The 71,892-nt window shown below is 41.9% G+C and overlaps 1 protein-coding gene and 1 long non-coding RNA gene across 2 annotated transcripts; both read left to right on the top strand.

The window, feature by feature from the left end:
* Positions 1 to 30,224: 30,224 nt before the first annotated feature.
* On the top strand, positions 30,225 to 57,221 carry KDR (kinase insert domain receptor). The gene is made up of 30 exons (XM_072334886.1): positions 30,225 to 30,328; positions 31,401 to 31,500; positions 31,946 to 32,142; positions 32,579 to 32,703; positions 33,017 to 33,185; positions 34,181 to 34,320; positions 34,479 to 34,647; positions 36,108 to 36,219; positions 36,322 to 36,485; positions 37,284 to 37,440; positions 38,596 to 38,716; positions 39,104 to 39,212; positions 39,924 to 40,268; positions 41,221 to 41,367; positions 41,633 to 41,764; positions 43,029 to 43,135; positions 43,544 to 43,679; positions 43,935 to 44,039; positions 44,823 to 44,936; positions 46,085 to 46,173; positions 47,732 to 47,888; positions 48,976 to 49,076; positions 50,415 to 50,537; positions 50,669 to 50,780; positions 51,166 to 51,265; positions 51,380 to 51,485; positions 52,332 to 52,483; positions 54,712 to 54,808; positions 54,918 to 55,006; positions 55,793 to 57,221. The coding sequence occupies exons 1-30, from the start codon at positions 30,277 to 30,279 to the stop codon at positions 56,010 to 56,012; spliced, it is 4,047 nt and encodes a 1,348-aa protein (XP_072190987.1). The 5' UTR covers positions 30,225 to 30,276; the 3' UTR covers positions 56,013 to 57,221.
* A 12,475-nt stretch (positions 57,222 to 69,696) lies between these two features.
* Positions 69,697 to 70,686, top strand: LOC140251012 (uncharacterized). Its single transcript, XR_011903356.1, has 3 exons — positions 69,697 to 69,732; positions 70,294 to 70,392; positions 70,657 to 70,686. It is a non-coding gene; the product is annotated as an uncharacterized lncRNA (long non-coding RNA).
* Positions 70,687 to 71,892: the final 1,206 nt, after the last annotated feature.

Raw genomic sequence — 71,892 nt, 5'->3', positions numbered from 1 at the left:
TTGTAATGGTTGGAAAAGGAAGGCTAGAAATAGGGGAAGTATTTGAATAAAATGTTGAAGAGTGATTTTACATTCTCTCTGGAGCCCACAGACAGGAACTCAAACCCATGAAAGGCTTAACAAGACTCTACCTGATTGTCAGCCCTGATACCCAGGAGCATGGTGCTCAGCCACCTGAAGCACCCCTAGTTTCCACTGTCCCTCTCCCACCAGTGCCCACAGGGCTCCTTCTGCAAATGTTGGAAAGGGACTCAGTCCTGGCAGGGCCGTGATGCCTATGTCTTACTCATGAGGCTGATAGATTTCCCTTAATTGGTCTCACCCAGGAGTTATGCTCCGAATGTATAAAGCATTATTCTAGGCAGGCTGCCCTGCTGAACACACCAGGAGCCTTAATTAGAATGTAGAAATTTCTCCCTTCTTTCTCTTCCTTTTCTTCTTCCCTCTCTCCTTCTCTATTTCTGACAACACTGCCTATAGGATCTATAGGATATGAGACCTACAGTCCATTTCTTCCATTGCCTGAAGCTGTTCAAGATCAGTTCCTTAATTCCCCCTTGTACCAGCTGACATAAACTGAGGAGTGACTGGGGGAACTCACACATAATATTGGACCCTCGAAAAGAGATATGAGCTAGAAACTTCTTCTGAAGTATTTTTCTTAGTTGTTTAAAAATGCAATAATTTCTTCTGGAAAAAAAAAAAAATAATGCAAAATATTATCATAAGATGGAGCATTTGAGATGTGCTCTTCTGGAATTAACTGCAATCTTGATTTGTTAATTTTGGCATTTGTGAGCGCGTGTGAAGCTGGATGAAAAGGGATTCCTGCAGATCTGTGTATTGGCCTGGCAGGAGACTAAAGAAATAGAAATAATATAAGACCTGGGATAGGGTTCGGTCTGCCTAAATCCCACACTGATCCTACTCTCTTGGATGGGCTAATCTCTCTTCTGAAGCCAGAAATCATAAGCATCGTGTTAACAATCCACAGCCATGCTTTTAGCCCTTATGATATAATCAAATTACTGGAGAACCTGTCACACAAAGGGAATGTGCCTGCCTCAGCCTGAAGGAGAGCAGAACCCCTCTGCCTGCATCCAATGGGGACATCCCTGGCATTCTGTTGGAGGAGTAGACACCAAACCTGGTCTGAAACCATTGCCTGCCAGGTGCGCATGCTTTCTGAAGTACACACAGAGTTCTTTAGATTCAGTGATCTCCCCTTTGTTTCCTTGGGCTTTTCATCAGCATTCCTGATACCAGACACAGCTTTGAAGGAAGGCTAGAAATGGTCTAGAGCAATTACACCTGTCTATTTCTCATATATCTGAATGAAGAAAGTGAACACGAGTGACACAAGCATATTTCCAAGTACACATAAATCCACACTTACACATAGGAGGAATATCACCTTCATACTTTGTCACCAGTTTCTACATCATTTTAATCTTCTGCATTCATAATGATGAAGTCTAACATTTTGCAGATCTTAGCAGTTAGACTTCAGATTAAAACATATTCCTTCGTTATGTCTTTACCTACATAAAATAATGCTCTTAACGTGGACAACAAGGTCTTGAGTTTCCTATCCTCAGGTACAAGATGCCATTTTAAATACTACATGGTACAAAAGAGCATTCCCATAGGTGGGCAGCTGTGACACTTGGCCTTGAAAAGATTGATCACTGTGTGGAGAAGACTACTGGTATACTTTAGAGCATCTCCAGAGGTACTAAATGCCATTTATGGACAGCTGAGTCAAGCCTGAAGTAACTTGAACTGTGCTTTTTTGATTGCCATGAAGATTTTGACAGCTTTGGTCCTGAGTTGCTCAGCTTCCAAACTCCTTGTTTTATAAACAGTTCAAATAGGAAAGACAGATTGATATTAGTTGAGGGACCCTTACTCAGCTGCGAGTATTTTGGCTTAATTAAGTTGAAAGGTCTATCATGGCCTGTTGTTCCAGAAAAATATTGCCTATGAATAATGAAGGAAAAATGTATTCAAAGGGATGCCATTTCTACATGATAATTTATGTCATTTTCATTACGTTCTGTTACACTGAAAAAAAATCCCATTGTTTGGTGTTATCAGGAATTTCAGTGGGAACTCCCTAAAGAAAGGTGCAGTTGGTTCAGTAAAAACCTTTTCATTTAAAACATCATCGTAGATAGGCCCATACACAAGATAAGAAGGAAGGAGGGTGGTTAACAGGAAATAATAAAACATGACAAAATGTTCTGAAATGATGGTGCTGAGTTGATATTATTTTTTTTCATTTCCTTTTTCCCCCCTGCATTGTCATATGAAGAACACAGCTCATATTTTCATGTTTTCATCTGGTGGATACTATACTGAGAGGAAGGGGAGGACTTTTTTTTTTTCATTTTCACAACCTAAGATCTGTCAGTAAAGTCAAATACATTTAAAGTAGGGTCATTAGTTGAAATTTTATTTACTGCAGAGAATTGCGCTCCCACTTTGGAGTCCACGCCCTGTGAAACAACAAGAGTTTTCAGACATCGAGATACAGCTGTGGGTCTGACTTAGGTTAGTTTTGATCCATCCATTCTTTTTATCGCTATTTTTTTAGACACTCGTTTAAACATAAGATGCCCCTGCCCAATCAAAACAAAAGAAAAACTCAGCAGTTTTCTTCTCTGTTTTCAACTCTCAGCATAGCTTCATGATCGTGCAGCTCCATCCCAGTTCTTGCAGTACACCCACATTTTAAGGGGTGTTTTAAGCCTGTTCTCATCCTTCAAGAACCTGAATATTTCACACATTTACTGTGTGCAAAGGAGAGGGGTACACCCCCCTTCAGTTTGATTTCACCCATGTCTCAGCTTATCTGTGTGCTATGAAGCTGAAGGGATAAAAAAGATTGTGTTAAAACTTGTCATTTAACGTACTCTTCAACAGATTCATCTTCTGCACTGAGGGTTTCAGTTCTTCATTACTGTTCAAGAAACTCTTCTCTTTCTCTGTTCTGCCTGAAAGACTGAAGCTTAAATGCAGTGATATTAAGGTCAATGTAACTTATGCTGTAACTCAGAAAAAACCTTTTAGAGTTTTCCTATTATGGCAGGCTTTGCATAGCTTTACACACAGAAGCGAGCAAGCTGCTAGTCTTAGTATTTCACTGGTGAGAGGAATGTTTCATGATTTGTCTGCTCTGCTTGCTCTCAGACTTTAACAGCTTAGAACAATACAATTTTACTTGCCTGGTTCTACTTATTTCTAATGTCACATATTATTTATTGTTGTGGATGGGGACCCTTGGAATCAATATTGCCCATAATGGTAGTCCACTTTAGGATATATATATATATATATACACACATGTATGTATGTATGTATATACATACATATATATATATATAAATATAATGGTGGTTAAAAACAACAGGTTAGTTGTTTTCAAGCCTACAAAAACAATATGCGTATTTCCAATCTTAAAACACCGAGTTTTGTTTGGAAAATTGTCACTCATAACTTGATAAAGACTGAAATTTGAGATACATATTGGTCCAAAAAAAATTAAAAAATAAAAAAAAAAAAATCTGCACATTTTTGAGTAAATTACAAATTTTGTGAACAAGTTCCTCATTGCCACGACCTGCAAATTTGATCTGGGATTTATAACCAGGGTCTCAGAGGAGCTTTTCTTCCTTGAGCTGCCCTTGTGTTGGCACAGACCATCTCCATCCAACACCTGTGGCCCTTGGGAGCCACAGTGCAGCGTGTGCCCCAGGACCACTACTGCTGGCTTGTTAATGTTAAGAATTACAACAGCTGTCTGAAGAAGGAGAAAACCACTGCTCCCAGCAAGGCCAAGAGGATCTTTCTTGCCCATGGACTCCATCCGTCCATCAAAATTCAGGCTTCATCTGCCTCTTCTTGCACAGACTGAGTAGTGCTTAGGGGTGCCACCAAATCACAGAGAGAATTAATATTTATTCATCACAAGATCCCGTTCTGGAGAAGAGCATTTAATTCCTTGGCTTTGCATTAAGATGAGTGCTCACTGTGCAGGTTATACTTTTTGTCAGTAAAACAGTCTTCTCCCCCAAGGAGGTTAATGCTTTCAGGGCTCTGTTTGAAGAGCTTTACTTTTTCAGTGTCGGTAACAGTGTTTCCTTCTTAAACTCAAGAAGATAAATGTAAGTGGGAAGGTCAAAGATCACTGGAAAAAACAAATTAAAAAAGCATGCTTTTCTTTCCAAAATTGCCATTTTTGATTTGTTTTCGCAGGGTTTCTTTTCCCCAGCTGTTTCTCCAAGCAGCCCTCGTCTGCATCAAAGAGCTGCCTTGGGTGTTACTCCCAAGAAAAATCAAAATATTTCTTTTGCAGGTTTTTTTGTGTGTCAAAATCAGCATGAGAGATAATGTACTGAGCCGAATGGAGTGGAGCAGGCTGGCGTTCAACCAGCTGATGTGCAACAAGGGCTGGCTCACAGGGGTATGCAGGAAAAACAGGAAGGCGGACGCATTCACTTTCATTAGAAGAGCTGCAGGATTTCACCTGTAACACTATCTTCCCTGACTGTGTTTGTGTAACTAACAGGCTCCATGTGAGCAAACAGCTCTGCCAGTGCCTCTCTCACAGGGTGTGCACAGCAAGGATTTGCTCCTTAAGCCCATATCCCGCATGCTAATTGATTCCACCTTCCCAATGAGGAAGGGTTTGTGAGGCAGCGTGTCCCAGCGCGTGCCTGAAAGCACACTGGGGGACACGCAGAGAGCAGGGAGGGATTGTTCCAGTCATCTCCCGACCTTTGTTTGTTGTTAATCTGATAAGTGTAAAAAATGCTCACTAGACTACTTGTGAACCTACTTCATGCTTTTCACGTATTGTTTCTGTGACGTTATCACTCCTGTACCATCTCTCATCTCTGTCTTACAACAACAAGTTGGGTCCTCAGTTTAACAAACCTCTGTGGCTTTATGGTAACTGAAAGTGGTAGCAATCTGACTGTATTTGGGGGCTTGTATTCCATAAAATACTTTCTAAAAATATTAGATGCTTAAATGGTGGCAGTTGAAATGGTAAATCTGACACAGGACTAAAGGAATGAACCGGTCTACTCTGTTAAAGATTCGTCTCAGATGCCTTCATTTTATGGGGCACTGAGTCTGCTTTTTATCCAGTAGTCTTGAACTGGTTGACTTAGGGCATAGAGATGAAGGCCCTAGACAAAGGCCAAGGAGAGGACAGGTCTCTGATGTGCCCCTTGCAGTACATCTCAGTGAGTCAAGGCAAAAGCACTCATATCATCACCAGGAATAAGAGATCCTTCATGTCTTCATTCTGGTTGGACTTCCCTCCTAAGTGCCAGTTTCCAGTGTCTCACAAAATTCAGATAACACTGAATACAGTTAATAAGCTTCCCTGCACATTAATACAGAAAATACGGCCAACTCTGGCTGCAGATGTTACTGTTGTTGGCAATGCACTGCTTGAAGTGGTGAACTTAGGAGAGAGATTCTCTTTCTGCTATTTGTTTGCCCAATACCTTGCTGAAGGAGGATTTAATCCCTGCTTGGACACTTTGCACACTATCACATTAGAAATGGGAATTCACTTGCTTACTCAACCTGAGCTCATTGCTTTCTGTACAAACTGTCGGACATTGTTCAGTGGCTTATTAACTACACTCATTAAGTGAGTATTTAATTAGCAGGCATATTTTCTGACGTAATTACAGTAATGCTAAGATAAACTATTTCTCGAGCAGTGTATGCCATGTTGAGCGCAAGGCATGAATCTGGGTACTCACTGAGTTAAGCAAAAATTTGAACTACTTGACCATTTATAAAGTCCACTTTTATTCTACTGAAGATATGTTAAGATGATTTCAGTATTCAGGGCAAGTTTAGGTTGGATATTAGAAAGAACTTCTTTACAGAAAGGGTGGTTAGGTACTGGAATGGGCTCCCCAAGGAGGTGGTTGAATCGCCATCCCTGGATGTGTTTAAGAGCCGTTTGGATGTGGTACTCAGGGATAAGATTTAGCAGAGGTTTGTTGTTGTAGTATTGTTTTGTGGTTGTTTTTTAAGAGATAGGCTACTGGTTAGGCTGCGGTTGGACTTGAAGATCTTCAAGGTCTTTTCCAACCTGAGTAATTCTATGATTCTATGATTCTATTTAAAATGGTACCACTGGAGACTGTAAATGTAATTTTCTAGAACTATTTGACTGGATCAAAGGAAAACAGTCAAGAAGAAGAGAAACTTGAGAATGTGCTGAATGAACTTCTCTTTTTTCTTTTAAGTAATAAAATTTGTAGTTCTACCCTACTGACAACACTAAATTTCTTATTTGAGGTTTTTGGCAATCCTGCATTTTTGAGATGGTAAACACTTATTTTCCATTTGGCACCAAATGATTTATTTATATTTGAATCAGTCTTTCTTATACCCAATTCAAGCAGTTTTTCACTCTTTGGCAAGTCAGTCACCCAAAAAAGAAAGGCCAAGAAATCTCTGTACTTGTAATATTTAAACATGGACTAGATAATACCCTGAGCAATATGACATAACTTTTACGTTAGATTTAACTGAGAAGCTGGCCCTGTTCTTAGCATGGGACTAGGAGATCTCCAGGTCCCTTCTAACTTAAGTCACTTCTAACTTAAGTCATTCAGTGCTTCTGAGCATCTGTGAGCTGGTTTGAACAGTCACAACAACATACTGTAAGCATATCAACAACTGTGCTATCAAACAATGAATATTTGCATTCAGAGGAAGGAACAGACTTCTTCCCAAGTTTTGTGATCATTGGACTTTCAAGGCGGGACATGTTTTGTGTTTATCTGCAGCGTGATCGTCACTCAGGGGATCTGGAAATACGTTCAGCTGTACACGAAAATATTCTATATATAGATTCTTCCATAGTTAAGCTCTTCCTGCTGGACTTAAATTAATCTTGTTTTGAAAAGAGAAGGATTCTGTACACTTCCCATCATCAGATCCAAACATACAGGCAGCTTACATAAAACACAGAAATCTCAAAGGAGATTGGAGCATTTTCTAATTCTAATCCAAATTGAGTGTGGCACAGAGATGAAACCATATTGTAGAGATGCCAATGGTGCTTAACTGCAGCCTTGATAGCTGCCAATGTAAGCACCTGGGGAAAAAAATATGCATTTCTGAACACAAATTTGTTCTCAAACTATACATTGGGGTCTGTGTGCTCCATCAGAGGCAACAAACTGTAAAATGCATTTTGCTAAGCAGATACCCTCTCCATGAAGCTTCATGACATGGTAGCAGCGCATGGAGCAGGAAGGAGATCAATTGCAATGTTATTCATTGTGCAATGCTACCCAAAGCACAACATTTCCGGCCCCTGTGCTGAGCTGAGGACTCTGACTCAGGCTAAGCTGCTGTGGCCAGCTTTGCACTCTCCATGGAACATCTCTACATCACTGTGCGCTGACATTCCACAGCCACAAAACAAAAGATACGTTTGTTTGTTTTTTTGTTTTTTTGTTTTTTTTTTTTCTTTTTAATTGAGAACTACTGCACATATTGAAGGAACCAGTTATGTCAGATAGTTGTTCCTGTAAGAAGGACACCATTCCATGAGCTAAAGGGTGTAGCTGACAAGACTTCAGGCAAGTATTTTTGAATACTATTGAGCAGCCACTTCTATCTTAGCTGCTATGCCACAAGGAAAGAAGGAAAGAAGGAAAGAAGGAAAGAAGGAAAGAAGGAAAGAAGGAAAGAAGGAAAGAAGGAAAGAAAGAAAGAAAGAAAGAAAGAAAGAAAGAAAGAAAGAAAGAAAGAAAGAAAGAAAGAAAGAAAGAAAGAAAGAAAGAAAGAAAGAAAGAAAGAAAGAAAGAAAGAAAGAAAGAAAGAAAGAAAGAAAGAAAGAAAGAAAAGAAAGAAAAAGACTCATAATAATGAACATGAAGGCAGTGTTCAGTTCAACTACCTGACAGAGCTGCAGCATCTGCAGCAGCTTCTCCTTATGAAAACAGCTGAAACAGCTCATCTGAGACAACTTCCCCTCCAGCAACAGTTGTTTGTCTGATCTGTAATTCCTTTCTGTGTGTGAAAGGTTTGCATGCCCTAATACTGCAGAGTCACTAGACATTGTAGCTCATGGAGATGGTGAGGGAATGCAACTGTCTCTTCTGCTGTCTGGCTGCTTTTTTTCATTTATCTCTGTCTGGAAAGGCAACACCTCTCAGCACCTCATGGGGAGAGGAGAGCCTTGGGAATTGATCTGCGTCTGTACTGTCTTCTTGTTGCTCCTTGTGGCCTACTGGCTTCAGCTGGATGACAAGAGTAACGCTAACTCACCTTTGGCTGGGAGACCAATGTCATTCATTTTTGTGACAGTCTCAGAAAAGATGGTACAGAAACATCTGAAGTGAATCAGATACACAGTATCATTACCATGCTTCTCCATGTTTATCCTATTTATCTGGAAGAAAGATTTAAACTTGAACAAAGAGGGCATAAAGAGATGCTATCAGTAAGTGAACAAAAGGCAGTAGAGTTCTGGGCTCTTAAATTACTGCTACAGAAATCATGTGAAGCACATCTCTAAATCCAAATCGATGCATCTAATAAAATCACATCTAGAATCTTCAGTGAAGAAAAGCTTTTCCTGCTAAACCTTCACAGAATCTTCATCCACAAAAATGGTTCTCACTGCAGTGTGAGAATTTCTACAGTGTAGTAACAATAGCAATAGAATTTCTAACAGTGTAATAACAAGATTATTAAAGGAAATCCTTTACAAATTCAAAGTTGCATAATTGCTTTGCAAGAAGTTAAAATAATTGCTTTTAGTGCTGCAGGAGCTCTTTCCAACTGCACTGACTCTTAAACCTGTGGCTCTGCACAGCTCCAGCACTGCCCAACAGACTTAGGCATTTCTTGCCAATGGGACAAACAGAAAAGTCAGATCAGGCTGCAGAGGTGCCCTGTTACACTGTTACTATTCAGCTGTTTCAGTCCTTCCTGGTTTAGTATTGTTTGTGGCTATGTGGGTACAAATGTATAGTGCATATGGATTATCAGGTAAATATGTATTGACATACAGCAAAAGCAATAAAAACTAAGCCCCGAGCTTAAATCTTATCCCTGAATTTCCATTCATCCTCCTGTGTCCTGGTTCCTGCCAGCCATTTACTGCAGGAAGCTATACAGTAATCAGACTGTAAACCGCTGCCCTGGGGGAGACATGATCCCAGCCACAGGCTGGGGCAGATAATGGACTCGCCTCACTTGACAGAAAGATAAGAGAGTGCATTTTGTTCCTCGTTATTTGGCTGGTTTGGGGAGGTGTGTTCTCTCTTTTGTTTCAGCGCCATAAACAACGTGGAACACCACAACAGGAGTGGGAGCCTGCTAATGCAGCCTATAATTAGAACATTTCCACACGTGAGGCAAAAGGGGAATCTTCAGCCACTTCCCAGCCCACTCATCCGTAGATCAAAAACCCAGGGAAGACACTGATAAGACACTGGCCAGGAAGTGAAACATACTTAAGGCAGCCTTGTTTTTGATAGCGGTGTGTCTGCCTAGGTATGCATCTACAGTGGATTTGAAAAGGTTCTCTCCTCTCCTCTCCTCTCCTCTCCTCTCCTCTCCTCTCCTCTCCTCTCCTCTCCTCTCCTCTCCTCTCCTCTCCTCTCCTCTCCTCTCCTCTCCTCTCCTCTCCTCTCCTCTCCTCTCCTCTCCTCTCCTCTCCTCTCCTCTCCTCTCCTCTCCTCTCCTCTCTCTCATAGAAGAGCAGATGGCTGACAGGCTGTTGCAAAGCCCAGCTGCTGGGACTGGGGAAGGCAGGGGCAGGATGAGTGTGGGATGAGTTTTGTGCAGTATGATGCAAGCTGAAGCCTACTCAGGAGATTTTAATTGTGATGGCATCTGAGCTGAGCTGACTGATGAACCTGATGTCTTAATTCCCGTGAAAAGACTATGGGCTCTCCTGCAAGGACTGGGGGCCGAGACCTCGGCTTCACAGCTCGGCAGAGTGCATGCAGCAAATTCTCACAGGCCAGAGAGTTAAGATCATCTGTCAACAGCTCTGTCCCATAATGTGCTGAGAAGTCTGGCCCAGGTCCAGGACTAATTTTAAGCATGTGAGTAGCTTCTTGCAAGCCAGAGAGAGTGGTGTGGTGAGCTGCAGGCTCAGGCAGCAGGATGCTGGGATCTGCTGTGACCGGATCCTAGGTGGCCCTCACCAAATGTGAGCACAGAGGGTAGCAGCCTAGAATGCTGTGCACACTCCCCAGCCTCCTGAGCAGTGCCAGCACTGCTGGACTGCTTATATTGCATAGGATTTCCTGTTCTGCATAGTCAAATCCCATGTGCTGTAGGACAAGCATATGGGATATGTCTTTTCCTGTATTTTTGCAGTGACTTGCCATGCTTCCGGATGCTTGGGAGTCCAAGCTGATGGCTGTCTGAGAGAATGGCTATTGCACACGTACAGATGGATTGTGCTGCGTGCGCCAGAACTGTTGTGCTGTGTTATGCTGTCCATTGGTATATGCAGTACTGTACAGATACTCATTTATCTGTCTGGGATGAAAATACAGTTAAAACCATCATCTGGGGCTCAAAAAACCTTAACACAACAAGCCCAAGCAATAGTACCATCCTCACTTCTGAAGGGAATTGCTAACCTGTATCAGTGTAAATACACAAGGCAGTGCTCCTCGTTTACATTACTGCATCGTTTTGCTTGATATGAACCTCTATGAGTCAGTAGTTTTGTGCAGCTGTCATGTAGATCTCATTTTTAATAGCCGAATAGTTCAACATCTTTCAGCTGTTCCTGTTGCACTTATCTTTTGAAGTGCTCCTGGAGACATGCAATTATTAGGAGAATAGATTTGTTTCAGTCTGCAGAATTGTCTAATGAAGCTTAAATCTTCAAAGTCAGTACAGCATGCCCATCTTTTACCCCAAATCTCTTGTTATGTCGGCGAAGGTCACATCTATTAGGAAGCAGCACTTATGTGCAAAACTCTTGTTATCTAAACGTATTTAACTAGTGAAATTCCATGTCTCTGGGGTCAACCAGATAAAGAAAGCTACTGTATATTCAGGACATAGCCCGCAGAAAAATTCTTAATAAAATATGGTATTACATGAGACTCTGCTTTATTAAAAATGACCCATTCTTTACCAGCCTTTTCACATTCCCATCTTATCTAATGATTTTTTTAGAGTTTCTTAGTTACGCTTCCCCAGCGTTCTATCTAGAGTTTGTTGCTCTGTACTCATTTCTAGAAGATGCAACTTCTTTCTTTGCTAGCAAATGCTATATAATGCTATGTAGCATTACAGATACATATATGATGTTAGATAATGCTGGATATATTAGCGTCGTAAACCATACCAATGTACTGAAGGGGTACTGACAAGTGGTTGAATGATATGGGCTCCATACTATGTTGAACCAGGCAGCTACTGTTTGTGAAGCTGAGCACCTCTGGGAACCAAAGGGATCTCCAGGCGGTAGTGTGTGTTGTGCTGGTTACTACTGTTGGGGCTTTTTTCTTTTAGTGAGGTGCACCATAGCCCTGCCCAAAGAGGTACACTTAGTCCTCTTTCTGCTTCAGGGGCTATGAATTCAAAAATCAGTCCAGTCCACACTGGATGGGGCTCAATAGAGACCGCACTTGAGTGCGGAGAAAACATTGATGGTTGCAAATCAGAACCAAATGTTTTCTTCAGAGGTGTTGTTCTTTTCTTTTTTTTTTTTTTTAAGCTTACAACAAGTAGAAACTCAGGAACTCCTGTTATCAACGAGGAAGCACAGGAACAATAGCTCTTTCCTGTCAGTATCAGTAAAGTGATGGACTAAACAAGCACTCAATAACAAAGCTACCTGCACTGGGTATGCACTGAAGCTATGGATGGCTGCTGAAAAAGACAGTGAAATTACACAGGTTTATTAATATCTCCTGTCATGTTTCAAGAAGGGGTAAACAAATATGAGGGCAGCAACATACAGTGACCGCTGGTGAAGTGCAGTGAGGTTGTTTGGTATTCGATTACAGCTCCACATGTTTCCCATGCAGCTGTGCCACAGCTGCATTTTAAATTACAGCCTGGAAAAAACAACCATTGCTTTCTGCACTGGCCTTGCGACCTGCTGGAGATAGTTTTGTGTTTGACCAAGGCTCTTGGTGGCCATTCCAGTTCATGTCTCACATGGGACCTGTGTGTGTCAACATGCCTTGGCTGCTCCCTTACCCCAGGCACGAGGGACACAGTGCCAGTCACCCCACTACAGGTTGAGCATGGAAGCATCGATTGCTCTCACTTAGTAAAAAGAGAACAAGATTATGAGGACTATGCCTGGAGAATATCATCTTGCTAAGTGCTTAATGGGCCCACACTGAATCTTGGGGGCCTCTTTTCCTGCAGACGGGAGCAGATATGGACTGGCTGTCACTGTGAGACGGAAGCAGCTCCGTCCTGTCTCTGGGAAGAAAGCAAGACTCAGAGGTGTAGTGGGGAGGAAGCTAGGACTCCATGGGGAGGAAGGCAGGACCTCTAGTCTGCTGTACAAAAAATGGTGCTTTGCAGAAGTGACATGAGGTGCCTGTGGGCAAGCCCATGCCTCTGCATTGCTGGGAGTCATTAGGTAGAATATGTGTTAGGGTCATAGCCTAGCTGGATTCACTGCAGTTTGTTCAGTTACACTCAGCTCAATAAAATGTTGTTCTTTGTCACACTGAGTGAGCAATGAAAACCCCAGCTTGTTTCACTGCTCCAAGTTCATCCTTCTCATCATGACTTTCCTCCATTTCCAATGGTTTCAGTGAAAATCCTCCTTTGGGCCCACTCCACATTTCTGGCTCATCCTATCTCTGTGTAGAGGTGTGCTCCTGCTGCAGCCATTCCCACCATGAACGCCCACAATGACAGCAAACAGCTTTTGCTCAGAAATAAAGCTAGGTAAATTCATAGGGAAAACTTGTTGATCTTGCCTCGTGTTTCCAGAAGAAAGGAGTAGTAAACAGATTTATTTGTCATAAATTCTTAGCTGAGTGATTTTGGCAGATAATTTTTGGCTGCAGACCATTTGGGAATAGTTTTTATTTAATATCTGAGATTTTACGTGTTTTGCTGTAGGGTTCACAAGAAATTCCTTGGCAAGATGAATGTAACTACTAGAATTAGGTTTCTTCAAGAAATTCTTGCATGCGTAAAATCCGTATTTGCTTTCTGAGATAGTCTGTAGTGTACAGTTGATCCTGTCAGGGACTTAGCGGACTGTCCCTTCTCCAAAAAGCCACTTATACCTGTGCTTAGTTAACTTTAAGGACTGGATTAGTTCCCCAGAAGTCAGGCCAAAGTTAATTGGAGCGCATGTAACAGAAAAAGCAACAGAGTTGGTTTAGGATTATATGATCGTGAAAAAAATGTGTGCCCCTTCTTTGTCCTGAAAATGTAACAAACTTCCATTTTTATTTATTTTTAAATTAAATTAGATAACTATTACAGAAGGAACTCATAAAGATGCCCAGTGCTTCTCAAATCCTCACAAGAAAGCCTCATGTTGGATGCATGTTTGAAAATGGTGGCTACATTTTACTTCTAGCAAAGCATCCTTTAGCAGCCCACCTTTAGAGAGGGCACTGTGACTTTGAGAGTAAAGCTCTGAGCTGCGGTGATCCAAAGAAAGGAGAAAGCAGGAGACCAAATGGACACTGATAGAATTCTGCAACATTTGAGTAGAACTTCCTTCTCACACCAAGGCAAAGAAAAGGGCACACAGCAGTGGTAAAAGAACTCTGCTTATAGTGGACCTATAATGGGCCACCACATTGTAGCTGATGTTTGTAACAGAAAACACAACCTTATTTTTCTGGAATTGGTGGAAGAAAAATATCAAAACAACAACTTATTCTGAAGGGGCCATGGTTTCCTTTAAGGATATGCTCATCAGAAGGCAGTCTGGAGCGTTTTGCACCTTATTTCACCCATCACACAAAGATGCCAAATGCTCCCTGACTGCTACATGTGACTTGTAGTACCAGAGCTGTAGACTGACCTCCTGCAACCTAATGTTCTACTCAGGGTTGAAATTCCCTGCTGCCCTGATTCATCCTCCATTTGTTCTCTGTAGAAACAGCGGTCACACCTGGTGGTGCTGTGTATGTATGGATCTTCTTCCTGTTCCAGGAAGGCTCCTGCCTCCCGCAGTGGGTTGGAACAATGCAGCAGGACTGCGGTTTGTGTAGGAGACATCCCCATTTTGCATTTGTCCCCTTTTCAAAATAAATTAACAGGTAGACCCACTTTCTTCCCTCTCGCAGGAGAGATTTTGTACAGACTTAAGCAATTTTTGTACAGTTTGCAGGAAAACATGTATAAAATTTTCTTCTAAAGAACCTCTCTCTAGGACCTTGAGCCTAAGAACTGAGCTATCCTTACAGCAGTACTGAGTCTTCCCTTTCTGGAAGTGGTCCCTGGGATGATGACTGGAAACACTGGCACTGCAATACAGAAAAGCTGCCCTTTTCTCTGTTAGGAATCAGAAGACTTCAGATTCTAAACTTCATGATTGTCATCCCACCCCCTTCTGCTAAAGCTATTTCTATTAATAAGCACATAAAATTAAGTGACAGCTTGAGGTTCCACCAGTCCACCTCTGCATGCAACAACAGTTGTGGTCAAGCCCCATGTGAGAAATAAGTCCTGACAGCTGCTATCCTGTTCACTTTAGCTATTTTGTTATTTTGGCTAAGTTGTCAAAATGCTCATTTCCTGACGTCTGGGAAACTGATGGAGCAGCATCGGCAGTGCAAGGCTCTGCTGTGGTCTGTGAGATAGAGGGAGGCTGGTACTGGAGTGTAGGCCCTGAGCAGGCAGTAATGCAAAGAAAGGGCTGCTCTTAGTTCCTTAGCACAAATTTTATCTTATCTGCACACATTGCTCTTTCCAAATCAAGACCAGCTTTTTCGTTATTATAAACAACTGGAGAGTGGGAAAATATTCCCTGAGGCAAGAAGCAGTACTTGAACTAAAGCACTGTAATGGAAACTATAGAATGCAGCAAAATAAATCACTCCTTGAGATATCCTTCTCCAAATGACATGCAGCCTGGTGTTAACTCCATGAGCCCAATGAGACCCTATGAGAGGACATGTCTAGTCACAGATTTTAACCAAGTGAGGCTCGATCTCATGGTGTGCCACATCTGAGTGTCATAGCCCCAGTCCCACAGTGCCTGCCAGCATGTACCTCAGCTCCAAAGCTCTTCTCCATTTGTGCAAGGCACAGAAGACAGACATGCTGTATACAGGGAGCTTCTCTTGGGAGTAGTAGGACCAAGGTGAGCCAAGCCATTAATAACTGGCCCTGCATGGAGTCAGTATGGCTCCTGTTATTCAGCTCCCTTCTCTAGGGATTTTTAACCCTATTGCATTTTATGACCTTTCTCAGTACTTCAGGGTAAGGAAAAGCAGCTCAAAGATTCTAAGTCTGGCTCAAGTTGCACCAGAGGAGATTTAAGTTGGATATTAAGAAAAATTTCTTCTCTAAATTAGTGATGAAGCATTGGAACAGATTGCCCAGAGAAGTGGTGGAGTCACCATCCCTGGAGGTTTTCAGTGAACATGTAGATGTGGCATTGAGGGACATGGATGGTGGGCATGGGGTGATGAGTTGGCAGTTGGACTAAATGATATTAGTAGTCTCTTCCTACCATAGTGATTCTGTGATTCCTCTCGCAATGTGCTGCTGCTATTTTTGTTCTTACAATCATCCCATCAGTAGCACTTTTACTGTGGATCTGCTCACTGTTAGCAGTTAAATGCTGACTGGGTGTTTTGCTGTGCTTGTGTAGGTATCACTTCACCTAGTATTTTCTTCAATCCAGAGCCTGAGCCTGCCCCCAATCAGAACGGTGTTTGTGAGAGCGTGGTCAAAGTGCACTGCACAGCACAGGATGACAGCCTCAAAGTCAGCCCTGCAGCTGTTGTACTGCTCTGAAAAAAGGTCTCAGTCAGCTCTTACAAATTTGCTGATGTTACTTCATTTCCAGAGAACAGGCCAGGAGCCCCAGAGCTATCTCTTTCCCTATTTGCCCTTCCCACCCACACACCTTGCTGAGAGCTCTTTGTTTCAAAGCCCGCCTTCACCCTGCATCAGGTCACTGTAGTGAGGTGCTTGCAAGTAGTCAAAATGCTCTTAAAGAACAGTGGCTCCAGTCAGGACTTTGCTTTTTAGTTGTATATGAACCCACTTTTACTGACAGCTTGTAAGTATGCAGAACAGCCCTCCAGAATCTGTGCCCTCAGGAAGGGAAAGGAGAGTGCAGAGAGGGAACAGTAAATAAATGGATCTGAATCCCCTAAGGAAAGTGACACTGCTGCTGATGCACGTTCTGGAGATGAATTTTTGCAAAACAGGAAGTTGGTGCAGTGCACGTCAAGCACCAGCCTTGGTTGGGACAGCAGAATTATGGTACAGTTTCGTGCTTTAGATGATCTAGATCTGGCTGCTTGCTGCAAACTAGCAGCACACGTTTTGTTATACATTCCCTACCCTCTAGCAGTGACATACTTATGAGGGAATTTGGTGTATTGGGGTGATCTGTTTCCTGGAAGTGTGTTTGTTTTCTGCCAGATCAGGTCAATGGAATGACTCACAGTAACAAGTTACTGCTGTAAGGAGGATCAATGGCTGCCCATGGCTGTGAACATAGTATAGGGTTCACCCCTTTCAGTGCAGCAAGATCATGATGGAACAGGAGACATACTCAGCTTCAGCTTCAGGGGCTGTATATGAGACATCAGATGGGCCAGCAGTGATCAGATCTGCCTTAAAACCGCTACCAGATTTGGGGGTAGGAGGAAACTGTATTTCCCATAGAGCTGCAGAACTAATGCTGGCCCAAAGAAAGCTGTAGGGATGCATGGCTGAGGCTGGGGCCATCCTTCTCAGAAGAAACCCTACCTCATCCCATTGGTGAAGACACACCTTTAGATCTTGAACATACATTTGTGAGCAATTCAGGTGAAAGCTATTGTGCCCAGATAAGATGAACGATATTAGTAAAATACATATTCAAGACCTTGTTTATTAAATGCAAGGAAGATTAAGGACCAAGCCATGGCATCAGGAGATTTAGGTGCCCAGGTCTGTACCCAGCCTTCTCTTTCACATAGGGTCTTGCCTTTGCTGTTGCTGAATCCACTGCCATTTGTATTTTGTCCCATAAAATAGGCATTCACTTTAAATTCTCTTATTTTGCTGGATTGTAAATGGCTGTGATTCAGAAACTGATGAGATTTCCTTCAGCAAAAGCAGCAACTTTGAAGGAAAGAGTGACAGAAATCACTGTGATTTTTTTCCAGGTCATGAATCAGACTTTCTATCAAAATAAAACTGCTGCATTCCTGTTTTATTAACAATTCACATTTCTTTTAAAGTAAGAGACATAAAATTTTGGACATCTGTGGTCTAGCACCCCCCAGACAAAGGTACTGAACGAAATTTGCTAAGGAGCAATCAAATATTTATACATTCAGAATTTTATCTTTCTTTTTCCCCTCAAACAGTGAATGTTTGGGTCATAGACAAAATAAAGGAAGCAGTAACTTCAAAATGTAGCTTAAAAATAGCAGAGCTGCCTGGACTCAGCATTAGGAATGTATCAAAATGGGTGAAATCTAAGGCAGGCAGAACTGATCCTATCCGTAACTGGTTGAGAAAATGTATCATGTACTGGATTATTGGTGCTGGATGATATGTAAACAGCTTGGTATTTTCTATAAGCCCAGTTCTGCATTAGAATCCTAAGGTGCTTTCACTTCCATTGTGCCTTACTAATTAATTGCTGTCTGATGATTTAAAATGCAAGAGGCTGGCAACTCTTAATGAAAGTTCATCTGAGATAAAACTATACGAGCTCTCACATTCAGTGCTGATAAATAAAGAAACTTCACTATAAATTATGTTTTCACTTTCCCCATAATCTTCAGCCTTGGAAGCGCAGTGTGCTTTAGGTGATAAAGGACAAGTTTACAGTAATCTTCATGGAGCTGAGGCATAAAGCAGCTCCTTCTCTAAAATGCATTACAGGAAGTGGGATGAAGTGGAACTGTGGGTGCAAAATAAGAGCTCTGCTCTCTGGCAATATATTTTCCTATTGTTTTAGTCCACCTGGTTCTGGGTGTATTTGCCACTTTCACTGGAAATTCATATTTCACTCTGAATTTTCAGAAAGGATTCAAGAAATAGAAAGTCAATGTCCCCTCAGAGGAAGGGGTCTATCAGAGCCTTTTCTGCAGTATTCTTTTTATTTGTGAAATATATATTAGTCTTTGCCTGTTTGTTATTTGAAAGGATATTTGAACTGCTGTATTCTTAGGGAATCCTGAGGGGAGAAGAGAGAATGTTTACAGTGAAAATGGTGCTTAATCTCCAGGAATGACAGGAAAAGATTAAGCAAACTACAGATAAACCATCTTATCATTCAGTGGTATACACGCTGAATGCGTTGTAAAATAAATATACAGCCTCTCTTTACATCCCTTGTGCATCAAAGGACCAGAACCCCATAAAGGATTTATTCACCTCCAATGGGATTTATGTGGACTCTCTATCCAAAGCTGAGATCTAAAAAGACTTCTACTGCACAGTGTCATCTCTAGGTTGGAGGCTTCAGCAGCTTCACACTCATCCCCTGCAGCACGATTCAGAAGTGAGGCAAGGTGCATTCTCATTGCATTTGGCAACTGTAAAACATCATCACACAGTCTTTGTTTTCAAAATAGCTGCCCATGGCAGTCTGTTTATGTGTGCTGGAGTATATATTTTACATACACAGGAGTAAATTCACATATCCAAGATGTGGGAGGCTTGGGTTTTATGCCATTTCTCATCAATGACAATTCAAAACTGTAATTCCTAACACTGGTTTATAGCTGTCAGGAATAAACTGAACCTTTGAAAAACCTAAATATTTAGAGAATGTGACCTCTTGATTGACAAGGAGCATTTTGAGAAGAGTTTCATGGAAGGAAAAATTTCCATGCCTCTATGACTTTTGTCAATATGGTGAGAACTCATGAGATATTTTTCCCACTAATGTGTCCAGAAGGTAGTTTAACTGTTTAAATATGGGGTTATTTTCCCTCCATAACATTGTTTCCTCACAACTAATTTTTTTCTACCACTAATGTACCAAAGCTGGAGATTTCCAGCGTTCACCCTGGTTCATTTGGCAGAGCCCTTCCTGGTGCCTGACATTGAAGCTCTTCTTCATTCAGTCCATTACAATTGCTTTGAGTTCTAAAGAGTACATTTTGCAAGTGCTATTATGGCTACCATTAATGATGATTGCAGTGGTGGAGCTAAAGATTTCATCTACCGCCGCTGGAAGTAGACGATATGCAAAACCTTCAATAGGACAAGTAAAGTGTGGAGCTGTCTGACTTGCAGTTATTCCATGCCATATCCAGCTCCATTGCTGGAAATGCAAAATTTGATACAAGGATATTCCCGTATCAGATACTCATCCACCTCTGCAGACTGAGAGGTATGTGAAAGAAACTGGTCTCTCCCCTCTTATAACATAAAAGTAGTCCCATATTTACAGTGAAGGTATAAGTTTCTCTGCTTCAGTTGATAAAAGCACTGACTTTAGGAGTGTATTTGATGAAAACCAGTCAAGAAGAACAATGTCTAAGCTGCTCTGAATTCCAAGTATTGTCCCTGTGCTGCAAACGCAACTTTACAAATTCTGGTTCTTCTTTATATGTACACAGTAGATTTCTACCTGCTCTGCAAACATCTCATGACAGATGAAAGTCAGTGCCCTTCTTTACATAGATCCTTTCTCACATGTGATATTCTGAGTTGCTTTTTAAGAGAACAGACATCAGATCACAGGTGAAATTATTTCTACTAGTTGGTGGAAGAGAGGACTCCAAATATTGCAGCCAGAAGGTCAGATAAGTGTTACTGAATTTGGGTTACTGCCGAAAGGATGATGCAGCAGAATAAGCCTATGAGAAAAGTTCAGGAGTTTTTTCTTTGCCACTTTCAGGAGGACTTAGTTTTAAGTGACATTTTAAGACATGCTAACAGTAAACATTTCCTTATGGAGTTTTCAAGTCTGTATCAGTGCAAAGGAGAGCAGAACTAGACTCACGTACCCATAGTTCCTTTGGATAAATAGCTATTCCTGTTTGGAAGGCACTGGTCTTTCATCTGGTTATGCCATGAGATAAATGCTCTGACATTTGGCACCTGAATTACATCTGAACATATCAGTGCATAAACACTTTGAGCTTTTGAGCAGCAGAACTAGCAAAGCTTATTTCCCATAGATTGTGTCCTTTCAGGAATATGTAACCCAGCTCCCTGCCCCTGGGTTGAAGCTGTGCTTGAACTGAGAGAAGTCTGAGGTAGGAACGAGCCGGCAGGCAGGATGATGTTTGTGTACCTTTTACTATCTATCTGGCTGCTGTCAAAGAGATTACCTGCTCCCCTGTGGAGAGTGAACTGAATCTTTCTTCTCTGCTTAGCTGCCAGTTTCCACAAACATAATTATCTGTGCTATTTCTAACCCTCTTTCAACTTAAACAGAATTTGGCCACTGCATTAAAAAGCTCGTAAAGAGAATGGGGCTTACACATAGACAAACAATGCCATGGCACAATTTATTTCCTTTGGACAACATAGTCCATAAGGGTGGAAATTTCTCCCAAGAGGTCGAGCCATTTTATTTGTTTCCCTTTTTCATCTGGGTATGGAAGATACAGCAAGACAGCATATACTAGATCATTACCAGTCCTGTTCAGGGCACAGATCCAGCTACAGGCAGTGAGATTTCAGTCCGAACAGAGAGACTTGGCTAAAAGTTCCCTGTTCCTATCTGGCCCAGAAGAGACTCAGAAATATATTTGCTTCAAAAACTTTTTTGATGCCGCATGCTGACTGCCCCTTTGCTACCATCTGTCACACACATTATAGTAACAAAATGTCACGTAACACTGGTGGGAAGCTTCAGCCTCTTCTGCCATACCACCACCACCCGCCTCTGATGTCCAGGGCTAGCGCTAGCATAATGAAATAAGAGGCATTACTTTCAGAGTAGCCCTCATATTTCTCAACAAAGGAGTGTTTTGTGGTGAGTCACTCATCAATACGTTCTAAGATCCTGTGGCTTCCCAGAGCCACCATGCAGTGAGACGCTGTTGTGTTGCTCTGTTCTTTCCTCTTGAGGAATGTAGCAGTGGGCACTTCCCTTGAAGCCCTCATCTGCTTGATTACCATCATTCCATAGTGAGAACTGAACCACATCACTTGTGGTAGCACCAGTACAGCCTCCATTCTATGAATTAGACCAATCAAGGTAAGAAACAAAAGCATGTTGAATTCTGAGCGGACTGAACAGACTATTTTTTTCTTCCAAGACTGAACTTATAGGCACAGATACACTTTTCCACCTACCTCTGCTTTTTAGGCTTTTTATAGGCTCTGTCCAACTGCCTCCTTGGCCCTTCCAGCTGGGGCTATTTTCCTCTGTTTTTTTAGGAGAAGCATCTCAGTAGAGACTCTTATCCTGGAAGGAGAGGCTTGGAACTAGAATATAGGAGAAAGTGCAAATGACTTTTTTCTTGCATTCACAACAGTGCATCTGTTGGAAGGTGAGGGCAGAAGCATTTGGAGGAATAGTGCTCTGTTTTTTCATGCGTACTGTCACCTCTGTGAGGCATTTTGCAAAGGCCAAGGTCCTCTTTCCCATGAAGCATTTATCAGCCTATCCAAAAAGGCAGCCAGCACAATGCAAGGTGGTTTTTGGTCCCTCCTCTACCACCTAGCTAATGTGGCACATACTATGGTGAAACACTGTTTTGTTTTCCAGTTGCAAAGGCAGTTTGAAACCAAACACATCCCCATCATACAACCATCCTCGTGGGCTGATAAAAATAATGAATCCTGGACACAGGGAAGGTACAGGATGTCACTGTGATCCCAGAACCGGTGTGCAGGTGGCAAGCCCTCTTGGAAGAGGAGCCAGGGGTCAGGAAACATGTGGAACTCCAGGGGCGGAAAAGAAAGTAGTGAGCCCAGACTCAGCTTTCCTGATGACATGCATGTCCAAGAGGAAGGCTGGATGCTTCGGAAAGTGACTTTCACTGTCTGCACCAGGATAGTATGGCAAACTTCCCTACCCATCAATGTGTCCCAGAGCATGGCTGTGCTGTGCTGACTGAGGCCATGCCCAGTGGGTCAAATGGGCTGAGACAGAGAGGCAGAATGTAAAGTCTTTTAACAGATTTTAATCAGGAGCTGCTTTTCTTTCTTTTTTCCTATTGGCTAGAAAACATACACCTATATTTTCCAACTCACTTCCTTTAATAACTGGGTAATATTACTATGTATCTGTAGGTATGTTGTTCTCCTAGCATATTTTGACATCCATACCTTGGGCTTGCCTGATGTATTTTTTCACCGGTTCAATCAAAATATTTTCACAAGTTCACATGAGAAAAACACCTAATGACTGAAATGGTGACAAGGCAGAAAAATCCACAGTTAGACTCTGTTCATGTGGTAAACGGCATTATGAATGAGTAGGAGGGAAAGCCGTGAGCAGACAGGGCATTGACTAACGTGCTGGATGTTCACACATCTGTGTATGTTAGAGAGAATCCTTTTTCACTGGTTCCAGTTGCGACATATTTGGAGTAAGAAGGAAGAAAGTGATTGTGATTTTTAAGAATTTGGAAAGTTTTAAGTACCATGCTTGGATTCTCACTCTATAAAACAAGTCTTCCTGTACTTCTCAATCATCAGCAATAAAGTAAGTCTTGTTGGCAGGTAGCAGTGACCCTGAGATCAATGCCTTCCTTCCTTGAACTGCTCAGTTACCTTTTTCTTGGCACACGACAGTCAGCAGATGTCAAAGAATAAGGAGCAGTTTGGTGCCAGCGTTTCAGAGCTGACATACTGTTTTCTTCAATAAAGACCCTAACTTCAGGTATACAGAGAATTCCCACTGATTTTTGTTCTGTGTCATTTTATAGAAAAAAGTCCAAAAAATGAAGATTCTGAGATAGTGAGAATCGTACAAAATTTTCACTCTATGCAGCTGATTGTAACACTCATTCCTGAGTGGCAATAGCTGTGGCTTCAGAAGAAAATTCTTCCTACCAACTCAGCCTTGTGGATTTGGCATCCCTGCCTGCTTTTGCACATGTTCAGTTTGCACTCTCTTTGTCTGCCTGTAATTCTCGGACTTCCAGTTCCCCATCTCACCTCTCTCATTACCCAACACTACTCTGCCTGGATATAGTGGAAATACAACTAGCCAAGCACAACCTCTGCAGGGAGAGCAACACCCCTGGCAGCCTGGCAGCTCTCCATCACATGCCTCCCATGTATCAGTTGTCCTGGTGCTTTGCATCCAGGGCTTCTCTGGAAAATATGATCCTGATGATGGAAAGGAAGAGAGCTGGGTGTTCTCCCTTGGCTGAAGGATGGGTCTCTAGGAAACCTCCAACCTCTCCCAAGGGTCTTGGCTTTTCTGAGAGCTTCCTTGGCAGCGTCAGCCTTCACCAGCAGCCTCTGAGTTTGGGCAGGAGGAAAGTAGTGCCAGCTCTTCATTGTTGCTTGCTGACAGTGCTTCGGGGAAGGGTCCTTGTGGTTATTCCCACCAGCTGAAAGGGTTGGGGTGGTGATGCACTTCTTGCAAACACTGACAGCACTTCAGTGAAATGAAATAATTTCAGAATGCTTATACAACAACTATGTCATTAGTAAATGTTACTCCAGTAGAATTCCAGAGCTCTTCCTGAACTCCCACAGAGTACAGGTATTCATGTATATATGCATATATATACACGTCTACACACACACATACATATATTATACTTCCCCATATATGTCTGTTACTGTACAGTTACTGTTGTCTTTTTACAGCTAATTCAATAGAGTGCTAAGCTTGTTACTATATATGGTCCCTAAATAATCCTGGACAACATGTAGGCCCTGAGCCCTTCCCAAACTATTCCCTATTTGTCTCTAATTTTCCTGCTGCTGGTACTCCTATCCTATTCTAGCAGAATTTGTACATAAGTAACAAAAAGCTATGTTCCAGCAGGCACCCTATATTTAAGGATCAAACTATATCTAGTATTTTCTTTTGACCTTAATTTTCTCATTCTTTGTATTTTGTGCATTTCTTGCCGGCATCCTCCTCCAGGAAACAAACTGGTATGTATTTTTAACCTTCTCTTTGTCCAGTAGATGAGTCAAGCTCAATATTCAACAAATGTCTACTCACTTCCTTTCCTGTCAGCGCTTTCCATCTAGAAGACACACTGCCATTCATCAGCTGCTAAAAGTTCAGAAAGCAGTGAAATCTTGATACAGTATTTTTTATGATGCTTCTGCTTGGATGAGAGGTATGAGAAAATAGTCAAATATTTACAAAAAAAACCCATGCAATCTAACAATCAGTCAACTTGTTCACAAAGGCAAAAGTATGTAAAGAACAAGCTTTGAGGTTAGGGTTTCCGGGTTTGATGTCTAGTTGTTAGAACAGAGGTTCTCTGCTTCCCCAGAGTGTAGAAGGCTGTTTTTTGGCTAGGTAAATGGAGAACTTTGACCAGAATTCAACTGAGATATTCACCTTGAAATGAGACTCTAACTCTTCTCCAAATCTGATTGATTTTCTTCCAAGAGAGGGAGTCTGGACAGAAACAGAACATGTCACTAGCGGAACAGTTCTCTACTTCAGGACAAATGGTGGCCAATATCTGATAGAATTGGCTACAAAGTAAAAAGAGAAAAAATATTAACAGGCAAGAAGGCAATTCTTTTTTATGAACTTTTATATTTTGTAAGAAAAAGGCTTCAGGGACATAGGTTTTAAAAACTAACATATGCTTTACAATTTTAAAGTGATTCATCACTTCTAAGGTATCAGGTGTGCAAAGAAATATTGACTGCAGAATATCTGAAATAAGACTTCCTTGGTTCTGGGGTAAATATAGCTCTTTGGAGGAACTCTGGTAGCCAAGTATGCTCATACCTTGAAAAGTCTTCAGGAGGGTGGCAGAGTGATGGAGATGCCTCCTCTGTCTTTAGGAGGAAGCCCTGCTGTGCCATTTTCACCATCTCAGGGTTCTTTTTCTTCATATGTCCTTACATTGTAGGGACCCTACACTGTGCCCCATAAGATCTCTGGCTCCTCTGTCTGGTTAAGGCTATTTAGTTCCACTTCTACTGGATGTGAAAATATTTGCAAAGAAAATCAATTACTTGGAAGAAGGCAGTTTGGATATTTCCCCAAGAGCTGCCTAAATGGACTAGCAAATATTAGTTGAGAAAGAAGTCACGTGCCTTTGACATGTACTGTGCACAGCCATTTGTGCTCATTTGGGAAAGATGTTCTATATCACTTCATACCATTAGCGCTTGTATTTTGGCAGCTACTGACATGTTTAAGAAGTCCCCATCAACTTCTGCATTTTTCCTATCTCACAAGTTCCTACCTGGTACTTGGGCTGTGTGAACAATTGTTTGGACATTGCTATGTGTTTTGACAGTCTAGTTGCTGAACACACAGTCACTAAGTGACAACAAAATGACAACAAAAGCACTTGTTCTGAGATGCCTCCCCCCCAGAAAGAAGCAGAATAGGTATCAGCTCAAACTGATGAAATATGATGGCACAGATATTGTGCCAAATATGAAATATGCTGGATGAAATACGTCTTGACCCAATAAAGTTCTTCATTTTCAGGCTGTTTTATTAAAGCCCAGGAATCCACAATTTATTTTCCTATCAGTCATGAATTCATGGGACTTGAGTAAACCTGGGAAGACTACATAATCCCTACTTCTGTTGTAAACCAGAATTGCATTTCACTCCTAACAGAGATCTGTCAGACTCAACCTTTAACTCCACAGCTGATGCCAGTCCCAGGCTTTTCAAGCATTATTCAGTGCTGGGCTGCCATGAACGTCAGAAAATGTTCCACGTTGCCTGAGAAAAATTTCCTGTCCAGAAAGTTAGACTGATTGTTTCCTTTCCTACCCTTGGTGACTATAAGGGTAATTGATCAGGAACCTCAGCCCCTCCACACTGGAAGGCTGTTATCATACCCATCTGTCCGTTTGGAACAAACGACCTCCAGAGATCCCTTGCAACCCAGACCATTCTGCCTGATCTCTTTTTCAGGACTAAGCGGGCTCAGTTCCTCCAGCTTTTCCTCATAGACTGGACTTCTATTTCTGACAGTGCTTTGCACTCCTTTGTGTTGCCTCCAGTTTATCTTGTTCTCTCCAAAAACATGATGCTCACAGATGTCAAAATGGAGAGTTTTCTTCATATTCATCGGTGTCAAATAATCATCTCCAGAGTTCACGTGTACAGTTAATGGCATTGTACACTGATGCTTTTAGAACCTTCCCACTGCAGCACAAGGACTCTTTCTGCAGTGCGCTTCCTCAGTTTGCATTTACTTGCTTGCTTAATACTTACTTCATGCATTTGATACTCAAAAGCAGTTTGTCGTTCTTCAGTTGTTTTTAGCAAATGTTATCCTATTTGTTTGGGACAATTCTTATCTCCGTCTGAATAATTTTAGGTTCCAATCCTTCTCTAAGAAGTGCAGGCACATTTTTCCTGTGGATGTGATCTGTAACTTTTAGGCTGATTTCCTAAGGAAATGGGACTTGCCTAACCATGTTTGTTCTCTGCCTGTTCATTTTTTTTTGTCTATTGACTTGTAATTTTTTAACCCTTCTTCCAGCAAATATGACAGCAGTCAAATATCTGTAAGATATTCATGTACATATAATTTTAAAAGCAGCTGGATATAGGAGAGATGTTTTATTAAAGCTCTCGCCAGGGAAAGGCTGCAGCCCAGTAAATTCTTTACTAGACACTGAGGCACCCCTGTTGCAGAAAGTTGCTACAGATGCCCCATCCATAACAAAACCCTTCAATGGGAGATGGTTCCTTGTGGGATATGTGGGACTCAAACCCACTGGAAGCTGAGGCACATGGCTGCTATTCCTAGTGCAACCATTTGTTGTAAGACCGTGATGAACAGGCTGGTTCCCCATGAGATATGCTCATAATCTCTATTTCCTAACAAGCCAGTAGCACACCTTTTTGGCAGGCAGTTTTTCAAGCTGTTGGGCCTCCATCTCTGAGTAAATTGCCCTGTGGGAGGCCAGTGTACCCAGTGCCTTGAATGGCACCTGGGTAAATGAAGGGCTGCTGTCCTGGCATGAGCAGGACATGAGTTGATACACAGAATGGAGATTTAGGACATGATGGGGCAAACGAGTAAGCCCTGAAAAGATGGAATTTTTGAAAGTTGTATCCTAAAATGCCACAGGACTCAAGCCATAACAACATGCCAAGGAGTGGTGACACATAGCCGAGGTGAGTTAGCCTCATATGGGACTTGGAGCAGTAAACCCATTCCTCCAGGTTTGTTGATATCAGCATCCAGCCAGCCTCAAATTGAGTTTCGGCACACACCACACTCACATCTTCCTTGGACACAGCCAAACACAAGTGACACGCTGTCGTAGTTACAGCTGGAATTAGATTCTTTTCTTCAGCGTCTGGTATGTTGCTATGTTTGGCTCTAGGAGAAAAATAATGTTAATAACATAATTATGTTTATAATTGCTGCTATGCTGTGTTGCACAGAGCAAAAGCCATCCCTGGTGAAGTGCATAAGGAGCTGGGAGGGAACAGAATTAGGACAGCTGAATTAAACTGGCCAAAGGGATATTCCATACCATATGACATCAAGTAGAAGGAGTTTTGAAGGGAGTGGGAATTCATCTTTCTCTCTTCTGATGCTTGGGGGCTAACTGGGCATTGGTCAGGGGGTGGTAAACAATTGTTTGTGCATCACTTGTTATGTACATTCGTGTATAAATATATAGAGAGAATTTGGGGATTGGAATAATCTTAAAGGTGCTCTCACTCCTCTCATCTGAATGAAGGCATTTCTCTAAGCAGCTGCACACTTGAGGCTGCAAAGGACCACTCACAGGCGTGCTTAGCTCCATGAGCAAGAAAGCACGTAGTGCTGTCCTTATCTGCCCTGGCTGTTAATTGAATAATTGAGCAAACAAAAGGCGGCCGCGCTGTTCTGGCCGGGCTCCTGGCCGCTGCCCGGAGGCGCTGACAGAGCCGGAGGGCCCGGGGGAGTCGTGACAAGTCGGGATGGAGAGGGAAGGGGGCTGCTTTTCTTTGTGCCTTGTTTTCAGTGAGCTTTAGCAAGTCGGAGATGCGGATGTGCAAATAAAAGTTTGGCCAAGGCAGGACTGCGTTCCCACTCCAGCTGCAGTGGTTGTTTCCCTGCACGGAGGCTGGGGCAGAGAAAGGTGCAGGGAGGGAGGAAAACATTCCCAGAGAGAGCTGAGCTATTCGAGGTGCTCTGCAGGTCTAAGGAAAGGCACTAAGGCTGTGCAGAGACAGTAGCCTCAAATTGGATAAGAAATCTGCCACGACTCAAATCTCTGCAGTTTGGGCTATGTGACTTCTGTCCTTTTGCTCCTCAGCCTCACAGACATCTGTGGTTCAATGCCCTGTAGCCATCACATCAGCAGTGCACTTAGATGAGTCTTTCATCTGAAGTTCAGGCGACTGTCTTCTGTGCTCAGCTTGGCTTTCCTCTCAGCTGTTTCCCACAGCACCTTCTGGTGACAAACCACTTGATGCAGCCGCACCAAAATTCAAACCAGAAAAATCAGTGTAGCCCATTAGAACTTTGATTCAGCCCCACATCCACAGAATTACTCCAGAGTGAAGTTATCCTTATGCTTTGGTGTTTACAGGGCCTCATTCCAGTATCTTCAGTGTACAGAACCTGTCATCTTCTCTTTTTCTCATTGGTACCTCAGCCATCCCCGGTGCGATGGGGACTGCGATCTGTGCAGCAAAGCAGCACTGCTTACAGCATTATTCTGGTTAACAAGATTACACTGACAAACTTGTGTCATGTCCCAGTTGGGAAGCATAGTGTAAAGACTAAAACCTCAGTAGGAACACTGTGGGAAGCAAAAGTGCTGTGTGCCTCTGAGTCGTGCCCTTCCCAGAGGATGCCTTGCACTCAGTTTGCATGCTCCTGAGGTTGGCTGTGTCCAAGAGCACCTTCTCTCTTTGAGTCCTTGATGAAAGGCACATCTTTGCTCAGATCTGCTTAAGTCAAGCTGTGGGTATTTGTTCCTATGAAGCTTAGGAACCAAAATCATTTTTAGTGATGAAACCAACCGCCTCCTCCTAACTTAACAGCAATAACTCTACATGAAAACAAAGTGTAAATAAAATTACAGCAAGCTATAGCAGTGCATCATCTGACCAAATTTAGGAAAAACTATTTGTTAAGGCCAATATAGTGGCATATTTTCTGCAGATAGCAATTATGGAAGCTTCACCATAAATACTGTTATCAAAAGCCACTCTTTAGCAGCAGGTAGGTTTGGTGCTTCTCAGTGCCGGAGGCACACGAACATCTCATGAAGCCATCTCAGAGTCAGCTGAGTGATCACAGCCAGAGTTCTCCGAGTCATTTAGAAACACCACTGGGCCAACATACAGAACAGCGGAGGTGGGAAAATACCAATTTTCTGGTTGTGGAACTCATAAAGAATAACAAGATGGGACGTTGTTTGCATGGTGCCAGCTTGCAACTGTTAAACCACGCAAGTCCTCTGTGACATATCATGGGACTTATTGGACCTCTGGGAAAAATCAGCAGAGAAACGTGACTTCTCCCACTCCTTTGTCTTTCTGCAAGCAGCGCGACTGTCATTTCAAATGGAATTACACTCATCCCTGGCCCAGCAAAACAGCCAGAATTGCACAGTGTGGAAAATAAAATCGCCGCTTCATTAACTGAAGTGACCAGTGGACATGTGCAGGGGAAGGCAGCACGGTGCATTACAGGCACAGCTCTGAGTACAGCTTGTTGCTCCATCCCCATCATTGCCCACCTGCCCATGCATCCCTCTGTCCATGCACATCTGTTTATTTCCAATGGGGCATCATGCAGCTTTACCTAGAAGTGCATTATAGTGGAGGGCGTTGGGTTGGAGTTGCTGGGGGACAAATCCAACCTTCGCAGTGAGTAGGGCGGAGCACGAGGCGGGGCCTCTGCAGGCTGCGCGGGGCGTAGCGGCGGGCCCCGCCCCGGGAACAAGAGGGCGGTGCTGCCTTCGGGATCCCGCATCCCGGCGTTTGGTACGGTGCGGCACGGCTCGGCTCGGCACGGCTCGGCTTCGCGCCCCGGGATGGAGCTGGGGCCGCTGCGGGTGCTGACGGTGCTGCTGTGCTTGGCTCCCGGTAAGCCGTCGGGGAGCCGTCGGGGAGGGCTGTGCTCGGGTCCGGCTGCGGCACCGGCGCGGTCCCGGTGAGCGGGTGGCGGTCCCCGCTTTCCCGAGGGGTGTCGGGGTGGGCAGAGCGGCTCGGCGCGGCACCACATCCTGTTCGCTGGGACCCTGCTGCTTCCCAGAGCCGAGCAGCGCTTGGCTAAAGGAAAGCCGTCGTCAGCCAGCCCGTGGGGATGCCGGCGCTTCAGCACGGGATCCCCCGGGAAATAGCGGCATAAAGGGGGAAAGCTCTATTCTGGCTTCGTTACCCACCCCATCTGGTTGCGCTGTGCCGGCCGGGCTGGGTGCTCGCCGTGATGCGGTGCTGTTTGCGGCGCCACGGAGTGCCTGGGCAGATAGGAAGGCTCTGCCCATGCCTTTCACTTGCTTAATTTGCAGCACCACGGAGTGCCTGGGCAGACAGGAAGGCTCTGACCATGCCCTTCACTTGCTTAAGAGCAGCGCTGGCGATGGCATGTGGCCCTCGGACAGGTGGCTCGAGGCTAGCTGGTAGCAGTGGGTCTGTGTCACACTAGGAGGAAAGGGGAAAGCAGTATAAAGGAAAGCGATGCTGAGCTCCGAGATCTGAGATTTGTGCCAAAATGTGTAAGGTAGTTTCTTCACAAGGTTCATTGATCAACAGTCTCAAAGAGTATTTGGTTTATTATGAGAGAAGCTTGTAATCCCTTTCCCCAGGGAGTGAGATCATCAGATGTAGGTTCACTTTATTTCAGTGTTCCACATCCTCTTGTTAGACCTTGAAGTTGGCAGCACAAGGAAACAGGAACTCCACCCTGGCCGTCTGAATTGTCCTGCTCTGCAGCCAGCTCCCGACCATCTGCCTGGCCTTCCTGTTATGACAGAGTTTTTGACCTTTCTGTGATATGTGAAAAGTCATTATTTATCTTTCACTGCTAAGTAGATGATGTGAAGGTGTCTGCTTAAAGCACATCGCGTATTCTTTCCTACGATACTTTTCTGGTCAAGTAGCATTTCCTTTCGTTATTGTATTTGTCTGAGGGTTTGTTTTTTTTTCTTTATATCAGTTTTTTCAGGTTTGTTTATTTCTATGGATCAGCCAACACTTAGCATCCAAAAAAGTGTCCTCACCATAACTACAAATGATACTCTGAACATTACTTGCAGGTAAGGGCCAATCTGTATATTCATTTTGGTAAGGGTGATTTGTGCAGTGAGTTTTTGGACAGTGCTTCAGGTCGTTCTGTCTCTCCCCCATCATTGCTTCTGTTTCCCCCTTTCTCTTTGTGCCCCTCACCTGGTTGTTCCCTGGCAAAGTTTCTCTAAGCTTGCAGCAAGGAAAGACTGTTGAAGAAAAGCACATCAGCAGGGCAGCCAAAGAGAGTGGCGCATTGTGTGCCTCAAAGCGGGCATAGGATGGCGTGGGAGGGAACTGGGTGCTGCGTAACAGATTCGGTGCAACTTTGATCTCAGGTAGCTTCCTTTGGGGTATGAGCAACAGGTCCGTTTATGTGAATTTATCCTGATGCTTCATAGGGTGGGATGAAAGCAGATCTCTAAGGAACCTGCAGAGATGGGATGCACTCACCCCTTTTGAATGCTTGCCTTCCAGTGGTCAGAGAGCCGTGTACTGGTCCTGGCCCAATAACCAGAGCAGCGTGGAGAAGCGCCTTGCTGTGACGGGCTGCAGCGAAGGCCCCTTCTGCAAGACCCTCACCCTCCTCAGAGTCATAGGCAATGACACCGGGGACTACAGGTGCCTTTATGGAGACAGCCAGGCAGCTACAACCATTTATGTCTATGTTCAAGGTAAGTTATCACGTGGCTTGTTTTGTAAGCTTGGGAACTTTCATTTTTTGACTGATTCCAAAAATGATGCTGCCATTGGGGGAGCCAGTGCAGCATGTCACTGCTTTCAACTGGTATTTCCTGTAATACTTATGCAAGAAAAGTCACACTGGGGTAAATCAGATTTGTGTCGGCACGCAGACTGTGGTGGCAGGAAGCTGTTCTCCAAAGTGTGTACTGCTGCTGATAAATGTTTTGAGAATAATGATATTGTCAAGCTGGGGGGCTGTCAAAACATGTCCTTCTTTTTTTAGTCTCATCGCTTAAGTGTTTAACCAAGTAGAAAAGAACCAAACTGACTTGAGAAGAAATAAATAGGGAAAGATAATTTAAAAAGAAGTTTCTTTGGTAATCACACGACAAATTATATCCACTTACCAACTGAATGTTCTTCCAGATTACCGTTCTCCATTTGTGACTTCAGTTGGTGATCAGCTTGGCATTGTGTACATCACTAAGAATAAAACTGTGGTAGTGCCATGCCTTGGAACTGTGTCAAATCTCAATGTATCTCTACATGCGGTAAGGAAAAAGCTTGTTATTATTTTAAGAGTTAATTGAAATCGCTGTGATGTAAATGTTTTGCCTGGGGTATGAAGTTGTTTCTTGAAAACTTTCCCCTGTTGGGAACTTTGCAGCCTGTGGTGAGTGCTGTGACTGTGCATCACCATGGTCCTGTGCTTTGAAAGTGTGGGATGATTGCCTGCAAAGGGAGCAGTGCCTGAGCTGAGATGTTAAAACTGGCTTCTGGCTGATATCAAAATTGTTGCACTTGAAAATCCGAAGCTGTTTGACATTGAATCCTGACGATGCATTTTGTCACTATTTCAAACAGAAATATCCAGAAAAGGTGTTCGTTCCTGATGGTAAATCGATTTCATGGGATAATAAAAAAGGCTTCACTATACCCAGTCATCTAATCAACTACGCAGGCATGGTCTTCTGTGAAGCTAAAATTGATAATGAAAGCTACCAGTCTGTGATATACATAGTCGCGGTTGTAGGTAAGCCCAAGTTTTTTCTGTATAGCCAATGTTATTTTGCTTCTACAGCATGCTAACCCAAGTACATTTGATTGGGCTGTAGGTTACTCAATACTGACGATGTAGCTAATGCAAAATGTATGTTGTGATAAGCATTACTTTTCTGTTAAATGCGATGTATTGTGTTCCTTCTAGTTGATCACTGGGCTAAGGGCTTCTATTTTTAGTTTAATATAGATGCCAGGCATTTTTCTTCCCAACAATGCAAGCCTTTCTTCCCCAAATCACTCCCTTCTGTACTTGATTTGCTTATCTAGAATCCAAGTCATTGTTGAAGGAAACTAGAGGCAGGCGCCCATCAGCAGCAGATGGAAAGAAATTGCTCTGAGGTGTACTGAGGGAATGGGGGATCTGAAGGTTATACGAGGAGTTAGGTTGCCTCCCTTCAGGCTGGCATCCTCATTGTGAAGGAAATTTGTGCTCTCTTGGTATATGCTGTCAGTTGTTCATCAAAGCCCAGAAATACTGTGGTGCTGTGCTGGGCACCAGGATTTGTCCTTGTGCTGTTACAGTGTGATGGCTGTTTGTTGAATCTCTTCTCATTTGGAGCTGTCCCCTTTCCATGCTGAGAGGCAGAACATGTGCTCAGATTCAGTGATGTGTTTGGAGGGGTTGCCTGGCTTCTGGCCACCTGGGGATGAGTGGACCTCACTTGCCACTCCCTGGAAAAGACCATGTAGGTCACCATCTCCTGCCTGCACCCAACACCCAGGAGGATCTGAACAAGGACATACATCCTGTTGTGACACTGTCTTACACGGCTCTCACGTCACATGTGGGAAATGCTTGGGACTAGTAGATCCTTTTCCTCCTCTTTTGCACGCTAGTCATTGTGCTATGCTGGAGCATTGAGATGCCTCTTTGTAGCAGTGGGTTTGGTGGGAGTTTTCATTAATTCATCTGGGAAAGTTGGTACCGAGTGCTATAACCCAGTGTGTGCCTTTTTCTTTCTCCAGGTTATCGGATTTATGATCTAACAATGAACCCACACTACCAAGTTGAGCTGGCAGTAGGAGAAAAACTAGTTCTCAATTGTACTGTAAGGACGGAGCTGAATGTGGGAATTGATTTTAGGTGGGACTACCCTTCCATCAAGGTAAAACCATAGAAGCAGCAGAATTTGGTTTTGTTACAGTGTTACTCCACATTTAGGAATATTCACAAGACACCTAATAATATAAGAAGAAAATGTTGGAATATATGGGTGTGAGGAAGAATACATTAACATTCCCAAACACGTCTCTTCTATTGCAGGAAAGGCGTGCAACCATAAGAGATTTAAAAACCACTGCAGGAGAAATAAAGACGTTTGTAAGCACTCTCACCATTGAAAGTGTGAACTTAAGTGACAAAGGTCGATACACGTGTGCAGCATCCAGTGGTCGCATGAACATGAAGAACAGCAGCTACTTCATTATTCATGGTACAGCATCTTCTACTTCTGTTGGTTGTTCTGGCTTTGGGGTGGGTAACTGGGACACAGGAGGCATCACGGTGATGAACTGAATGGTGGAAATGAACCAAAGTGAAGCAGCAGCAGCTCTCTTGCACCCATTCTTGAGTAGTTTTATACCACAAGCTTATCTAATATGCTTTTAAAGAATGATTAATTATTACTGAAAGCTGTAAAATCCCACAGGAAAATGGATACTTAACTAAAGTTAAACCCCTTTGTGCTCTTCTGTGGTGACCTTGAGGTCCTACGAAGCTGGCTTTGCACAGATGGCTTTGTGTAAGAGCTACCTGTTCTCATGCCAGATGAGTGTAAGGTTCTGGTGACTCTGTAGGACAAGATTCTGGGTCAGCTTAAATGAAGCTAGGCAAATGAAACTTTTGGCTTGCAAGTTACAAGGAGCTGAATCAAACTGAGTTCTGGTCGTACAGATGTGATGCAAAGGGAACAACTTCAGCTACCTGCATATATAAGTATGAGGCCACATTCTTATAGCCTTTTTTTCAAGCCTCTCTTGGGCACAGCCATAGTGACTTCACTGGCTTACTTCTGGAAAAAAAGATTGCCAGCATGAGAATGGCCCTTTTTTATCACCCAGTCAAACAAAGGACTTTGTATTTCAAAGGAGGCTGGTCTTCCTGTATTCTGTTTTCAGAGGCCATGCAAATACATAAACATTCAAAATTACTGTGTGGCATAGTACTTCAACATACTCTTAATTTTCCCTTAGATTTTTTCTGTTTCTCTTGAGGAGCCAAAACCAGATCATTTGTTATTCTGAGTGCAGTAGATACCAAACTGATAAAGTCTTAGCCAAGAAACTCGCTGCTGTTATAGTCTGAATACAAATGTAAAGTAGTGTAAAGCATTTCATACTATTCTGCAACTGCAGAGTTTTAAGTAAATAAGTTCAGCATCTTCTCAAGTGTGTAACTATGACATTGTAGTTTTAAATACTCTTTTTTTTTCCTAGAATGAGTCCATCAAGCCAGTTTTACACTATATATATAGAAATACTGGGAAGGCTAAAAAGGGGATGCTTCAGCTGAGTGCTGCCCAGAACTGCTCCTTTTGCCACAACATCATAGTGGCTCAATAGATCACTGGGTCTGAATGATGGTCTCTGCTTCTCCAAGCTCCCCAGGAGAGAGCTGGTCAGTTCCTCTGTGCAAGGAATAAAACTGGGTTTTTGTGCTGGGTCCATCTCTTCAGAAGTTAGTTTAGAGATGACTGTGCTTTAACAGTGCCTTCTTATCACCAGCCTCTGGTCATCTGGAGTTAGATGTTAACCCAAGTGGAAACCACTTACAACTTTTGGCCCTGCAGAAAAAAACACTGTATTATTTTATTTTATTTTATTTTATTTTATTTTATTTTATTTTATTTTATTTTATTTTATTTTATTTTATTTTATTTTATTTATTTTCCAGAAAGTCCTTTTATTCATCTAGAGAAAATGGAGAATGTGGTTGAGATGAAGTTAGGTGATACAGTCAGTATTCCTGTGAAGTTTAAAGGATATCCTTCTCCAGAGGCAAAATGGTAAGAATCCGGACAAAATGAATTTGAAAAGCTGAGCTATTGTATGTTGAGGTAAATCTCTAAAGTATTCAAAACACTGTTGTTTTGGTTTTTTTTCTGTAGGTACAAAAATGGCAAAGTCATTAATACAAATCATACAGTTAAGCTTGGCTACACATTAGTTATCACTGATGCAACTGAGAAGGATGCTGGGAATTACACTGTTGTCCTTACAAACCCTACCAACAAGATGCAGAAGAGACATACATTCACCCTGCTTGTGAATGGTAAGTGATGTGCAGGGATTCCACCCTGTCATGTGTAAACATCATGTGTTACTGTTTGTAGGATTAATAACGCATCAGAGCTATGAAGCTTTAAACAGGGGTGGGGGCTTAGCGCAGAGCACTTAATGCTTAGCTGGGGGGATGAAAAGCTGGGCCATCTCTCTTGGGCCTTGCTGCAGGATGTGCTGATAAAGAGGCTGCAGGCTCCTGTTGTTGTGGTGCTACATGGTGGGTGCGTTTTTGTTTTGTGCATGTTATTTCTTTGCCTCCGTGTCCTGTCATTTTCCTGTCCTCCTTGCTCCCTGGTGCCTCCCCCACTCCACTCCATCCTGACCCTGGTCTGCCTCACCCATCCTTCCTGCTCTATGCCGGCTGTCCCTCATCTTCTGGCCTGCCCCACACAGCCCTCCTCCTCTTCCTCCCCTCTGCTTCTCAGGAAACAGCCTTTCTCCTGTGCTTTGAAAACAGCAGGTCTTGGAAAGGGCAGTGAGGTTAAATTCTGGAGTGTAACAAACATTTAATAGCTGGGGATAGGGGCAAGACCTCAAGGGCTACCTTTTAAGCATGGGAGTAGAGAAGGGAGATCTCAATGGAGACATTAAGCATTGCGTCTTGAGATCCTGATCCTCAAGGCATTGGGCGGGTTCAACAATTTCCAATGCATATTGTTCCTTGGAGGTGCTCTGCTCTGCACTCAGATGTCCCCAGCTTCTATAGGAACAAAGTGACATGGGGTGTGTGTATACAGTGCCATTGGGAAGCTTTGTGGGAGGTGTAATATCCTGCTCTCTCCTCCAGTTCCCCCCCAGATCGGCGAGAACGCGCTGATGGCCCCTGTTGACTCCTACAAGTATGGCTCAACGCAGGCACTCACCTGCACCATCTATGCTGTCCCACCGCCTGCTGCTGTCCTGTGGTACTGGCAGCTGGAGGAGGAGTGCACCTTCAGCCCCCAGTAAGTGGCAGTATTGGGGCTGGGAGCTCACCGTGGTGTTGCTTTGTGTCTGGGCTTTGAGGTGAGATCAGCTGAGCTGGGCTGCCAGTTTGGAGCCTCCCTGTGTTATTATACATACAGAGAGTGGTGGATGCTGAAGCATTCAGCCCTTGGATTTGGTTTTGCTCTCTCCTAAGTCATGAGAGAGCTTTTGCTGATGACACCTGTTGGCTCAAAATGACTTCAACTGCCAACTAAGAAGATTGTTGTACTCAGTAGGCAGTCAGGCTCTGCTGACTCATGGGCAGGGAGTTGAGAGACAGGGGCCACCCGTGGTGAGGAGCTAGCAATGCTGGCTTGTTGCCTTCAAGCCTTCTTCAAGGGCATCTTGACCCATGATGGGTTTCAAATACAGCTATTTTTATGCCCCCACCCCAGTCAGCTCTCCCACTGGGCTCAGTCCCAAACACAGGAAACTTGCCGTTTATGCTAATTGCAGACCTTTGTGGTTGTTGTTTTCTCGTTATGCTCCAGCGCTGAGTGTGACAGTGCTCTTTATCTGTGTGAAAGTGTATCTCAAAGGAAGTGCACTGATTGATGTTGGGGAAAGATAGAGAGAGTGCCTGACTGAGATTCACGCAGCTTCCCTTATCTGGGCCTGCCATAAGCCCAGGTTTCCTTTAAAAAAAAAAAAAAAATCAAGGAAAAAAAAAAAAAAAGCATTCTTCTTTCCTGTTGTTGTTTTTAAAGAGATTTCCACAAGTTTCTTCCTTTGGTGCCTGGTTGTTTCCTACACAATGGCTACTGTCCTCAAGAAATTCTTGTAGGGAGTTCAGTGATTTCTATGTCTCTCTGTCTTCCTTTGAACTAAATTAACTCGAATCTTGCATTTATGAATGGATGTTTGTTCCCAGAATAGCCGCTTCCCTCCAAGCATCCTGATGGAGCTGACACAGGCAGATTAATTAGGGAATTCACCTTTCAGCTTGGGGGCTTCTTGCTTTACAAAGCACAAAGGTCTTAGAAGGTTACAGGGTTGAATTTAATAGAAATATTTCAAGAAACATACTTTTTCCCTTCACCAGTGTCTTCATATTATAGGGAAAACACAAAAACACATTAGGAAAGGACTAATGTTTCTTGTGGACTAATATGTCTCTTCTCTTCTTGCCTCAGAAAAGTTCGCCTGGGAGCCAATCCATATGCATGCAGAAAATGGAAAGTGATCTCAGAGAGAAAGGGTGGGAATCAGGTTGAAATCAAACAGAGAGTTGTTACTATTGCTGGGAAAACAAAGGTGAGCAGATTTTCTTTTCTGGACACTTAAATCTTTAGACATTTCCCCAAAGCAATTCTTCATTGTGAAGCTTGCTTATATTTCAGTACTTTTCTTTCAGGGGGGGTGAGTTAGTTTTGTCAGTTAATAAGGAAAAGCTAGGAAAACTAAAGAGCAGAAAAGTAGTGGGTACAGTATTTATGGACATGAACACCATATTGTTGTTTTCTTTTATCTGATCATGCATTTAATAATGTGAACATCAGTAAGGGACCGTATAGCCACTACGCTATGGAGAGTGTTTCAGTCTGCAGAGCATTTTGCTGAGCTGTTGTGGTGGTCAGACTCATAAAGTAATAGACTCTTAACACTGATGTGGTATGAAATTTCTTGTTTGTTCTCTTGTAGACTGTAAGCACCCTTTTGATTCAAGCAGCAAATGTATCTGCTTTGTACAGATGTATGGCTACTAACAGAGCTGGATCAAGTGAAAGAGTTATCTCCTTTCACGTGACCAGTAAGTATACCTTTCTGAGGAGTCATGTTAAATTAATGTTATTTTGTATTTCTTACTACTTAGATGTGCTTCTCCACTATCATCTGATCCCCGTCCTTTATAAAATCCTTTAATCTTATTGAAGGTTTTCCTAGAGCAGTTTTTAAAGTCACCAACTAACTTCAACCAAGACATTGGTTCTGCTGACATCAGTGGAGTGGCAGTCCCATGAAAACCATACTAAGTGGGCACCAATACCCGAGAGTGATTGCTGTTGTGTTTTTGTAGTCTTTTGAAAGAGCTAGAGAGAAATGTGGGTAGTTTCACAAAAGGAGCAGTGATGTGCTGTAAAAGCTAAGGCTAAAATTTTCACAACTGCTGGCAAAGAGCTTCTGTCTTCTTGAAAATCAGTTCTCATATTCATGTGTATTAAATCCATGTCAAAAAAAGAGCTATAAGATAATGTTAAGAATCAGCAGAAGTTTCTGTAGGAAGAAGAACTGTATTAAGTAGGCAAGCCTTTCTTTAATCTATGTAAGTTTATTGCTTTTAAGGAGATTGTGCTCTTTACCTAAGTGATTAATTGTTTTTTCAGTGATTTGTTCCTTCATTTAAAAATAGACAAGATGAGGATAATACTGTATTTGTAAAAAGGCTTTTCAAGTTCATGTTGGCAACAAAATATGCAGCCTCAGAAGAATTTATTTCTTTTCTATTTTTCTTAATGTGCAGGAGGTCTTGAAATTAATCTCCAGCCTCAGAGTCAACTGACAGAGAAGGATAACACATCCTTACAGTGCACAGCTGATAAATTCACCTTTGAGAAGCTATCGTGGTACAAACTCAGCACTCATGTCTCACAGACACCTTTTGGAGGGCTGCCCATGCCTGTCTGCAAGAACCTCGATGCTCTGCAGAAGCTGAACGCGACTGTTTCAAATGTCAATGGTGAAAATGTCACCTTAGAACTCATCCTCCGTAACATCTCCCTCCAGGATGGAGGCGACTATGTTTGCATTGCTCAGGACAAAAAGGCTAAAACACAGCACTGCCTGGTGAAGCACCTCACTGTTCAAGGTATGGATCTCTTGCCATGAGCTATGATGAGTGTGGCTGCAGGAGAAAACAACTCCAGGAGCACCAGGTTTTGGTGTCTGCCTGCCTTGTAGATGGGCACTCAGTTTATTAAACAGATTTCGACCATTTGTTGTAAACAAAAGGGATGTTGGTTGGAGATGTCGATACCTGCTGAAAGCAGGTCTGGGTCTTATCTGGATAGGAGGGACTGACCACTTCATCTGTACAAGTGAGGAAGCACTGTCTGTAGCACTGAGCTCTGCAAGGTGATGTTTGGCTTTTGCACAAATGATGGCATGTATTTAGCTCCATAACTTCTCAGTTTTACTTTTCCCAACACTTTTTTCCCTACAGTTGTAAGTGTCTCTGTGTCTGTATGATATTAGCGCTACCGCATTTTGTCACTGAATCTTGGGTTGGAAGTAGCATCTATAATTTAAAACTGTCATGAAATAACACTGGAATTCAGGCACAAGCAATAAAAGCTAGTAATCAATTAGCTTTTCACACAAATAATGATGACTTTGTTTGAGGGCCTAGATGTCTGGTCTCGTTAAGCAACTGTGGTGTTGATTCAGGAAAATGCCTACACATGTTTATTGGCTGTCTTGAATGAATGCCTGATGGACACCCAGTGTCAGCATTCTCATAATGAGCCAGACACAGAAGTGGGAGGGAAGCAATTTCTCACCTATCCCCCTTTGTATTGTAGCCCAAGTTGTTACAAATTAAATGATCTAAAGTTGCTAAAATTTTCTTAGATACTATGATAGTCTTGTGTCATGTGGAAGATTAACTATGATTTTAATTTGAACTCTGTAGCAATTGATTTTATTGAAAAAAATGAGACTTCATTACTGAGTCAAACGTGTAGTGCATCATCATCAGCTGTTACTGCAAAAATAGGTGCTTTTTAAAACCCATTGATTTAACCTTGTTTCCATACCAACAGAGCCCCTGGCACCCACGCTTGTGGGAAATCTGGAAAATCAAACAACCAACATTGGTGAAACCATAGAAGTGTCATGCACAGTAAATGGCGTCCCTCCTCCAAACATCACGTGGTTTAAAAATAGTGAAACACTTTTTGAAGATTCAGGTGAGGAACTTTTCTTTTGTTATAGATTTTCTGTCACTTAAGGGCTGGCTTTTCATAGAATCATAGAATCACAAGGTTGGAAAGGACCTACAAGATCATCTAGTCCAACCGTCCTCCCTTTACCATACCTACCACTAAACCATATCTCCTAGCTCCCTATCCAGACACCAATTAATTTTAATCTCAGGGTTTCATTTTGCATTGTTATCACAAACCAACATAAAAACTACCGAACTGAGTACAATGATTCTTATTTTTTTCCTAGGAATTGTTTTGAAAGATGGAAACAAAACTCTAACTATACGTAGAGTGAGAAAAGAAGATGGAGGGCTGTACACCTGCCTTGCCTGCAATATTCTTGGATGCAAAAAAGCAGAGGCTTTTTTTTCAGTGCAAGGTCAGTATCTGCTTATTTCCAGTTTGTGCATGAACTTGTTATCATCATCAAAATAGGAAAAAGAGTGAAGTCTTTGTGCACACTGTTGTGACTGCTGTCCCATTTTGTTGATAGGAACAGGTAGTGTTTTTGGGTAAGGAAACTCCAGGCTTTGTTCACCAAGCTCTATAGTGTTTGTGAGACCCATTTCTCATTTGTAGCCCACCGAAATGCAGGGTGCATTTAGGAAATAATTAAACCTAACAAGAGGTTAGTCTCCAGTCTGAGTAACTGGAACTATGATGGACTTTGCACCAAGGGTTAGGATTCCTCAAGTAGAAGCCTTCAAGTAAAAAGCTCATTGTGTTTGATACTGGTATATTTGTGAAAAGTAGTTACTGAATAATTCACTAATCTCTGTCTTATAAATGAGGATGATTGTCTTTCTATTACGTTATTTCTATTACTTTCTATAAAAGCTATTAAAGCACTATCCTGTATTTTCTTAACTCTCGTTAGGATGTTAAGATGTATTAAGGGCAATAACATTTATGTGGGATGTTATCTGCAGCTGATGTTAATTTCAGCTGAGTTGGTAAATGTAGTTGAGGCATGACTTAAAGGTCTGTAAAAGTCAGAAATCTGTGTATTGCATACTGCTTCTCTTCAAATAATGTATAGTGCAGCTTACTGGGATCATGAAATGGAGTGTGCTACTATGTAGGAAAATGTGTGTGTTGCAAGGGTTGACACTCAAGACGATGATGTGCAGAATGGGAGCTGAAGAAAAGAGAGTTACTGCTCACATTAGATATTCAAGTATTGTTACAAGTCCTCATTTTTACATGTTGCCATAGAACCACATTCTTTATGACCCAGTTGAAGCATGAATAGAGACAAGAGAGAGAGTGCTGTCTAGGTTATTCTCAGCACATTATTTACTATTTCTTAATAAATATTTTTTTTCATTTGGGGTGCTCTGACACAACCATTTATTTTTAAAATATGAAATTTCACTTTGTATTGGTTGCTAATTATCCAGATTCTGCCCATGGAAAAAAACTGATGCTAAGAAATTGCGTGGTGTGTAAAACCACACTGAAATAAGCGTAATATTCTAACATTAAACTCAAGCTTTTTGTTTCATTTTGCTTTCGTTTCCTTGCTCCATGTTGCACTTTTAAAACGAACCTTCAGAACAAGAACCTCCATTCTGTGATTAAATGAATGAACAAAACCAATATGCTTCCAGCTATCACTCAGATATTCATTTATTTCTTCCCAGGCGCTGAAGAGAAAACAAATCTGGAGCTCATTATCCTTGTTGGCACTGCAGTGATTGCCATGTTCTTCTGGTTGCTTCTTGTAATCATCCTTCGGACCGTTAAGCGGGTAATGAAAAAATTCTTGTACTGTCCTATCAGCACTGGTCTTGCATGACAAATGAAAGCTGACTTGAATCCTATTGTGTTGTTTCTTTCCATTGTTCTTAAATCAACAGACACATATTTTTCTCTCCATGCTGTAACATTCTTGCCTGGAACTGAGGGCACAGAAATTTGTTTTTAATTGAACAGGCCTTCGTGAGAGAAAAAGTTCTTCAGCTGTTTTTGTTTATTTAAAAAAAGAAAAGAAAAAGTGCAAGTAATTACTGATGATCACACTCCCAGTGACATCGTGTAGGGGAATGGTAGCCAGGCATTTCTGGGAAACAGCAGAACACTTCAGAGCGAGAAACTGGCACTTTGCAATTTCTCCACCAAAAAACCTATGCATTTACAACTAATGCCATTTTTCCAGGCCAATGGAGGTGACATGAAGACTGGGTACTTGTCAATCATCATGGATCCTGATGAAGTCCCCATAGATGAGCACTGCGAGCGGCTTCCATATGATGCCAGCAAGTGGGAGTTTCCCAGAGACCGACTGAAGCTAGGTGCGTCTTCCCTGCACAGGCCATTATGTGACCCTGCAGCCAGCCCTGCACTAGAAGGGGCTTCAGGGTGGTAGTGGGACTGCCCTGATGCACAGCCTGCTGGGAGCGCTCCAAACTCCTGTAGGATCCAATACAACCTCTCCCCACTGTCAGTCCTCTGTTAATTTCTCATGTAGAAATTCAGTTTTCTGTTTATTCTGTATCTTTTGACCACTGTACCAGGCAAATGAATCAGTCTGTTCTTCTCACTTCAAGGTAAACCTCTTGGGCGTGGAGCTTTTGGTCAAGTCATAGAAGCTGATGCTTTTGGGATTGACAAAACTGCTACCTGCAGAACTGTGGCAGTCAAAATGCTTAAAGGTAAAAAAGGCAACTAAGACTTCACCTTGAATGCTCTATATATGGATATTGCCAATCCTGTGACCAGCAAGGATAAAAATGAACCCAAAACAATCAAAGCACTCATACCAATAGCGTATTAAAATTTATCTTAACAGTTGGTGTAAACACATACCTTTGCCTTATCAATAATTAGAGTAACACAACTGTGGTTTTCTAGCCATTGCTTTTTAGACTTACCCACATTAATAAGATAAACGTTTTCAAATGTCCGTATTTGCTGGATGCAACCTGACTGGGTGGCTTTCTGCTGGCTTCAGACATGTTTCAAAATGATGAGCAGTTCTGAGAAGCTGGGACAACAAAATAGGGTTCCCTGCATCCAGGGGCTGTATCCCACCCTTTGCTGTGATGAAGGTGGATGGGAAAGCAGGCAGGTTTCCGACTGTACAGTGTGAGCAGTTGCACAGCTTCTAGCTATAGTCAGCAGTATGTGCTAGCTGCTGGGATCAGGTGGCAGAGTACAAGTTGTTCAAAAGCTCTTTGGGGAAAAAAGGGTATTTGACAATGTTGTTAGTGTCTGTGGTCTAATATGCTGCCCTTGGCAAATTTTGTTCAAAAGCAGAGCAAAGCCAACCTTGTAGTGCATATGGCTAGTTTCTGTCAGTGTCCTACAGCAGAGCTGATCCAGGATGCCAGGCAACACTCACTAAATAAGCTGGAAAAATAATGGTAGAGAAGGTAGAGGAGAGGAGAACCTTTCTGTCTGTGATGCTCCTGACTTTTATTGTTTTACCTCTTCAGAGGGTGCAACTCACAGTGAGCACAGAGCACTAATGTCTGAGCTGAAGATCCTCATTCACATTGGTCATCATCTCAACGTTGTCAATTTACTTGGAGCCTGCACAAAGCCAGGAGGTGAGTAACTTCTCAGTTTATGTCATTTCTACTGCCTAGATTATGGGGTTTCAAAATTAAGATTAGAAGAAATTGCCCCCCCCCACACCCCCTTTGTTTTGTTTGTTTTTCAGTTCCTAGTAAAGTAGCAGATCCAGAGGTGGGATAAGAGCTCAAAGCCCTGTGTAGTACGTACAGCTCCATCTCTTGTTCAATTCTGTGAAGCCTGTTCTCTCACTTCACTTTTTAGTACTTCATATCCACTTTCACAGTAGATGCCTTGCATATAACAGGCTCTGGGGCTGAGTCTAGTAGGAGATTTCACAAGTTGGTCTTATTCTTGCCACCAGCTACAGTGCAACTGCAAGTTATAGCTTCCCTCCTTGGCTTCGGACAGGGGGTGGGTGCATCTGTGTGTGAGTGGGAGGGGAGGTTGCATTTTGAAGTCCAGCTCTGGGTGCGTGAACCTACTTGACTTTATAATCTAGGACAGATGTTTCATTTAGCAAATTCAGCACTGAATGCTAATTTGGAAGAAATTCAGTGTGGAGTAAGTCGGTAATAATTTTTCAGGAAAGCTGAACTGTTGACTTACCGTGTGATCAGAATTTAATTTGTAAAGTTCCATGAACAAAGTGCAGTAGTTGAAGGAATCACAATCCATAAATATTTCTTTCTTTGTTTATTCCACAACAAAATTGATATGTGCAGTATTTGGAACTTAGGGTGGAAGCCTGTCATCATAATAAATGCTTATACGAGCACAAAATACCACATTTTGATTGTAGATTAAAGCATCTCTATTTGAAAATGAGTTCCTGATTTAAGTTGTTAGGACTTAAACTACTTAGACATTTATAGAGTCCTAGAATCACAGAATCATAGAATGGTTTGGGTTGGAAGGGACCTTTAAGGTCATCTAGTTCCAGCCCCCCCTACCTATAGAGGCAGGGACACCTTCCACTAGGCCAGGCGTATACATCCACCTTACCTTGCAGCATGATTTGTGGTTAGAAAAACAGCATTTCAAAAACCATTTTACTACTTTCTCAGAGTATTTGAAGGTACTGGTAATAAAAAGTTTCAATCAAAAGCAGGGCAATTATTAATCTTTCACTGGACAAAAGAGGAGAAGATCCCTCTAAATAATTGCTTTGTATGTTATGCAGGCCCACTCATGGTGATTGTGGAATACTGCAAGTTTGGAAATCTCTCAGCGTATCTACGGAGCAAGAGGAGTGAATTTATCCCATACAAGGTGCAGTATAGTGTTTGATTTGGTGTTTTATTTCCATACACAATTTGTCTGTTTCTTGGAGAGAATGCCATGGCAGTTCTTGAGGACACTGGCTATTCATTGCTTCTCATGGGAATGAGAGATGACAAAGACATCAGAGGTCATCTGGTTTTTCCCCTGGCCCCTGAAATGGTGCTATTTTGTTATTGTTAGCTTAAAATGTGCAAAGGAACTGGGCTTCCAGTATTTCCCTTGGCAGATTGTTCTACACTTGGCTGTATCTGTCAGGAAGTTTTTTTCTGATTATCAGCCTGAATTTTTTCCTTTCTTAGTTAGGCTCCAGACCACCTTAAATAACTGCACTCCCTGCTTAGTGTATATATCCATCATATCCATAGATATCTTTTATTGTGTAATTATCCTTTCCACTTTCCCCTTGCCTCATTGCTGAACCAGGCTACCCACATTTTGTGCTGTTAATCAGGTTGTATAAATGATGTGTCCCTTGAGTTTTTGCTGAGGTTTTCCCCTCCCAAATCATTTACAAAGGAGAGCTCTCATCACAACACTTCATATTTGCATCCTGCTTTAAAGGAGGGGGAGGATGGAGGTTGGCATTTCCGAGGTCATTCCTGTATACCTCTGCAAGGAGGTCTGATTTCTGGGAAGGGACGCAGGATCCATCCACTCTGAGGGTCAGATGCCAGCTGAAGAGCATGGCTCTAGGTACCCAATTCTGAAAGCATGCCTGGGACTCTACCCTTTTTTGCCCACAGCCCAGAGAAAGATCGCTCAGTGCTCTGCAGTGCTGATAGATCTGTTCTTCAGCCTTCTTGCAGCTGCTGTGTTTAGATCAGAACTTCTTTAATTTGTTTGTTGGTTCTCCAGAGGGTTATTTTTCTTCATCCTTGGAGTCATTGTTTACTATTTCATATTGGCAAAGGCAGTTTGCTGCATCCTTTTGCAAGGTAAAAAAGATAAACATCTAAGGGAACTTGAGGAAAGAGGCAAGATTTCACAAGAGTGATGATCCTTGTTCGCCAAAGTGATGGGGATGGGAATCAGCAACAGGAAAATACAGCACTGCCATGGGAGCAAAGTAACCAGACTGAACCAGGCTGAGAAAATGGAACAGTAGTGGAGCAAGTCTGCAGGTCTGGGATCTTATCCAGAGTAATTTGGTGGCTCTCTGGTAGCAGGTGATAAATCACATTTTGAGGGCAGCTAGGGTTTTGGCACGGGTGTAGAAGTTTAGTCAAAGGGTCTTTGCAGCAACAGAAATAAATGCAATAGAGATGCAGCAGGAGATTCAGCAGCACATTTGCTTTGTGATTGGAGGGGACCAGGGACTTGGTAGGAGGCTGTGAAAGCCAGATTCCTGATACTTGTCCAAATAGGTTTCTTCTAAACAGTGTTGAGCTGGCAGTGAGGAGCAGCTGGGAGGCCCTGGGAGCAGGCCATTGTGGTGCTGTGAGGGGGTACTTATGATGTGGACTATAGAGAACTTTGTTTGCCTCTCCTGAAGAAGCTTTCTACACTTTCTGTTTCTGATTTTTCCCACTTTCTCTGTCCTTTCTAGACAAAAAGTGCCAGGTTTCGGCAAGGTAAGGACAACTACACTGGGGACATCTCCACAGACCTGAAGCAGCGGTTGGACAGCATCACAAGCAGCCAGAGCTCCACAAGCTCTGGGTTTGTAGAAGAGCGGTCCCTGAGTGATGTGGAAGAAGAGGATGGTAGGATATGTCTTCTCCTGGTTTTGGAAGATGCTGATGAGGGGTATCAGGGAAGGGGTGCTTTCCAAATCTCCCTCAAAGCTGTGTGAAAAATATTTCTTGGATGACAAAAGTTGTTGAGCTGTGGAGCATGGTAGTTCAACATCCTGGAACTCTCAGCCCGTTCTCATTCCAGGTTAGAAGGGATGCATTTTTAGTGCACTGCATTCTGGAGATCTGCCTATTTAGTATCCCGGTGTCTTCAGGAAAAATCAGGGGACACAACTTCCAAAGGCAGAGTAAAGAGGATGCGCCAGAAAGCTAAATGAATTTCCTCAATGTTTACCCAGAAGTTAAATACCATGAAAAACCATCTGCTTACTGCTTATTCTCGGAGAAGTTGGTTTGCCTTCCCTGTGTGCAGGTGGTCCACCAGGAACAGGAAACCTGAATTTTCTGCTCATTCAAAGCCTCCCTTGGTTATACATACCCTCTTCAACAGTTTCACATTTGTCATGTTCTCTTTTGGCAGCAATAGTGCAGAGTGCTCAGTGCTGCCCAAGTGTTTCAGGGAGTACTGACTTCAGCAAGTAGTGAGATCAGACCACTCATGAGGGAAGCCATAGCTCAACTCTCAGTGTCTCAACTAAATACATGAAAATCATGCAATGCAAAGAAAAATATCAGTATATTAATAGTGAGGTCATTTTTGCTGTTAAATTATTCTTAATATGTAATATCAGGCCTGCCCTTCATTATGTACTTCTACACCACTTTGGTCCTTTTCAGACATCTCTGGAGTATCTCTGGACCCTTGTAAGCTAGGGTTTTTGGTTGTTTTTCTTTTGTGATTGTTTCACAAATCTTTCCACTGGTGAGAACTCTGCATGTAAGCAAGGAGGCCTGGGACAAAACTCATCATCTGAAAGTTTAACTTTCACTGGTCTAGTTTGGTTGCTAGTGCTGATTATACAGCCAAGAAAGAAGGGCTTGATTTGCTTTTCCAGTTTACAGTGACATGAGGTTAAGATGAACGTTTACCTAAGAAGCAGTTATGGGTAAATTCAGTGACAAAGGGCATTCCTGACTGTTGTCTGATGCTTTGCAGCTGGTTCTGAAGACCTTTGCAAGAACCCCTTGACCATGGAGGACCTTATCTGTTATAGCTTCCAGGTGGCGAGAGGAATGGAGTTCTTGGCTTCACGCAAAGTAAGGAACTTCTCAGGAAGAGTGGCATGTTATTTATTTGACTGTAGGAAATAGTGCTGTAGGTCTATAGAAGGAAACAGTGTGTTCATCTTTGGACTGGCAGTCATCCGCAACATTTTCTTTTTGCCCTAAGAGATATCCAAATCATAAATATTACAAAGTGAAACAGCCCATATGTTTATTGACACCAGTGTTAGTGACCTGTGTAAGGTTTGTGGGTCACTGATTCATAGAAGAATGATTAAGTAGTTGGTGGAAAGGAGCTGACATATGAGGATGACTGAAGGAATTAAGGACAAATCCCTGGAAAACGGCACTAAGATAAAGTAAAAGATCTTGCTCTGAGGAAGCTGTCTGTGACTTGTGCATTGGGATTGGAAAGACAGTGCTAGGAGAGGGATGCTCATCTCTGAAACTTTGTGAATGTCTTTGATGAGTCTCTTAGCAATCAATTAGTACCCTGGGGGCTAATAGCATCTCAAGTACAATTTAACCTTATATAAGTCCATCTCTTTGATTTGATCCTAAATATATATAGTACATGTTTCGAAGGATGTAAATGCCAGTAAGAGTGAGGAATTGATTACAGTATTACAGAAACAAAGTTGCTTAGAAATAAAGAAAGGAAATACAGGAAAGAAGTGTAACACTGCTCTAGGTGTGCAGTGCAGTCATCAGAGCCTTTTCTAAAAGAGTTTATTTATCTACCTTTATATATCCTGGTTGGTATGTGTATATAAAATTATGTCTTTCCTTGATCTGTATTTCTAGTTGATACTAGAAGCAAATCTGCAGCTACTTCCAGAACATAGCTTTTATTTTTTTACTTTGAGCTATCAAGGCTTGAATTTTAAAGTCCTTGTGTTGTTGGTTAAGCTTTCATTGCATAGGTAAAAGCACAGGCTTTTTTTTCTCCAGCCAGTATTAGTTTGTGTTGGAATCAAATTGGCATTTTAGAGTGGTATGTTTTTCAGAGGGAGAACGGAGTATAGAGATTTTAGTGAACTTTAGTACATCTAAAGACAATCAGATTTGAACCTGTTTTGTGTCAGCTTTTTGGGATAAATAATTAGATTACTTCAAAGGACCTCTTTGCGTAGTGGATAAACAGATGTATGTTTGGACTTGGGAACATAAGTATTCCTGAGCCAAATCAGTTGTGACCATCAAAAAGCACTTAAAATCAGTAACTGTTAATGCTGAGGTTTCTTTTTCTTGAGAGGTTTTAAGAATTATCTGCCCTTTGAGGGTAGGAGAGCACATATGTGAAAGAGATCAGCCCCATGGACAGAGCTGTGACAACAGGCAGTGCTTGAAGTTGTTTACTTCTCTTTGCAGTGCATCCACAGGGACCTGGCTGCTCGTAATATCCTCTTGTCAGACAATAACGTGGTCAAAATCTGTGATTTTGGCTTGGCTCGAGACATCTACAAAGACCCAGATTACGTCAGAAAAGGAGATGTAAGTTTCAGACTCTCTATTTGAGAGAGAGTTAATGTGAATTCAGAACTCAAACTCTTAAATGGGTGTTTAGAAAATCAGTCTTTTACTGAGTCATGATGTATATATTTTTTTAAATTAAATGTTTTCAGGCCAGGCTACCGCTAAAATGGATGGCACCAGAAACCATTTTTGATAGAGTATATACCATTCAGAGTGATGTGTGGTCATTTGGAGTTCTGCTGTGGGAAATATTTTCATTAGGTGAGTCACTTTAATTTCATTGACCATCTTAAGATTTAAACAACAGTCTGTTGAAGAAAATAGTCAAAATGTTCTTGGATTCTCTTCAGTATTTTTTACTTGAAGATTTCCTGTTTATTTTCTCCATCAAAGTGAAATACTCAAATTTCCTTAAAATGCAAATGTAGGAACATGGACTTAAATGCATCTTCCTGTGATTTCAGTATGTGATTATGTGCCTCATTTACTCATTCACTTGCTTCTGCCATTGTAAATATAATTTGTTTGCACATCCAAATGTACTGAACTACCTTATTAACTCAGGCCACAGTGAATTATATGTTAGAAAATTCATTCCAGAAATTGAGAATCTAATGCATTAAAATTACCCTTGCTCTCATTTTAGGTGCATCACCATACCCTGGAGTGAAAATTGATGAGGAATTTTGCAGAAGACTGAAGGAAGGAACAAGAATGAGAGCACCAGACTATACAACACCGGAAATGTAAGAAACCATTATTTCAGCTGCCACAATTATCCCACAATAATAGCTGGTGTTTAAGAAAGTAGAAGGTTCTGTTTTCTTTATGCTGGCATTTCATTGGGCTTGTCCTTCTAGGTACCAAACTATGTTGGATTGTTGGCACGGTGATCCTAAGCAGAGACCAACTTTTTCAGAGCTGGTGGAGCACCTGGGCAATTTACTGCAAGCCAACGTCCGTCAGGTATGTAAAATATTCTGATTACTAAAACTACCAGCAAAACACCATCTGTCTCATTAGTCACCACAAAATGCCACAGATGAGTACTAGAGCTGTGGGAGAACCCATTCTTCCACTTCTCCTAGCCAGCAGCTAGGACAACTGGCAGAGACGAATGATTTGATAGAGGGAAAAGGTCACTGAAGTCTGTCAAGATGACCAAAATGCACATTGCCTGGCCAGCAAGGGTTTCTCATATTGACACTGGTATCTCTACTTTGCTGTTGTGTATGTGTCACATAATAATCCAAAATAAATTAATGAAAAAAAATTAGGGAAGAGTTGTAATCTATTCAAGGACTTCTTATGGGACTATAAGTGGATATACAGTACTAAAGGATGCATAATTCCATATTGAAAATGTACTGGTTTTGCTCTCTCTATTTCATTCTTCTTTTGTTTACTTCTTAAGCATAATTTAGTCCTTACTTGCAATAGTACAGTTCAATCTCATCTTCAGTTTAAAGTTATTTTTTCTTCTTCAGATTCATGTACTTCGTGTTATTGGGATTCAAAAATTACTAAAAAAATTATGCATTTTATTTCAAAGACATCAAGAAAAATTCTATTTACATATATTTTATAGTACATCATATAAAATTCTCTTATTTTTTGTCAGAATCTACTTGGCAGTAGCTCTTTGCATTTCCTTTTTTTTTTAATATATCTGCTCCTACAAAGGTATTATAATTCTCACAGTTTAATAAAACATATATCTACTGTGCTGATGCAATCTCCACGTATATGTGTGAAAATGTGTTTCTCTATAGCCTTTTTCATTTATGTATGTTTTTTCACTGCATTCTACAGGATGGTAAAGACTACGTTGTCCTTCCTTTGTCAGTATCGCTGAATATGGAAGAGGATTCAGGCCTCTCTCTCCCAACTTCACCTGCTTCCTGTAAGGAGGAAGAGGAAGTCTGTGATCCTAAATTCCATTATGACAACACAGCAGGAATTAGGTATTTTATATGGTCGACATCCTACTGGGGCCTCAGGGCAGTTTTTGTTCATGTTGGGGGAAGGGAAAATGAAAGGAAGAGACTTCAGCTGCTCCGGTCCATATTTAACCTCCTCCATAGGGATATAAATGAATCTGTAGAGTTTCTGTAGGCAAAAACTAGTTTCTTAAAAAAAAAAAAAAGAGTATTGTTAGGTTTTAAGAAATAGAAATAAAGTTGTACTGACCCAAAACAGGTGTGCTCGAATACTAACAGTAATAGATCTGTCAATAAGACTATTGGACTGGATGATCTTTTCCAACCTTGGTGATTCAATGATTCTATCCTGTCATCCTGTCTGGCATTTCTCCTCCTAAATTGGAATGTTGGTAAATAGCTTGTGAACTGATAGCTAAGGGGAACCTGAGGTAAACTGTGTTGTCACTGGGTTTTGTCCACTGCTTGCTTCTGTTGCACTGCAGGAGAATCCACAGTAAACCTGTAAGGATAGGTGCTGTTGAGTATCGTAGCAGGGGTAAGTCCCCAAGCCATGAGTAATGCACTTAATAGTGAAGCACTTAGAAAGGGGCTTATGCTGGATCTTGTGAGAACCTTGGGCATGGGGGCCTGTGGAGATTTCATTCCATAGTATGTAAGGGAGAATGTCATTTTCTCATTGCTTGAGAGCAAATTGGACAGCTTAGATGCTGAGTGTCCTGGGGTGCTTGCTGCAGTGTAGGAAGGAGGAGGAGACCAGGAGAGGGATCCAATAATCAGCACATAGAAGGACTATGCTGGCAGTCTTCATGTTGTTTCCACAAAGTGCTGTCTGAGCCCTCTCCCTCACTGTTTGTTATGCTCATCAAAGACAGACAGGGTTCCCAGTAATTTGAGGGTACTGCAGGATCACATTTCTATGTGGTCCTGGAAAAGAAGGTAGTCACAGTTCATTTCACATTTCAGCTGAACTGATGGTCGTAGAGCTGAGCCCCAAGCCCTACATTTTAGTAGCGTTGCATCCAAAACATAAATTTTCAGAAGTCGTGATTTAACACTGAAAATGTCACACTTGTTTTCCACTTCTTATGTGGCTTTTCCTGATCCCTGCTTCCTGTTATGAACAGATGTAAAATCCGTCAAACTTTTGAGGAGATTTAGCACCTCCTTTCTCTACAGTGTGACAGAATTAATGAGAAAGCACTTGTGAGAAGCAAAATGGGGAACATAAGACTTGTTTTGAGTCTTTGTTTCTCTGCTATCTGAAAAAGGATTTTGTGGACATGGCTCTTACATTTCATGTAGTCATGAAGATTGTTCTGTTCAGTAATGTCTCTTTCACTCTCCACAGAAATAGTAGCTATGTGGAGCAGTCTTTGAATCAAAGCTGGAGGAGGAGAGGCAAGCATAGGGAAAACAGAGAATTTTAAAGAATATTTGAGGCTAATTAAAATCAACAGGAGACTGGCAGGACTTGGCATAATTAAACTCAAAGCTGGGAAATGGGATGAGTGATGCCTTGTATTACCTTCAGCTTTGCACAGGTATCTGCAGGTTTCTCTTCTAACTCCATAGTGCCCAGAGTGTGTTTTTCTCCTTTAGCTGTCAGGAACATAAATTGAAGCTATTTAACTGAGACAACATCAATTTTACCCACTTAGAGAGAAGGCTGTTGTGTTTGCTTTATTAGTACCTCCATGAAACTCCAGTTTTTCTATTTGTTATTTTTTGGTCTAATATTTTTTATGGATGTCATCCTGACCAAAGGGCTTCTTTTGGAGAAGAGCCTTCAGGAGAGATGCAGCCCTGCCTGTGCCGATCCCCATGGTTTAAGGGCGTCAGTCTGCTGAGTCTGCTGTTGTTGTCCTGGGTCCAGGCAGGGGTCCCAGAAGTTCAACCCAAAGAAGGAGACACATGTCTGTGTTCCAGGCTCCTCTGTTTATTATACTTCTGAGCAAAGCTTGCAGGAAGTGAAGCCCTCCAGTGTAACTGAGGAAAGGAGCTGTTTTTCAAAGCTGTTTCTTAGAATTTGCTCAGAGATCAAGGCTGTCAGGAGCAGAAGGTCAGAAACTTGCCACTTGTTAGGCAGTTTGTCCTCTTCAATAAATGGATATTTTGAGGTTTGCATAATATGTTTTGACAGAAGGATTAATTTCTCTGTAGAGAGATAAAAGGATTCCGATATCACTGTGCTGTTTTCAGCCCAGTTGTGGATAGTGGATGCAAAGCGACTGTTTTTGTTTTCTTTTCAGTCAGTACCGACAAGGTAGCAAAAGAAAAAGCCGACCCGTGAGTGTGAAAACGTTTGAAGATATCCCATTGGTGACCACTGTAAAAGTCGTTCAGGAGGTGAGACTGTCTGTTCTTTGTATGTCTTTTCCTTTTATTGATGTGTGTTATTTTTTTTTCTTTTTTTTTAATCCCCTTTCCATTTAATGCATTTTTACCACTTTTACAGGAAAACCAGACAGACAGTGGGATGGTTCTTGCATCTGAAGAGCTGAAGACTCTGGAAGAGCAAGATAAACAAGTCAAAATACCCTTCAGGTAAGGCTCAGGCTGCAACTAGGATTGAATATTTTTTTCTTGCAGTAATTCAGAGCACTGATAGGTTTGTAGATTTTGTTAAAATACAAAAACTTTTCTTACTGTATTCTTAAAACCACACAAAGAAAAGTTTTTCATTGTATATCTGGTCATCTGCATTTTGTACCAAGAGAGGGAAGGTAGCACAACATAGAAGGGACTTGTATTTACCAGCTGCAAAAGCATCAACCACCCCTTGAAGGAACTGAGCCAGTACACACAACTGGGATGACAAAGAGCTCTTTTTTTGTTATTCTTTCTTTCTTTCTTCTGAAACCAGCTCTTGAGTTTTCAGGATGTACCTGGGTGTATTTTCAGAGCATTGTACAGGGATTCAATTGTGCAGTTCACAGGAAATACAGTGGCATTCATCTGACTTATGCTTTCTGAGAGCTTCTCAGAGGAATTACTTCATACAAAGGTGTATAGCAGTTATGATTGCACTGTGGCTGTACTATACAATACATACCAAAGTTTTATCTCCATTTCATCTACAGTTGCAATCCAACTCCCTACTATCATAAAATTAAATATTTTTCATTCATTAGGGTTAGTTAGGGCATATAAAAAGATCTCTCCTTGTAATCAAACACACATTTAAAAGGGCTTAGAGCCAGTTTTGTTGAATTTGCTGTTTTGCTTTTGTTATTGCTGTGACGTGAAGCAGTTGCCCACAGGAGTCACCCACTTGTCCTCCGGAAGACAAATCTGCTTCTCTCTGACTTGACCTATCTGTTATTTTTGCAGCACGCTGGCGCCCAGCAAGAGCAATGAGTCTGTCATGTCCGAGGCATCCAACCAGACAAGTGGCTACCAGTCGGGGTACCACTCAGACGACATGGACAACATGGTCTGTTCCAGTGAGGACACAGAACTCTTGTGTGCCCAGGAGGCCTCCCCCACGCTGCCCCGTGCGCATGGCCTGGCATATGACAGCCCTGCGCCTCTCGCGTCCCTGCCACTCTAGGCCGAAACCAGTGGCTCCAGGTCCCCTGGGATGTGCCTTCCTTGCCTTGGCTGGTGGTATTCACATTTGGTGTGTGCAGAGACTGCGGCTGTGGGCCTAGGGAAAGACATTTATTTTTTCAGGAAGAGGATACAGAAGCATCTTGCAGCCCAAAGGCAGTGCCAGGCTGAGAGGTGCATTCCTCCAAAGACACTTGTGGCTGAGGATGGGAAGCCATGGCTGTGGTGTGTGAATGCAGTGCCAACTCTATGGCAGAAGCAGTGTAATGGCCTTTGGGACCTCGGTGGCAGGCCAAGCCCAACACGGACAGTGGCATGGCGTTCAGCTCAACTGTTTCTAATTGTACGAAATAATGACACAGGCCTGCTCTTTTGTTTTTCCCGGCTGGACTCCAGGAAGGAAACGGCACAGCGCTGGCTTCTTGTTTCTCAGTGTTATCCCGTGCCTGCACCTCCACAAACTATAAAAGGAACCTCCAGCTCAAGGCTCTGGCACTCACCAATAGCCTAAGGCTAAACATAGGCTGGGCTAAATATAGATGGGAGAGGTGATCTCTGTCCTTTGTGGAGAAAAATGTTGCTGTACTAAACCTTGTGATCTCCATTTCCTTGGGGAAGATGTACTTGGTGAGATTCGCTAGGAGGAACAGTGTGATGATGGAACATGGGTGCATGGGGCATGTTTGCCATGGTGATGTCTCTGCCCACACCCAGCACCCTCAGTCCTTGCCAGGCACCTGATCCTCATCACCTGTGAGCTAGTCAGGAGTGCTGCAGAAAATTCTCCTCTGAACTGCCACTGGGGCAGAGGTAGAGAGGGAGGGTTCATTTACTTCGGGACCATATAGACAGCCCTTTGGTCTTGATGGGTTATCTGAAAGCCACTCTGCCTTCTCTTCTCATCCCTCTTCCCCAGGTGTAAGCCACATCTGTCACTGACAAACTCAAAGTTTGTTTGCACCAGCAGAGATTGTGATTTATGTAGTCATGGGAATCCGTGACTGATTTCATGGCAGCTCCAATCTTCTCCAAGTGGTGAGATTGTAGTTGATGGACAACTTCTTACTGTGCTCTTGTAGTCCCAGAACACTATTGATAGACACAATGCAAACTGCCAGGTTTTAAAATGTAAAGCTATTTCTACTGAGTTCTTTTTTGTATTTTTATATTGTTGGGTTATTTTGTTTGTTTGTACTTACTATAAAGTCAGATGCTGGGAACCATGGATATAAGGCATATACAGTATTTATAGCCTCCTTATGTAGAAATAAATGTAATATATTAAAATATAAATATATATATTATATAATGGATATTGTACTATTCACATTTTGTATCAGTGTTCTGTAGCATCATGAGGGTCACAACATTTTTAATAGATAAAGCTTTTCATTTTATTATAAGAGATTGGAAACAGAGGTGGGGGGTATGGGTAAATCTTCTCTTGCCTGTACTTACTTATATCCTGTCTATTGACGGGGAAACTTATCAAGTGCTAGTTATCTTAAGTGCCACTTAACAAATCTAGATATTTCTGTCATTGTACAGGTCTATGAACGCTTCTGTGGGTACCTGTAGTAAAGAAACTTCGGTAATTTTTAATGGTTGGAAGTGATTGCATTTAAGGAATGGCTCATAGGAGAAGACTGCTTATACAGCCTGATTCTCCTCTGAGTTTATAGAGCTCAGTTAAGGAATGGTTGATCCAATTGTATTGTGGCTGTTGCCTGAGGAATAGCTGTTTATCTTAAAGCCTTATTTGTTTTTTTTTCCAACTTGTCTTTCTTCCATCTCACTTGCAGCTGAAATGTTGCCCCCTGCTCTTATGTAACCATGCATTGCTTTATTTTGAATCCATACTTAAACCTGCTACCTCTTCACTCTGTTTTCTGCTTTTTGACTTTCTCTTCTGTCCCGCACACCTGCATTCTCAGTTTGACCACTGTTAAGGTACTAGATGTCCAAGAATCGTAACAGCTTATGTTAAGAAATGCGCAAGAGAAATTAAGCAACAGCATCAGACTTGAACTCTCTTTCTCTTCATTGCGGTTTGAAATATGACCTTTGTAGACTACTGCATAATGAGATCACTAGCCCAACAAGTGGGAGATATCACCAGTAAACTCTACCAGGGCTGCATCCAGGGCAAATACCTTCTCTGTACTAGATGAATGCCCAAACTACATAGCTGTGGGCATCCAGTTTCAGGTATTTCTCCATTACTCTTCTTGAAGCTAAAAGCATTTTACAGCTGAGAAAACAAGCAAAAGAAGTGAGATGCTGCTCAGTTTTGCTGTGAGGGCTCCTAGGAAGGATGTGATTTTTCATGTAAGTATTTGACATTTATTTTCATTGCCAGGCAATATTCTGGCCAGTAGAATAGGAAATGTTGCATTCCTCAACATCCTATCTCTCCCCCCCAGTATTCTTCAACATTTTTAGTTCTGTTATTATATGCTGATATAACAACATGACAGAAATTCCTGGCACAGATGTACAAATGGAGACAGTCATCAGTGTTCATCTGCTCTAGATCTGAAGCTCCCTGAAGTTTGACATGTTCAGCTTAGATGTTTCTAAGATGTTTCTAAGATGTTTCTTCCAGTTTTGGTTTCTCTCCAGCATGGTGCTACACAAGACACGTGCCACATGTATATAATCACGTGCTTCCCTGTCTGTTTGTAGTACCTGTAAGATGCATCCATTGTGATGCAGACTGATGAAGTTGTAACAGAGCCATTCTACTTAATGAGCTTTCATTTACAGTGCCTGGCAAATCTGGGAACAGGCACACACCTGGTTTAGGAGAGGAAATTAGCTTTTTAAATAAAAATCATATGTATAGTTTCAAGAGCAAGCAAAGCTTCTATAAATATGTTTGTATATTTGGCACCCAGTTCTGCAATTCTTTTCTTAGACCATGGCTTTTACATCCTTGCAAACACCTGGACTTTTTGTTGTATCCTGAATACAGCACATTCAGCTAAACTCCAGTCAGGCTACATCTGTCCTGGTGGATGTTTTACATTCCAAAATGGCTGTTTTCAATGAAGCGACAGACAGTGCAAGTTTGCAAATGCTTCACAAACCTGTTCTTGGCTCTGTCTCCATTCTGCAACTATGCAGCATTGGTTCAGTATCCTTACCCATCAAGTGCATGGGAGATTCCATCTTGGATTTGAGCCCTGTGAGCTGCAAACTAAAGAAACATGTGTGAGATTAGCGATGCAGATATATCAATATAAGCCGCTGGGTAAAAAGCTTTGATGGAGCTGACTTGTCCTTTTCAGAAGAACTGCCAGAATGGAATTGCTGCTGGGTTTGGATGTGGGGAATCAAGCAGAGTAACCTGAAAGAGGAAGTTTTGGAGCTTGAAGATGGCTCCGTGTAAGCTCTCAACAGCAAAAACACAGCGTATCTGGAGAATGCAAGGGCACTGAAGCATGATAGTTAGGTCCTTCTTCATGCAACAGGCAGTGTAAAGAGGATCTTAATCTTTTCACGAACGTATCTTGGCCTTGCCTAAACTTTCTGTACTCATAGCAGTTGTATAATTGTATTTTTCACACACATGAAGACATGCAAATCTTAAGCTGATCCTTCTTCTGATGTGATTGTCCCCGCGTACCATGCTGGACTTCTGGGATCAAGTGCTCATTGATTCTAAAAGCAGCATGTAGCTAAAAAAGGCTACAGTCCTGGAGCCACTGGAACCAGGGACAGAAATTTCCCCCTACTTGGATCTCTCTTTCGTGGTTCTATGTCTGGAAAGTATGCTTGGAGAGCACGGGTAGCCTCCAGATTTAAAGCTGGAGTTTGCTATTTTTATATGAAACATTCCCAAATCATGAATCATCTGAGGTTTCCCCTCATTACTGATACTTGAGTACACACCCTGCATTACCTCGCAGTATGGGAACTAACAAAGCAACAGCGAGGGCAAGGAAAACAAAGTTAATGTTTGTTCTTACTAATTGACAAATTTATTAGGGACAGAAGTTAAGCAACAGAGACCTTTTATTTGGACTCTAGCCCTGAATTTTCATTCTGCCTGGCTGAACGTTGCAGTTTGTGTCATAATATATGTCCTCAGCTCCTGAACCCCTGACACTTGGGCCGCTTAAGTCCCAGAAGGTCATTGGGAAACATAGCAGGAGCTCTGAACATATGTTGCTGATAAACATCTCAGCATCAGAGATAAGGAGCTGCTCAGAGTAATCTTAGGAAGCCGGGGTTTTGTTACCATAAAACTATACAATGTAAGGCCTAATCCCTACACAGATTTAATTAGCTGTTAAAGGTATCAGGTTCATGATGAAGGGTGTTCTGGTTACCTAGATGTTATTCGCTGACTGCCACCAGTTGGTTCAAAGGTGAGCTATCTCCGCCTTGCAGCTTGTTAGAATGACATGTTATGGTGAATGATGGCTGCTTTGTAGATTTAAGAAGAGGAAAATAAATGCAAATTAATATCACTTCTAGGCCCAGCTCCAGTGTCAGACACAGGCTCTGGTGCCAGTAAAAATGCCAGTGTCATGTCATTTCCAGAATCTTCATCAAAAAAGGATTTTTTTTGAGGGTTGGAATATGTGAAGTTCATGAGTCTTAATTCTCTTTCACAGGGAGAGCTGGAGATGTTCAGCATCCCACAGGGCTGCTTCTCGGGGCTCCATGCTGCTCTCTCCTGTGTAATCATGCTAAGTGGCTTCCTAGCTCTAGCAATGGTTTCACAAAAGTGAGTGGAAATGAAACTACCATCAGTTTTATTTCTCTTGGTCTGCTTTCCCAATGCAGTTAGAATTCTGACTGCAACATTTTATAGAAATACCTATGATAGTTTAAATCCTGCCAGTTTAAGTGTCAGTTCCAATGGGGGTTCAGCAGACCAAGCTCAAAAGCAGAAAGCTGGCTGCCTTGTACACTTCTGCGTGTGCCACAGTCCTAAGTCCAGCTGCAATGTGTTCACTTTTAGTAATAACCACAAGTGTGCAAGTAACATTTGATGACTGGAGCCTCTTGCACTTCTGGGTATACTGCACTAACCCATGGGTATATCTGTGCCATGCACCGTGGCAGCAAAGACTGTATGCGATGTATCATTGCTATTATGTAGTTTTGTAATACCATTCTCAGCATCTCTTGCCAGACCTATGTGAGGCTGAAGACTGCTGTTTGTTCTCCACCATTTGTTCCTAGTGCACTGATCCCTGCTGTCTGCACACTGCAGTCAATGGGGCTGGTGGGCAGCCGTGACCTTGGCGTTGGGCCTGACCCTGCCCGTACTCAGCAGTGTTGCACCAGCACGAGGAGGAGACAGGAGAGAAACAAAAGGCTGAAAGAAGTTACGATAATTGCATATATTCTTTTTGACAGGACGAAGGGAAATGGCCTCAAGTTGCACCAGGGTAAGCTTAGGCTGGATATCAGGAAAAACTTCCTTACAGAAAGGCTTGTTTTGCACTGGAATAGGCTCCCCAGGGAGGGGGCTGAGTCACCATCCCTGAATGTGTTTAAAAAACGTTTGGATGTGGTGCTCAGGGGCATGATTGAGTGGAGGGTTGTTAGTTAGACTAGTATGGTTAGGTTGTGGTTGGACTTGATGATCTTTAAGGTCTTTTCCAACCTGAGCAGTTCTATGATTCTATGATTCTATGGGTACACATCTGTCTCTATCCGGGAGAATTTTACTTTAGTACCAGGAACCAAAGAAGAGCAAAGGGATTTTACTCACTATGTTTGCATCATTGGACTGGAACATCAGCATCACTTACTGCTGTCATCTGAAAGCTACTTTGTCATTTGTATTTCATGCAGAAACAGGGTCTCTTTATCACAACGAATCCCCTGCAAAATTGCAAGCAGCACACTGGTTATTATTCTGTCCTCTACGTTCAAATTTCACTCGAATTTAGACTTGGTGGTGCCAGCTGTTGTCCATTATGCTGGCCAACCATTCCTTTCTCATGTTCTCCATGTTATTAGGATTTGATCAACAGCTATTCCCCTGCATCATCACCCTTGTAGCTTCAATATTTGCAAAAATAGCAAAAACTCCTTGTTTCTCCAAAATCTATAAGGAAGGCCTCATGGTGAGGAGTGCCGGGCTTGGCAGGATGCCCAGCTCATCTCCATGAAATGCTCAGCTCCCTAGAGGAGGAAGAAGGCTGTGGGTTGGCCGGCAAGAATGGAGCAACTCCAGCAATTTGCATGACGGATACACCACAGCTTTCCTAGCATCAGTCAATGTCAAGACCCATCTTGCTGGCATTGTCTCCACTTTGCTATTTTGGGCTGATGAAAGATTTCCAGGGGCTGGGCTGGATTCATCTCCTGAACATCCAGACCCATTCCCAGGCTGTTTGTGCTCCAGGGAGGGATAAGGTGCAGAAGCAGAGGCCGTATTGCTCCAACAGTGCACAAGCAGGGGCAGCACTTACTGGTGTGAGCTAGCAGAACAGAGTGAAAGTATGACCTATCTTATCAGTGACTTAGGGAGTTAAGACTTGTGGATATAAAAACTCTCTTTAAACTCAGGGCAGTAGCCATAAATGGAGCCCTGAGGAGATAACTTCACAAGTGGAACTTTTTGGGTGCACTTACATGCAGATTTAGATTACAATTGCAAAGACATCTTTATGTTTTCTGATAAACTTCTTCAGCTGAAAATAACTATTTAACATTACAGTTTAGTTAAGTACTAAAACAGCAGGGAATGTGCAGATAAAGAGGTACAATTATTGGCGTATGGTTTGGGAATGCTATCAAAACAATAGCTTTAGGGCTTTCAAGCTTGGTCTCAGGCTAATGTTGCTAATTTTTCAGGAAGATTATTAAGTTTTATTAGCAATTTACATCTCAACATAATTATATGGATATTAGAGAAATCAATATTGTATAATGTAGAGTTCCCTAATGACTACACAGTTTGTTGAGTCTCTTATGGGAATAGCTTTAAAGTAAATTTAAGGAGGAATCTTTATAATTCTGCCAGAACTGGGCTTTGCATGATGAGGAGATACCTCTGAAAGGGTTGGAAAACCTGCCCTTAATCCTGAATATCTGAATTTGAGAGACAGTTTTACAAACAGATTACAGAAAACTGTTGCTGTATGTTTAAACATATTCCCCCCTCTCTCACTGCTGTTGATTAGTTGATACATTCGTTCATATTCCTGATCACTGCAAAGCTTTCATATGTCATATGTCATAAACACATTTGTCATCCATTAAACAAATTCATGGACCTGAGGTGCAGAACTGTTGGCTACATTAGCTCTTGTGAAAGATTTACCATCTGACTTCATGGAACGCTTGTGTTTTTCTATTACACTGTGCTTTCTCCTCTTTCTTTAAGGGCTTTTTAAAGGTCTGGGCTTACGAGAATGATCAGAGCTTAATTATCATAACTTTTTGCCTGTTTAAAAAAAGACCCAAGATGACCTTGGATGAACTAATAATTCATAAGTGTCATCTTCATTAGTAGCCATGAAACTTTAGCAGAGAATTTGGAAGAATCTCCCATCTCAGTAAGCTAGACAAGCTTAACAGGCAAAAGTACACTTTTCAAGTAAGAAAACCAGGTTGGAATCAGTCTTTTAGAAGGGGCAAAAGCAGAGATGGGGCTCTGAAGAAGGAATACTGCAAGAGCAGCAACATTGGGATAGTAAAATCCAAGGCAGAAGTCACTGGGGACAGGATAGGAGCAATGGAAACACAGGAAGAGTCACTGGAAGCTTTGTTTGGGATGAAGAACCTGACACATCAGTTAGACAGTGATGAAAACAATTACCTCCCTGGTCCTGCTGACCACACTGTTTCTGATACAAATCAGCATGGCATTGGCTTTCTTGGCCACCTGGACACACTGCTGGGTCATGTTCAACTGGATGCTGACTAATGCCCCCAAATCCTTTTCTTCCATGCCATTCTGCCCCAAGCCTGTAGCACCTCATGGGATTGCTTTGACCAAAGTCAGAGTGGGATTTGACACTTGATCTTGTTGAATTTCATACAATTGGTTTCAACTCATGAATCCAACCTATCCAGATCCCTCTGTAGAAGGCTCTACGTAGGGATCTACAATCTAACTTCAGGTAGATGGATGCTTCCCCCCAGCTCTGTGTCATTTGCAGATGTATTGAGGGTGCACTCAGTTCCTTTAAACTAGATATAAAAACACAAATTAAAAATCAAGAAACCTCTGATTGGCAAGTCTTGGAGAACTGGGACAGGATGTTTGGGAGGAGCTTCTCTATGTGCTTATCCTGCTCTTTGACTCTTCCTTGGGCTTCCACTGTTGACTTCTAAATCTCCCAGAATGGTGCTCTGGTATCCTGTGGTATGACCCCTTAAGTTTTGATAAGCAAAAAGTCAGCTTTCACAGTAATCCCTTGCATGAGTTACATCTCTCAAGCCATGCATGAAAGATTCTAATGGGGTCTTTCCAACATACACTAAAACAGTGACACTTGGCTAAAATGCTCTGCACTGAGCACGGTTTTGGTTAATAAAGGGAATTCTACTGAGAGCGTTGTAAATGATTCTGAGCCTTTGGAAAATCAATGTGTCTCCAAAAAGAGAGTGAGCAGGCACTGGTTCATACACTGTATGTTTTCCATTGACTGCAGCCTGCAGTTTGCTCCCAGCCCTGCTTCAGTGCTATTAGGACCAATGGCACAGACAGTGCAGCTTGTGCAAAGGTTGTGCAACCTTTGGAAAAGAAACTCTAAGCCCAGATTTTCAGCCCTTTGGCTGCAAATAAACAATGCATTCCTGATATTTCAAGTACACAGACAGAATATCCTCAGCTCTGGCAGGCTGATGTCAGGTTGTGCAGAGGAAATCTTCTACAGCCTCAGGAACTGATGGGTTTCCTACTCATTCTGAACAGAGTGACTAGTGCTAAATATATATATCCTGCGTTTCCACACAATCCTGGCAAACAAGTTAACATGTTTACTCTTTTTTTTAAGATAAAAAAAAAACAGCAACAAAAGCCATAAGATGAATGTAAAGCTGTAATTAATAAAGGAAAAACTAAATTACGTTTTTCTTAACACTCCATACGTCTAGTTCAAAGTTCACTAAACACTCAATCAGACTGTGCTCAGCAATGCAGAAAGGAAGAAGTCATTGACACCACTGGGAAAATATATGCAGGTCATAATTTCATAAGGTAAAACTAAATGGAGATGAAAACATGGAGGTGTAAAACAACTTCTGAAGGTCAGTGAGATATGAATGGTGTTTACTTCTGTGTCACAATGTTCCTCTGCTATATTAGCCTTTATGAAATACTCAGATACTTTTGTCATGGGATCCAGTGACAAGACACAGCTAATTGAAGTGTTCTCAGCCCTGGAGTTGCTGGGATTCCCACATCCACTGTTCCTCTACAGAAAAAATGACTGCCTATACAAGCTAGGGCAGAAAGGCCCTCAGATGTGAGGTCTGATATTGAAAGCTCTGAGCACCACTCTGCTGGTGCTACAGCTCTGCCACTCTGCACACAGGACATGGCTCAAGTGAGAAGATGTGGATGCAGGTGTTGTATCAGTTGTGTGCCATGCATGCTTGCAAAAGACATTCACAGGACTCCAGTGCAGCAGTCATCTTGTCTGACTCCTTTCAAGCCACTTCCTAGAGGTCGATGAAACCCTTATAAGGCTTATAACTCTTATAACACTGCACTCTGTAATGTCCATTTGGCAACCCAGTGTCTCACCGTAAATGTTCTCTCATGTGAGAGAAATAAACAGTTTTTACAGGTTTTCCCTGCAAATATTCCTGTACAGAGATTCCAGGAAAAAAACTTATTTTACCTCTCTTTACAAAGACTCTGGTTTATGAGTTTAAGATTTGCCCTTAAATGTTATACATGTAAAAAGCTTTCTCCTGCTTTCTCACCCCCTTATTTCACATGCTCACTAACATCTCAATATTTCAGTCACCCACCCCACAGTCTTTAAAGCATGGTTTGTATGAATTTTGTCTTTACTGCTGGGGGTAGATGGAGATGAACTGAGAGGTTGTGACTGGAATTGTCAGAGCTCTGAGAGATTGCTTTCCTCCAGCCCTCCTCTCCTTCCTCCTCCTCACATATTTGAGGTTTGAGCAATAGGTCCTCAGGATGGCTGGTGTGGGTGATCCCTTATCAGGAGTACCATCTTGTTTGCCCCCTGAGCATGGGATGGCCCCTTGTGATCATGTTTCTTAGTGCCCATCAAGTCAAACTCTGCTTGAAGCCCCTCTCCAACACTGAAATATGCATAAAATTAAAATAAAATAAATAAAATAAAACTGGAAAGCTAATGAATTTAAATGGCCAATAAATTTAAATTTACTGTTCGGAGAAGTAAAGAAGAACAAAGAGATTAACTTAGAACAATTTTCTGTCTGGGATCTACCTGAATCATCGATGTTATGCAACAGGTTAAATGTCAGAACTTCGATACACAACATGCCACAACCACTTAATACATTTTTTATAGAGTTCAAGGGAAAATTCAGCGTCTTCTATAAAGTTCACTTCATTCTTATTCTCAGTCAGGCCTTCTGCCTGCAAGGAATATCATCTTGTAAAAGGAACTTTGGGTGAAACTCTGTCCTCATAGGAACGTGTGAGTTCCACCTTTCATTTTAATCCAGCTGAGATTTTACTCATTGCTGTCTCTGCAAGATCTCACAAACTGTGCACACAAAAGTCACTTTTTCACTGGTCTCACAGTTTTTGAAGCCCATGGGACAGTGTCTGTGGAAAAGAACAACAAGGCAAACTGGACAACAATAACCTGGACTTCTCCCTACAAAGCAACTGTCCCCTCCCAGTGCAGTTAAAGGAAGCAACAAGCCAGATGAGGAAGGTAAACTTGGGATCTGAGAGGAAAGATTTTCTGGTATTTATAAAAGCCAGAAGTTCACACGGAAACTTGGTTACAGCACTGCTCCTCTCCCATCTATTTCAGGACATACATACAGTCCTTTTTTGACTGCAGTATTTGACTCATAAGTTCTGGAGTATTTCTCCTCTTTTTAACTCCTTTGAGCCCATACTGATAGCTAGAATATACAAAGTAAAAGCTGGACATTGAAGTTCATTGCTTGAATCAGAACAGAGAGTAAACTCAACTACAGCTTCAGCATGTGGTCTTCAATTGAGTAATTTGACACACTCTTTTCCACGATTAACAAGCCTATAGCATGGAAAAAGAGGAAGGAATGCAGCTTGCAACATACACTGTAATGTAGTACTAAGAATGTTGATATGTATTGCATTTCAAATGCTGATAGCCTCTGTAGGAGCACCGAAGGCTTCCTTTAATGCATTCTCACAGGATCACAGGGCAACTAATGTTGGAAGGCACTGCAGAAGACCTCTAGCTCTGTCTCCCACTGAAGCAGGTTCAGCTCTGAGATCAGATGAGTGTGTACTTCACTATCTTTGAGTCACTGATAAACACAAGAGGTCCCAAGATAGATCCCTGTGTTATTCCACTTGTTACCATCCCATTCACGCTCTGTGAATGACCCATTAACCTTCCAAGCTTGATCATCCAATAAATTTTTTAGTCACATAGAAATTATTCACACAGCCAGACCTCAGTGTCCTAAAGAGGAATAAAATAATATTGTGAGAATCTTGAAGGCCTCATTAAAATCAAGATAAATGGTATCTTCTCCTCTCTCATCTGCAAACACAGTTATTTTACCAGAGAAGACAATCGGACTGGTCAAGCACGACTCACCCTTGGTAACGCTGACTGCTCCCAAAAACCTTCATTCCCTTATTTGCCCAATAGTATTTCCAAGAGAAATTGCCTCATGATTTCCCCAGAAATCAAAGTGAGACACTACAGGCTCAGAGGATCAAGTTATAAGTGATATTTGGTTCTTAGGTTTTGTTCTTCTTTCCAGATAGTGGATTAAAATTGTTGTCTCCTTTGGGTCAACACTAAAACCTGGAGGACAGCTGCATGGCTCAATGAGGAAATATGCATCAGTCTATAGTAGGGATATTTGCGGAGCAAGTGAGATACACCAATAAAGGAATATGGCTATTAATAACCCAAATGTTCAATATATTCAGTTGCTGAATAATTCAGATAGTAGCTTGGTGCAAATAAGTTCTTTCCATCCATAGATGACTGTAACAATTGGTTCTGAATTATTCATTACTTTCTGGCACTGACCATGATTCTTGGATTCACTGCACTGCAAGGTTGGACTCTGCTCTGGCTCTTGCAAGATTTCTGCTGCAGTTATTGCAGAAAGCAGCAGCCAGCCCAGCCAGAGGCTACTATTACACCCTACATATACCTATTATACCCATTATATACCTATTGCTTTTGAACTGCTGGGAGACCAGTTAATGGAATTTCATATTTAGATCCTTGGAAAGCTCAGAACAAGTGCCTGGATCCTCAGAAATACTTAAGCTCCCACATCCAAGTGAGATCAAGAGAAGAGATATGTCATTGTTTGGCTTGGTCCCAGATGATTTCTGAGAACCATTTTCCTTTTATGTGAGTTGTCATCGTGGGAAGGGCCGATGTTCCAGCTAAAATTCCAAGTGGAGGATGGCCTGCCACTCAGATACTGACATAAAAAATATGGAGGTTTGGATTTAATCTATTGGAAAGTTGTAAGTCTTTCATCAATCAAGAGAATGTTTCCTGCCTTTTTGTCATTGACCATACGTAATTTCATTTGAGTAAGCACTCTTCTTTTTTGCATAATTTAACAGAAATTGTGTGTATGACTTCTCTCCGTTAGCAAGCAACACAGCTCAGCAGGAGTATCTCTCTAGAGTCAATCTGCAGTTTCAAGTGTCATCCATGTTATATATGGAGTAAGAAAATTGCCTGAACTATTTCTAGTCTGCTTTGGTAGCCTGAATGTCCATTACTGGCTGGAACACATTGGCTGTATTTCTAGAGCTCACCTTTCAGTTTGGTGCTGTCTGAGGGAATCTGATTTGGCACACTGAGATAATGTTCACCAATGAGGCAAATGAAGAGCTTTTCTTCAAATAAAGATTCCCTCAGAAAGGTACAAATATGCTAATATAGGTGCAGCCAGATTTGCCTGACATAAATACTTCTCTTTTCTGTAGGAGTCTCTATATCACTGTTAGTCCCCACCCTCTGCCTAGATCCTCCCTGAGACTTGTTAATGTAAGCCTTTAGGTTTTCTCAACAAATTGGTTAGAATGTTTTAACCTCAAAGGTTAAGCCTGCTACTCAGTGAGTGTCTTATATTATCTGTCTTTATAAACTGGAAGAGGGCCTGTGTCACCCCAGCTATAGATACTCGCTCAGTTCCTGATGGGGTTTTAACATTACAGGTTACACCTGTTTATCATCCAGAATGAGAAAAGCAATGTGACTCACTCTGTAACAGTCCTCTGTTTATCTGAATACTCAAGCTCAGGACTGCGGGATCCTCATGAGACCACATTTCAACTTGATATCCTGATTTGTGGCCTCTAATTGTTTGTTTTCAAAACAGGACTGTCACCAGCATCCCTTGAAATCAGAGCTCTGGGCTATAACTGTGTTGTAGAGGTCACTTGATATTGCTGCTAAAATGAGAGTGCGTGTTAGTGTTAATTGAGGTCAGCATCAGATGTGTTTTATTGGCTTCTGATTGCTACCATTACAATCATTATTACTACTGCTTACCTTTCTGTAACTTCCTTGCTCTTCCACTGGGTAGTATACCAGGTAAGTGGGAGTCTTCTCATCATAATAAATGGCAAGATAAGCTTTTTGAACTATTCCAAATCGAGATGGGACATATTATTTCGGTTGATACTTTATCTATATAACTTTAAACACTTTATAAATTCATAATGAGGTATGTTTTCTATTAAAACACTGAACTATTATGCGAGTGAACAAAGTCTGCATTTTCAAATAGTTCCGATAAGGTCTTGTTGATGTTTCCAAAACTACAAATTTTGGCATAGATTCTGCAAATTTGTACATATATATATATATATATATTATTTTTTTTTCCTGAGAAGACAGGATATCCATCTATGAATTATGTACTACCTCACAGAAATGCTAAAATGTCTCCCACCAAATACGTTGCCTCACGCAGAAGCCACCTGTGGTTTTGTTCCAGACAGAAAATCTTTATTGTTACCACAGATTGCTTCCATTCCGATCTCTTTATTATCTGAATGACGAAAGAGGTTTACCACCAGCCCACAGCAGACATTTTTTCTGCTTCACGATGCAAAAAAAAATGTTCATCAGAACTCTTTTCCTTCTGATTAGGAAGCTCTGACAAGCATCATTTTCAAAGCCTTTGGTGGCATTATTCAAAGTAATAGGATCAACTGCCAGCACTCCAGGAAACCATCCTTCAAGAGAAAGGTGAACTCAATTATTTGTAGGCTGGGCAATTTGACCATCCCTGGGTTTTGTGTGAAGCGCTGGGTCTCTAATAGTGAATACTGTTTCCAACACTTGGTGTTCTTCATTCATTAAAACAGATGATTGCTTCTTTTTCTGCTCTTACTTACTTGTATCCATCCAATTAGCTGTTTTTATTTCCATTTTTTTTTTTTTTTTAAGCCAAGCTCCTGTTGTGTTTTTACTCTTGGTGTTAATCTTGATTTAGTTTGATTGTTTTTTCAGGACTTTATAAGTGAACATAAAGGAGACAGGTTTTGCAATAACCCAATTCACATTTGTGGGGGTGCAAGGGAGTTTGAAATCATACTTGAATATTCATTTCTCTCCCCCTGTTAAGTGAGGCTGAAAAGCCACCAACCATAAGCTCGGAGATGGAGAGAAAGCTTACAATTAGAATGATGTCCTTCAGCTACTGGGTATAGTGAGGACAGGTAACGATAAGAAGGATGTGTAGCCGATATGTTTCTGCCCAGCCTATCCTACTATCCAGAGAGGAGAAGTGCAGTGAAAAGGAGTCCAAAATAACAGCAGTGAGAGGGCTATGGTGTTACATTGGCCAAGATGAATGCTATGGTTGGGACAATCTCTTCAAGAGGTTTGAGAAGAGATAAAAATATGTAAGTCTTCCTCTCCTCCAGCATAAATGGATGGTTGGAAACCTCACTTTTTACTTTTATTTTTTGTTAGTTTGTTTGTTTGTTTTTGTCTTTATTTTCTTTTCTTACATAGAATTAGCAGAGAAAGACAACTGCAATGGAAATAGCAACAGCTAGTCAGGGCTTTCCTCCTAATGGGCAGGGGTGGGTTGCAGAGGCTGAAGAGCACAAAGTACTCTTGGAGAGACAAGGTTTGAACTGCATGTAGACAAACCACTTTTACCATCACCATTTGGATACCATTTGTAATCACCTCATCTGTTCCAGAATTAAGCTGTATCCATTTAAAAAAACACGTGGTGTTTATCTAGTTAATAGAAGTGACTGGAATTGCTCTCATCTTGAGGTGTAATATTTTCACAGAAAAATAAATTTGACTAATAAAAGCTCGTTATTGGCAGCAATAAACAAGTGATTCACTCATCTAACACTTGAGCATGACTTAAGAATGGCACTTTAAACCAATCTGTTGAAAGACCCTTGGAAAAAGAAAATCACCATTCATCTTTGCACTTCTCTTGACTGAAGTTAGTTTAGGGATCATCTTTCTGAAGAAAAACAACTTCAGCATATAAACCACTTTGCTTAGTGTTTATCCAAGCCAAAGTATGAGGACACAGTTTAGATGTGTATAAACACTTAATTTCATGGAGACTCATTCCATATTTCAGGGAACAACGGTCAATAAGGCAAAAAGGGCTTCAAACTGGCATTGGAACTCAGAAACATTGGCAAAAGTTTAAGTATAATATGTAATGTTATTCACAATATTTATTTCTACAGCCATTTCTTCCACTGTGAT

The sequence above is a fragment of the Excalfactoria chinensis genome, chromosome 4 (genome assembly GCF_039878825.1).
Source record: "Excalfactoria chinensis isolate bCotChi1 chromosome 4, bCotChi1.hap2, whole genome shotgun sequence".
NCBI classification, from domain to species: Eukaryota; Metazoa; Chordata; class Aves; order Galliformes; family Phasianidae; genus Excalfactoria; species Excalfactoria chinensis.
The sequence above is the reverse complement of the archived record's forward strand: the minus strand, read 5'-3'. Positions and strand labels throughout refer to the sequence as shown.

Excerpts from the sequence above, each read along its gene's own strand:
- KDR (XM_072334886.1), top strand. The coding sequence starts at position 30,277 with ATGGAGCTGGGGCCGCTGCGGGTGCTGACGGTGCTGCTGTGCTTGGCT. Across the intron at positions 41,765-43,028 it reads GGCTTTTTTTTCAGTGCAAG|GCGCTGAAGAGAAAACAAAT; the intron begins GTCAGTATCTGC and ends ATTTCTTCCCAG. Across the intron at positions 49,077-50,414 it reads AGTTCTTGGCTTCACGCAAA|TGCATCCACAGGGACCTGGC; the intron begins GTAAGGAACTTC and ends TTCTCTTTGCAG.